We start from the raw sequence: 72,089 nt of genomic DNA on the forward strand, positions 1-72,089 counted from the left end.
ATCATTGAAGCTGACGATCATAGATACCTTCTAGTGAATATTTATGGTTTTAATAATCGTGTTAAAAATAAGAAACTCATTTCTACCTTGGGTACCATGATTGATGAATGGAAGTATGTGTATGTAAAAGACAAAGTTATTACTGCAGGCGATTTTAATATTGTTCCTGACGAATGGCTAGATAGAGTGCCTACTCATTTTTATACTCATTCATTCAATCCTTTGATATCAGATTTTTCCAAATCACTAAGCCTTGTTGACATATGGCGTAAACGCTATCCTGATAAAAAGCAATACACATGGACTAACTCCATTAGGCAAACTCAATGCTCTAGATTAGCTTTTTTGGTTAATATAAAAAATTTAGTTCCCTTGACCCTTGATTGTGATATTTCTCCTTCTCCCCTTACAGATCATTGTGCCATTACTCTCTCCATTTCGATGAAAGATCAGTTACCTCAACCCAGCGTAATTCAATGGAAATTTAACAGTAAATTATTGAAAAGCAAGTCTTTCTGTGACAGGATTTTATTATTAATTAAGGAGATCCAACTTCATGATGGTTTATCACCAGAAAATAAATGGGAGTACAATGTTAGAATAATTAGTATTCAAGAAGGCAGGAAATTGGCTAATTCTAAAAGAAAACAGCAAATGGATATTATATCAAATCAAATCAAATCAAATTTATTTGTATAGCGCTTTTTACAACAGGTGTTGGCATAAAGCAGCTTTACAGAAACATGATTACAGGACAAAGAATCAGGCAAAACATTAAACATAGAATATACATAATACAGAACCCCCAGTGAGCGCGGAGGCAAGGAAAAACTCCCTCAGAGCTGCAGGAGGAGGAAGAAACCTTGGGAGGACCAAGACTCACATTTGAGGGGGGACCATCCTACCACTGGTCAAACGGCTTTTAAATTAAAATTTAAAAAGTCTTTTATACATCCATATAGGTTTTATGTACTCAGGAGTGTAATAGCGCCACTAATGGCTTGGATGTAATCTGTAGTGGAGAGTAAGATGGATGATGAGCAGCTGATCTGTGGTGGTGGTGGAGAAGAGCTGACTTCAGAAACTTCCATCAGTCTGGCCGGACAGGAGACGCGAGAGCCTGAGGGTCCAACATCGGTATCGGGTCAGACAGGTGGGCAGTCAGTAACTCGGAGGAAAGCAGAGAGATGGAATTAGTTTTGACTGGATTTATGCAAAACTGAGAATATTAAAACATTATCAGAGTGTGGCAAATGACTCCGGCAGAACTGAATAAAACAGCCTAACTAAAGGCAGAGAGCCAGAAGGTAACATAGACATGGAGGCTCCCTGAAACACTGGCATCCACCCACTCCACCGTCCACAAACCTGAGTGACCGTGTGCAGTGGGAGAACAACAGCACGAGCATCTCAGTTTACCACAATTCCCTCTGTCCATGAACCCCTGAATCTGCAGCCTTATCTAAAGGAAAAAAACATTAATGACCAAAAGCTAAACTAAACAAGTAAGTTTTCAGTCTAGACTTAAAAATTGAGACTGTGTCTGGGTCCCGAACATATTCGGGAAGATTATTCCAGAGTTGAGGCGCTTTATAAGAGAAAGCTCTTCCTCCTGCAGAGCTCCTCTGAATTTTAGGGACTACTTAGAAACCAGCACCCTGAGATCTGAGTAATCGCGGTGGTTCATAATAGGAGATGAGGTCTCGTAAATACTCAGGAGCGAGCCCGTGTAGGGCTTTATACGTTAACAGAAGAATTTTATATTCTATGCGGAATTTGACTGGCAGCCAGTGCAGTGCTGACAGGACTGGACTAATGGGGTGCTACAACATCTAAGGTAGAGCGAAAGGTATTTTCTAAACCTTCGGTTAGTTTGTCTAGTTCTACTGGGTCTACAGGAAAGTACATTATAGATGATAAATCGGGAAGCTTATCTGTAAATTGTTGGGCTGTAAATTGAGGCGTAATTGAGGCGTAATTGAACGTTTTACAGAGTAGCTAGGGGATGTACGTATATTATGACTAAGATAATAATAATACCAACTGAGTCTAAAATCAATGTGAATGCCTTTTTTAATGGATCATCCAATTTTTCGAAATGAATGTTGAAGTCTCCAACTATAATCACTTTATCATTACTTTCATTGCTAAGTCTGTGACAAAATCACTTCATTTTAAAAATTCTAAATAGGGCCCTGGTGGTCTGTAGATATTAATTAAGGAAAATGCATTCTTTTTTGTAACTGGATTAATTATACTGGTGTAAAGAAGCTCAAAAGAAGTAAAATTATCATAGTGTTTCTGATTGCTAACTAAGGTACTTTGGAAAAATATGCAGACCCCACCTCCTCTACCGGACAATCTCGGATTGTGTATATAATTATAGCCTGCAGGGGTGGCTTCATTTAATGCTACATATTCATTTGGCCTAATCCAGGTTTCTGTCAGACACAGAATATCGAATTTCTGATCAGTTATGATTTCATTCACTAGAACTGCTTTTGAATTTAGAGATCTAATATTAAGTAAACCAATCTTTAGGCTTGAAGTGTTAGTACTACAGTCTGGATATGATTGTTTAATATAAGTTAAGTTATTTAGATTGACTGTTTTAGTTTTTTGATGTTTTTTTTGACTCAGGGGACAGACACAGTCTGAATACATTGGTATCTAGGTAACGTCTCTTTGCAGCTCACAGACGGTTGGTTAAGCCTCTCTGTCTGCGGCCTGGTCCCGGCTCTGGATTGTCAGCAGCTTCTAATACTACAGTCAGTCTGTGACACTTTTGCTGAAAATGATCCATAATCCACTGGACCATGGCTGGGGTCAGGAGTTGGAAGTTCTTATTTTCCTTTATGGCTTAGCCCATGGTCTTTCACTCTCTGTGGTGTCTCGTGCATTTGGGGTTCCGAAGTCTACAGTGCATCGAGTAATCCACAGTGTAGCTGGTGAGATCACAGAGATCCTCAGCACAATGATTTCATTCCCAACTCGAGAAGAATTGGGCGAAATAGGCCAAGGATTCTGTGAGCTTGCACAAAGTCTGGCTTTCCAAAATGCAGTTGGTGCAATTGATGGACGTCACATTCGCATTAAGCCACCAGGTAATCAACATCAAGCAGACATGTCAACTACAAACTTTTCCCTTCCATCCAAATGCAAGCAATCTGTGATGCGACAGGCAGATTTATTGATATTTTTGTGGGCTATCCAGGATCTGTTCATGATGCTAGGGTTCTGAGGAACAGCCCCATCTTCACACAAGCACTGTATCCACCAGATGGCTTTTTTCTTTTGGGAGATGGTGGATATCCTTGCCTGGAAAGGCCCATTACCATTCTTACACCCTACAAGCATCCTCTATGAGGACAGGTTGAACAGCGTTTTAACCGTCATCATTCCAAAGCACGATGTATAGTTGAAAGAGCCTTCGGAATGATGAAAACACGATGGAGGTCCACACTTTTCAAGGCACTCGAGGTCAGGCCATCCATGCTGTGCCTTTTTGCACAATCTGTGTCTAAAGGCAAATGACATAGTGGACATTGATGATACAACATTGTTCCTAAAAAACAAAAACAAACAAAATGGCCTCAAAGGCTATTGCAAAAATCAATGTTTTTTCTAGAGCATCAGACTTAACTCTAAACCTTAAGAAATGTGAACTTTTGCCGATTCACAAATGTAATCAAATGAGGTTAAATATCTTGGTTTAATTTTTACAAAAGATAAAATCAATAGAGAAAATTCTAATATTACTCCCAGATTGGAAGCAGTTAAAAAAACATTAAACCATTGGCTTATGAGAGATCTATCCATATTGGGCAGAATACTTTTATCGAAATCTGAAGGGTTATCAAGGCTTATACATCCTTGCTATTCATTGTACACTTCCGCATAAACAATAAGATGTACTAATTCTATAATGTTTAAGTTCATTTGGAAGAACAAAACTCACTACTTTGTAAATCACAGCTTGTCAGGGACTTTGAAAATGGGGGATTAAGAGCATTAGAGTTTGAATCTGTAATTGCTGCCTTCAGCTTAAAATGGCTAAAGGAATGTATATTGGAATCTCAATCTGTGGTACCACATTCCCAACAAACTATTCAGTAGGTTTGGAGGAATTGAGTTTCTACTGAGATGTGATTTTGAAGTCACAAAAATCCCTGTAAAATTGTCACAAGCTTTGCTTTTTGCAAAAATTATATTCACCCATAACTTTACACCACATAACTATACTTTATTACATTAATAATACATCTTTGTTCAAAGCTGATTGGTCTAAAAGTGGGATAACTTTTGTCTAAGTACTAGGACCGACACGGGAGAAAGGGAACACGTACTATGAATATAGGAGCACATACGGGAAACCCAGCAGGAAGTCCAGCGTGGAGAGCGCAGATTCGCCGGTGAGATCCGGTGCGGGGAGCGCTGGTTCGCCGGGGAAGCCCAGTTCTTAGAGGGCTGGTTCGCCTGGGAAGTCCGGCTCGGAGAGTGCTGAATCGCCGGTGGGTTCTGGCTCGGAGTCACCCAGGAACCAGGGCGGACACAGGAATGCGGGAGGCAGGACTGCCCCCGGAGACAGCGGCAGGAGAGCTGGTTTAGGGAGGTAATCTTCCTCGTCCTCCCCCGTGCTAGATGCAGGTGTGAGAAAGTCTGTAATGTCCCAGAGGTAAGACTCCTCACAACCTGCATCCCTGCCAACCCGTAGCGCCCCCACTCCCCCCCCTCCCCCCCCTCCCCCTCGAGAGGTGAGTGGAAGCGCCGAGAACGTCGCTGCCATCCCTTTTTCCTCCGGCGCCGGCTAGCTGAGGATTTCACGGAAGATTGCTCCTCCAGCACGCCGCGAGAAAGGAGGGTGCGACGGATCGCCAACCTGGAGCCCAGGGAAGAGCCACTCGCTTTGTCCATTTTGTGGTCGGCGAGGAGAGTGGATGCAAATGCAAAACAAATAACAAAAGACAAAAATAAACAACTTAAACTAAACTGAAAACAAGAAACACGGGGAACATATGATACAGAGACGCAACCATAACAGACTTAACAAGTACAAGGACCGACATGGGAGAAAGGGAACATGGACTATAAATAGAGGAGCACACATGGGAAATAGGAAACACCTGGGACTGAGGGGCGGAGTTACAAATGAACACAGGTGAGGGCAAGAAATACTAAGGAACATGGGTCACGTGGGAGACACACTCACAAGCACAAGCAGAAGACAGGCACAGAAAAGGTAAATAAACACAGAAACATGAGAATAGACAGGGACCACGTGACATGGTAATTTTTTATCTGTGGAAGAATTTACTGAAAAGTATAACATTGTTGTCTCGAGCAAGGGGTATGATACAATTTGTAAAGCAGTTACTATTCACTTACTCCAACTAATTAAAAATAGTATTAAATTATTTTCTGTTGTACCTTCCCTTTCTTCCTTGAAGGTTGGTGATGTTAACCTGCTGGATAAAAAATGTGAAAATAGGCTAGTTAGTATGGTTTTCAAACAATGTATTTTTGGTGACTTTAACTCATGCTATGTAAGAGTAAATATAGAGGCCTCTTTGAGAAGACAAACTTTTAGTTTTTATTTATCATGTCCTATTACTCCAAAAGCTAAAGAAACCCACTGGAAAATTGTAACAGCAGTATACCCTGTAAATGACCTTATATATATATATATACATATATATATATATATATATATATATATATATATATATATATATATATATATATATATGTATATATATATATATAAAATATTTAAAATTCAGACAGGTCCCTGTACTTTTTGCACTGAAGACACAGAATCCATATAACATTTATTTGTCAAATGCTATTATAGTAAGCTATTTTGGTCTGACATCTGTAATTGGCTGTCAATGAAAATGACTGATATACCTAATTTTACTTATAATGACATAATTTACCATATTGATAACTTGAATAGAGACATTTCAGATTTAGTTAACCTTGTTATCATTTTGGGGAAATTTCATATACACTCATGTAAGTGGAAAGCCATAACTCCCTCTTTCACTCTGTTTAAACATGATTTTGCCAATTTTTTCAAGTCACTAGAACACTTTAAGAGAATAAATAGAAAGACTAAAAAAATGCATTCTTTAATATCAAAGTCCATGCTTTTTTAATTGTGTGAAACTTAAATTGTGCTTTCGTCATGCCTAAAGACGATTATTGCCTCCTTGTTTAATTACTGTTGTTATCTGTTTATTTATACAGTCTGTTCTGTTTATTAGCTGATAATGTACTGGTTGTGTACAGTGGAAACTTCCCATTGTTTTGCTCTCACATTTTCTGTACACTTTTTGCTCCCTTTCTTGATTTGTACATTTCCTTATTAAAAAAAAAAAAAATTGCCCACCAATAGACCACTGAAGTCGTGTCGTCCTTTTGTAGTCGGTGCCATGTTGTTTATGCGCATATTTGGGGCCCCTCTGGGGTTCCGTGTCTAGGCCGTCAATAGGTACGGTGGCCGAGAAAGCCCAACGCAGTGCAAATTGAAAAGCGCTGCAAAAGCACAAAACACATCCATCAAAATTACAACACAGGCGCAGCAAATAGAAAAACGCGCTGCAAATAGAACCACAACACAACGGAAGTGAGTCACAACACAACGGAATTTTCCCGGGGGACCTTAAAAGATACTGTACCAGCTAAGCTGCGTCTTCAGTAACGTCTCGGACTTCACTATGTGTACAAAGGACAATAAGTGGCAAACAAGGCGTTTTGTGAAGCAGAACTTTTAATAATATGCACACAACCGTGGTAATCACAGGTAATAAACATAACTTACTTTTCAGAAGCTTGTTTGCCACTTACTGTCCTTTGTATACAGCTGGTACAGCATCTTTTAAGGTCCCCCGGGAAAATTCCGTTGTGTTGTGACTCACTTCCGTTGTGTTGTGGTTCTATTTGCAGCGTTTTTCTATTTGCAGCGCGTTTTTCTTTTTGCAGCGCGATTTTCTATTTGCTGCGCCTGTGTTGTAATTTTGATGGATGTGTTTTGTGCTTTTGCAGCGCTTTTCAATTTGCACTGCGCTGGGCTTTCTCGGCCACCGTAAATAGGGGATTTGAATGGGCTTTTCAACCACATTCTGTGGTAAATAAATATGTTCAGAACCCTGTACATTTTATTCTGTGTACATTTACCTCCTAAATATCACTGGAACCTCTGAATTTCGAGATCGTTTAAGGGGAGTAATCAGAAAAATGCTAACTTTAAGCTAATGCTTAACTGACATCACAGCACAGCGGCGAGAAATGACCCCAGACTGGATTCTGCAGTACACCAGTGAACTTCGTTCAGATCGCGTTTTGGATTATTATGCTTCTTCACAGAGGATCATTAAAGCATTTAAACAGGTGAAAACTCTTTCAGTAATGTTGAGCAGTGTGATGTTGAGCAGTGTAGTCTGTGTTAGAGCTTTAAAAAGCAGATAATAAGAGAAAATGATTCTCAGTTCGGCAGCGCTTCCTCGAAGGGTTTAGCTTTTAATTACGGTCATTAGTTTATACTAATTACAACACCTGACCCAAATAATCAACTAACAACTAACTAATCAACTAATAAACTAACTACCTGCCCTCACTGAGGCGACAACCAACCAGAAACACCAATTTATTTTACTGCATAATGAAGTGGGTAAATGTTAAAACATGTTACAGCTGGTTCTGGAGTCTCACTGTCCTGTTTTAGTGATTTTATGCTGTGACATATGGAGAGGAATTAGTGCCAAATTGAAAAGCAAACACTAGGGTGAAAAAAAAAATGTAAAAACAATCAACAAAATGCATTGCTTTTCCTCACTAACATGCAGAATAAGTGCCCAAATTAAATGCAATACTACTATTACATTACATTGCACTTGATCTCTTTATTGAAAATTAATACACACTTATTTGCATTTTCAAAACCAAACGCTGAATTTATAAAATACACCTTGAAATGTAATCAAGGCACAACTTCATAAGTATAACAGACCCACGATTGGCACTCAAGGAAAGCTGCAAAGAAAAAATTAGGCAGTTTTTAAGTTAATATCCAATGCAAGAAAAAAGATAGTACTGATAAATTTCACCATAAGGTACTTTAAACATTAACTCCTCCTTTAAATGTAATACTCATGTGATTGCTTTTAAACACGGATGTGAGGAAAATGTGCCAGAATGAAAAATTTTAGCTCCAGTGCACTGCTTTAAAATCACCCAGTCTCTGAACAGAAAAACAGTGTGTGTGGATTTGTATTTAAAGAAAGAAACACTGAATTCGTGTCAGAATTGCACTTAAAATGCAATCACCTCAACTGCATTGTATTCCACTGTGTGGCGCTGCGAACGTGTAAAGCAATCACAATGCCCAGCGATTGCATTCCCTCTAACCACAGCGCTGTAAACGTGCCAAAATAAAATCCAATCACTGTCCAATCAGAACGCTCTCCTGAATTTGGGGCGGACCAGAATAAAGGTCTTTCCGCCACAGGATAAAGGAGGAAATAAAAACTTTAATTCAACAAATTGAGTTGGAGTGGAGTGGATTTTAGAGAAGACGCTCATGTTCTCACATTTAGCGCCAAAGACTTTCCCAAAACGTCAAACAATGCGCTGAGGCCAGAGCCGTAGAAAGAGAGAGTCGCGACAACGGAAGTTCAAAATCTTTGCTGGTCACGTGATTCATGGAGACAGATAGTTCCAGGAAGTTCTTGGTGGGCAATTTGAGCCCATAAACACAGCGACAGAACTGTGAATCATTATACATAGATAATTCATTGAGGATTATTGTGACCATATATTGACTTATTTATTTAAGGCTTGTGTTATTCTATGTGAATCCAATATTGTAATCCATAAGAGACTTTTTATAGGCTACATTTTTATGTTAATTAATATTAATTTATGACACTGTGCAAATGCAGTTGCTACAAGTAATATTGATTTTGGTTTCAAAAGAAGATGGAGAAGTTTTGGCTTGCAGATATTAAGTGTTCACTGCAAAAATAATGAATTCAAAGGATACAAAGATCTGCACATATTTTTAAGTCACCACCTGAATATTTAATGCAGAATTATTTGGATTAAGGAAGAGGAACCACATTATTTGCAACAGCTTTATTATTTTTGCAACAAACATGAGATGATATATAACTTTAAAGACTGATGTCAGCATTGGCGTAGGAACCGGGGGGGAATATTAGAAAAAGGTGGATTTGTCCCCCCCAAAAATAAAATGGTTTCGCTCAGATTAGCTGTACTATTAATGAGGAGACAGGTGACCACTGAGTAAATGGGATATCTTATAATGCCAATCATGAAGCCAGTTCAGGAATTAAGTTCCGCCTCTCAATAGAAACAACCAATCAGCTTGCTGGTTTTGCGGCGTGTGCAGGAGAGTGTGGGGGGTGTAACATCCTGGCCATTCTGAGCCACCGTTGGTGCGTGATGTCAGAACTCACGCGAGACTTGTGAGCCGTGGAGTTAGTTAAAATAAAGTAAACACCGCAGACGCAAGCTGGTGTCCGTGGCTTCATTTTGACTAAATAATACAGCGCCAGAGGGCAAAACATAACATGGTGTCAGAGTAAAGGCGAAAACTCACATACTCGACTACACATGGAGACGTTTGGCATCCCGACGCCCAGAATGGACTGGGATTCACCGAACCTACCGGAGATTTGGCGCCATTTCAAGCAGCACGCAGAGCTGATGTTCTCGGGACCGCTGCGGGAGAAAGGCGAGCAAGATAAGTGCAGCTATCTTCTGTTGTGGGTCGTAGAGAAAGGAAGGGATATATATAGCACATGGACATTATCAGAGGATGACGCTAAGAAGCTAGAGACGTACTACGACATGTACACGAGGTATCTCACTCCCAAATCTAACCCGATATACGCCAGATATCGCTTCCACGGCTACCCAAATAGCGACGAAATGATCAGGGATCGCATAGTCATTGCCACCAACTCCCCTCGTGTGCGTGAGAAGTTACTCAGCTACGCCGCGGATCTCACACTGGAGAAAGCCCTCAGTGGTGAGGCAGTGCACACCATAAGCAGCAAAGCTGAAAACAGATGGCCAGTCAGCAACAGGAGGGCAAAATCTAGGAAGACCGGTGCAGCCACCGCGGAATGCGGCAGATGTGGAGGCCAGCACGGTGCCAAAGATTTATGTCCAGCCAAAGGTAAGCAATGCCTAAATTGCAAGAAACTAAACCACTTTGCTAAATTACATTACATTACATTACATTACATTTGGCAGACGCTTTTGTCCAAAGCGACTTACAATAGTTTTTAGCTTTGAATTTGATGCGAGCATCAACTGGTAGCCAATGGAGCTCAATGAGCAATGCCTCAACTGGTAGCCAATGGAGCTCAATGCCTCAACGAGGCAATCCAAAGGCCTCACTACCCCTGCCTACGCTAGAAGACGCCACAACAAAGCTTCCTGGAGCCAAGTACTTTAGTGTTTTGGATGCCAGATCTGGCTATTGGGCTGTAAAGCTGAGCACAGGGTCATCCCTGCTGACAACATTCAACACACCATTCGGCAGGTACAGATTCCTCAGGTTACCCTTTGGGCTCAACTCAGCCCAAGACGAGTTCCAAAGGCGTGTCGATGAGACATATGAAGGCCTCAGTGGAGTAACGGCCATTGTTGATGACATTCTCGTCTTTGGAAAAAACAAACAAGAGCACAATGACAATCTCAGAGCCATGTTACAACGCACAAGGGAGAGAGGGGTAAGGCTTAACCCAGACAAATGCCAGGTATGTGTACCCGAAGTCAGCTATTTTGGTCACACACTATCACATGAGGGCATCAAACCAGACCCTATGAAAGTAAAAGCCATCCAAGAAATGCAGCCACCGAAGAACAGAGCTGAGCTGGAGACAATCCTTGGGATGATCAACTACCTGGCCAGATTTGCACCACACCTGTCACAGGTAAACTCACCGCTGCGACAGCTCTTAAAACAAGACAGTGAGTTTGCATGGGACCCACACCAGGATGCAGCGTTCAAGCAGATAAAGGATCTAATAACACGCCACCCTGTGCTTGCATACTTCGACCCTCAGAAAGAGTTGAGGCTCCAGGTAGATGCCTCAAAATGTGGCCTTGGCGCTGTCATGCTCCAGGATGCGAGACCTGTGGCCTATGCCTCCAAATCGCTCAACAGCACAGAAGAAAATTATGCTCAAATAGAGAAAGAGCTATATGCAGTGTTGTTTGGGTTCAAGCATTTTCACGAGTACATGTATGGCCGCAGGGTGATTGTAGAGTCATACCACAAACCCCTAGAAGCAATACTCCGCAAACCCCTAGCCGCAGCGCCCCCACGGCTCCAAAGGATGATACTGCAGCTACAAAGGTATAACATCCACATCATCCACCGCCCTGGGAAAAATATACCAGTGGCCGACACCCTGTCGCTAGAGCATCACGATAACAGCATAACAGAAGGCTTGGAGGCACAGGTACACACACTCATCAGTAGCGTCCCAGTAAGCAGAAACAAGCTGCAGGAAATCAAAGAAGCAACTGCACAGGATACCCATCTCACCACACTCAGAAACATCACAAAGTTGGGTTGGCCCGATACAAGAAGAAAATGCTCACTAAGCATCCAGGAATACTGGAACCACCGGGTCGAAATTGCTGAAATTGCTGGCATATTATTCAAAGGTGAGAAAATCATCATACCGCGCACCCTCAGAGCTGATATGATACACCGCATCCACACCGGGCACATGGGCATAGAGAAAAGCAAGAGCCGTGCCCGCGACATTCTCTTTTGGCCTGGCATGGGAAAACAGATAGAAGCATCTGTGGCACAGTGTGACATATGCCAGGAAAGACGCAGCTCCAACATCAAAGAGCCACTCCTCTCATATGCCATACCTGAGAGACCATGGCAGGTTGTAGGGACTGACCTGTTTACATGGAAATCACAAGATTTTGTTGTCATTGTGGACTACTACAGCAGGTATTTTGAGATGGAGAAACTCACCAGCTGCACGTCGTCAGCAGTTATCACAAGGCTAAAAGCGGTGTTCCGGAGACTGTGGTTAGCGATAATGGACCATGCTATAGTTCCACCGAGTTCCGTTTGTTCTCAGAGGCATGGGATTTCAAGCATGTCACCACAAGCCCACATTACCCACAGAGCAATGGCCTCGCTGAAAAAACAGTCCAGACGGCCAAACATATCCTGGACAAGGCCAAAGCTGAGAACAAAGATCACTATCTGGGTCTACTAGAACACAGGAACACCCCAGTGGACAACCTGAAGTCCCCTGCCCAGCTCCTGATGAGTAGTAGACTCTGCTCAATACTCCCAATGTCTGCAAAACAGCTTCAGCCACAAGTTGTGCATCAGAGGGCTGTACGTGTGAGGAGAGAAGTTTGCCAACAGCGTCAGCAGTTATATTACAACAGATCTGCAAGGCCACTCTCCAACATTAACACACCGGGCAGACACACAAAGAAGCTACCACATTCAGACAAAAAAGGGACAGACACTTCGACGCAACCGATGGCACCTCCACGTGAGCAAGGAAATACCAAGCACCACGGACATTCAACATACACACACCCATAATGTCCAACATACACCTGCAAGTAACATTCAGCAAACGCACACCAATAACATGCAGCATCCACAACCAGAGTCCACAGACAAACCACAGCATGACAGCCAACCACCTGGCTACACTACAAGGTCCGGCCGCACCACCAGGCCAAGACAAGTTCTTGACCTTTAAGCACTGTAAAGGGTGTAGGCGGATTGCTGCCCTAAAAAAAAAAAAAAACACACAAATGTACATACTGTTCAAATATTGTGACATGCCAGTTGTGAAAATGCCCGTCACATAAGTGTTTTAGTTAAAAGTAAAAATTTACATGTTTGTTTATATGTGATACCTTTAAGAGAAGTTAAGTTACTAACCTGTTCAAGTTACATATACAGAAATTACACTTGCCTGATTAGTGCTAGAGACACTTCTGTAAAACACTACACATGTCCAGTATTATTTACCAGAGATATGAGAATGGACGCAGGCAAGGAGTTTGTGGAAAAGGTTTTTTTTAGTGCATTTGCATGTGATTGTTCTTTTGTGAAATAAGCAATCCTGTTTTTCTTTTAAGAAGGGAAATGTAACATCCTGGCCATTCTGAGCCACCGTTGGTGCGTGATGTCAGAACTCACGCGAGACTTGTGAGCCGTGGAGTTGGTTAAAATAAAGTAAACACCGCAGACGCGAGCTGGTGTCCGTGGCTTCATTTTGACTAAATAATACAGCGCCAGAGGGCAAAACATAACAGGGGGGAAGCCCCTCCCCCCTGTGAGATTAAGCAGCGCGATCAGAATGCAGCAGGTGATTTTAAACAAGGTATGAATATACAGCGATTTTTCTAACAGAAAGGTAACGGTAGGCTAACCATGTAAACCATGTTAACAAGTTAAACTGCTATGTTTCTGATAGCTGGTTAAAAATGCACTAATAAAAACACACCAACTCTGCGCTTAATAAAATACAGCCTGTGACAGTCAGTTAGCTTAACTTTGGAATTAGCTTAGTTTAATAAAAACAAAACTATATAATGTTCAGCTTACCCTGTACCTGACTAGCTAATAACTATTTAATTTTCATTCATTTAGGTAACTAGTCAGCTAGAAGCTGGATGAAGATAATAGCTAGAATTTAGTACAGTACTTTATGTTGGTGGTTTAAAGCAGTTTCTTAACCCTGATCACTGCCCTTAAAATTGTGTTTTCCACCAGATCCAACTGATTAGCTAATAAACAGTCCTTTACTGAGTTTACCTGTTAAAATCTCTTAGACCCCTATGGATCATAAATCAATCATGTTTGTCCAGCAGTGTATTAGACACATCATACCACCACTTACTTTATTATGTGCCTTTAAAGCAGAGAAAGCTCTACAATATGCAGAACAGTGGGAGTATGCAATAGAATATGTAAGAACAGGGTTAAGAAACACTGATCTAATCTGACTTCTGTTCATTTGTAGTTAACAGTAAGAACACATGTCCTGACGTCTAACATTTATATTAACTTCTGACAAAAATCCCTATGAAACTTAAAGTTACATTCTTTTACATAAAAGGACACCATGATAAGAAGTGCTTTCAGTAGAAACAATTAAAAGTGCGGGACACAATGCTAGTCAGTTTGGAGAAAATGTAAATATACAACATACAATACATAATTAATAATAATAATAATCAAATCTGTTATATTATTTTAAATATTATAACTGATCAGTTTTTGTCATATGTATATAATTCAGACCTTTCACGTATATTTTTTTCTAGCAACAGTAAATGTAATGTGGAGTAACATGTTTAGGTTGTAAAATTACCTTTATTTGGATGTAACTAATAATAAATACAGAATACAGAAAAAAAAATATTATTTAGGATTAAAAGTAATTCCGCAAATGAAACTATAGGGTGGGCTTTGGTTCATATTAGCAAATGTGTCCCCCCCCAATATCAAACCCGCTCCTACGCCCTTGGATGTCAGAATATAGTCAAGTCAAGTAGTTTTATTGTCAATACTGCATATGTACAGGACATACAGAGAATTGAAATTACGTTACTCTCCTTCCCAATTTTACAGCAAGTACAGATAATAGATATAGTAAAGGAGAATGGGAGACACTATGTGTACAATACAGCAGGGACACAAATAGACATACATGAGACAAAAACAAGGTGCAGTGGTGTGGGGGAGGAATAGATATATAAATATAAGTAAATAAGTAAAAATAGATATATAGTTATAATATAAAAGAGTGGGAGACACTATATGTTCAATACAGCAAGACACAATAAACATACGTAAGACAATAGTGCAATATTGATGGTGATTGAGATGGAATGACAGTAAAAATAGTAAATAACAGTAGTGCAAATACGGTATATGGTATATAGCTTAAGGCTGGTAAAGTGAATGGGTGCGTACGTCCTTAAAGTTCACAGTTTAATTAAGTGGAATTAAAGTGTGTATTGACAGTGCAAGTATATCAGTAGTGCAGGTGTTGTGTAGTGCAAGTCCGTTTGGAAGGGACCAGTACTTTGTGCATTGTAGTGCAGAGTTTCAGTACTTTATTAGTGGAGGGGTCAGGATGCTGAGTGAGTGTGTGCTGGGGGCAGGATTGGGATGGGGGGTAGAGCAGGAAGAGAGTTCAGCATCCTCACAGCCTGATGGATGGGGCTGTCTCGCAGTCTGCTGGTCCTCGCCCCGAGACTCCGCAGTCTCCTCCCTGATGGCAGCAGGATGAAGAAGCTGTGTAGTGGGTGAGAGGGATCTCCTGCCAGACGGAGGGCTTTCCGTGTCCTGAAGGGAGGGGAGAGAGGTGCCAACAATCTTCTCAGCTGCTCTCACGATGCGCTGGAGGGTCCTGCGGCAGGATGCTGTGCAGGCCCCGTACCACACGGTGAAACAGCTGGTCAGAATGCTCTCGATGGCCCCTCTGTAGAAGGTGGTCATGATGGGGGTGGGGGCTCCAGCTCTTCTCAGCTTGTGGAGAAAGTAGAGACGCTGATTTGCCTTCCTGGCCAGTGACGCTGAGTTGGTGCTCCAGGAGAGGTCCTCTGTGACGTGCACACCCAGGAACTTGGTGCTGCTCACCCTCTCCACAGCAGTTCCGTTGATGAACAGAGGGGTGTGCAGTGTGTGAGTTCTCCTGAAGTCCACAACAATCTCCTTGGTCTTCTCTGTGTTCAGAGAGAGATTGTTGTGTTTGCACCAGGAGGCCAGGCGGCTCACCTCGCTCCTGTAGTGTGACTCATTGTTGTTGCTGATGAGACCCACCACCGTCGTGTCATCCGCAAACTTGACGAAGAGGTTGGAGGTGTGTGCTGGTGTGCAATCGTGGGTCAGCAGAGTGAACAGAAGGGGGCTCAGCACACATCCTTGGGGAGCCCCTGTGTTCAGTGTGGTGATGCTGGATGTGCTGCTGCCAACCCGCACTGCCTGTGGTCTTCCAGTCAGGAAGTCTAACAGCCAGTTGCACAGTGAAGTGCTCAGCCCCAGACTGTCCAGTTTGTGTATGAGCTGTTGGGGGACGATTGTGTTGAATGCTGAGCTTAAGTCAACAAACAGCATTCTGACGTAGGTGTTCTTCTTGTCTAGGTGTGTGAGGGCTGAGTGGAGAACAGTGGAGATGGCATCATCGGTCGAGCGATTTGACCGATAAGCAAACTGGTAGGGGTCCAGGGAGGGGGGGAGCAAAGACTTGATGTGATGCATGACTAGTCGTTCGAAGCACTTCATGAGGATGGGGGTAAGTGCAACTGGACGATAGTCATTGAAACAGGATGGCGATGCCTTCTTTGGGACAGGGATGATGGTGGTGGCTTTGAAGCATGTGGGAACCACCGCCTGACTCAGAGAGGTGTTATAAATGTCAGTATAAACCTCTGCGAGTTCCCAGGCACAGTCTCTCAGCACACGGCCAGGAATGTTGTCAGGCCCAGGAGCTTTCCGAGCATTGATCCTGCTGAATGCTCTCCTCACACTGTCTGGGGACAGCGTCAGCACCTGGTCACCAGGAGGAAGGATGGATTTCTGGGCGGGTGTGTTGTTGAGTGGCTCAAACCTTGCGAAGAGCCCATTCAGGTCGTTCAGCAGAGATGTGTCACTGTCGCAGGTCTGTGGATGTGGTTTATAGCCTGTGATAGACTGGATACCCTGCCACAGGTTCTGTGTGTCTCTGCTGTCACTGAAGTGTTGGGAAATCTTCTTTGAGTACAGCCTCTTAGCTTTCCTGATCCCGCGGGACAGGTTGGCCCTGGCTGACCTCAGGCCTGCCTGGTCACCTGTTCTGAAGGCTGCATTTCTAGCCTTCAGGAGCTTGTGGACCTCTCCTGTCAGCCATGGTTTCTGATTCGCTCGAACAGTGACGGTCTTGAGGTCGGTTACATCATCAGAGCACTTGGTGATGTAGGCAGAGACAGTTTCTGTGTACTCCTGAATGTCTGTGGAGTTGTTGTGGGTGGCAGTCTCTCTGAACATATTCCAGTCTGTTGTGCTGAAACAGTCCTGAAGTGCCTCTGAGGAACCCTCTGGCCATACTCGTACCTGCTTAAGAACTGGTTTGGTGACTTTAACCAGTGGTCTGTAAGCTGGCATTAGCATAATGGTGAGGTGATCAGAGGCTCCCAGGTGGGGGAGGGGGGAGGCTCGGTAGGCTCCTCTGTGTGTAGTAAAGACCTGGTCCAATATGTTGTTTCCCCTGGTTGGAAAGTCTATGTGTTTAAAAAGTCCAGAAAACACACTCTTTGGGTCTGCATGGTTGAAATCTCCAGCCAGAATGAGAAAAGCATCTGGGTGTGCTGTCTGCTGTTCACTGATGTACTGGTACAGTTCATTCAGTGCTTCACTCCTCACGCTGTTGTTGGAGGTCGGAGGGATGTAAACAGCAGCGATCAGCACGGCGGAGAAATCTCTCGATAGATAGAACGGACGGCATTTGATAATCATCAGTTCCACTACCGGTGAGCAATGTTTACAGACCACAACGTTCCGACACCAAGCATCGCTGATGTAAACACAGAGCCCGCCGCCGCGGCTCTTACCTCCGTCAGCTAGCGCGCGGTCCGCCCGATAGCATGTTAGCCGCTCCAGCTGAACGGCGTGGTCCGGGACGCTGTTGTTGAGCCAGGTTTCGGTGAAAACATAAACACAACAGTCTCTCTCGGTCTTCTGAGTTGACTGAAGTAAGCGGATGTAATCCAGTTTATTGTCCAGAGAGCGTACATTGGCCAAAAGTACGGTGGGGATAGCTGGCTTGTGTGGGCTAGCCGCTAGCCTCGCTCGGATACCCCCGCGCTTACCCCGTTTCTGCCTTCTCGCCTGCCGCCTGTGGTGCTTCCATTGTGGGCGAGCTGCAGCGGTGGGGGTCGGTGGGGGTGCGGGTGTCCGGAGCACGCCGCAGACTCGCAGTTCTTCTCGGAGTCCACGGTTTAACTCCAAAAGTGAGTTTCTGCCGACTCCAAGCAGAAACTCACGGCTGTAGGTGCGTTTCAGGACGTGAACGCACGACAAAGACGTACAAAAACACTGCGACTTACGAGACAAAAAACACGAAAACGCTGTTTCCTCGGGGGGGAGAGAAGCCGCAGCGTGTGCACGCGCCGCCATCTTGGATCAGAACAACAAGAGAGGCTACATACAGAAAAACAGTACGTAACACATGTAAATCAACTAAAGGAAAACAGTACATTGCACATGTAAATAAACCAAAGAAACAGCACAGATTACATAAAATGGGGTTTACTTGTGTAGTGCTTGTTCAGAAGAATGAACCCTGGGGAATACAAAAGCAGGAGGAGAATAAGAGAATTGAGACATGACTGCATTTAATACATGAATTTATTATTATTATTATTATTATTATTATTATTATTATTATATATTTTTTTAACATCCTGTTTAAGAAAATGAAGACAAGAAAGATGATTGTATTAAAGTTGTTATATTTGGTATTCATTATTTACTTATTTTATATTTATATAAAACAAACAATAACACACACTTATATTTATTGGGTTTGTTTTTGGCACACTATTACTAGTGCATCTCAGAAAACCTAAATATCATGAGAATTTTTATATCATAGTTTAATTTAAAAAAGTCTGTCAAATTTTATAATCACTACATATAAAGAGACATCCCCAAAACTGTTTTTGTTTTACTTTTCTAAAAGCTCATGAATAAAACAGAAATAATAAATCCCTAAAATATTTCATTTAAAACGTAAAATATAAATTGTTAGATGTGTCACTGTAAACATAATTAATACAAAAAATGACTGTTAATTAAACAATATTAAACATTTCTTTTAAGATACACTACTATTAAACAGGACTAATTATGCTATCTTAAATTACATCTTAAATTGTGTATAGAATATATTGATATATTAGATATTTATTTAGTTAGATCAGCATTGTCTATCTGGATATATAAGATATTTAGATATTTAGGAATGTACAACTAATAGGCTCTCAGTCATTAATGTTAAATGCCAGTAACAGTATTCGCGTTGTCTGAGCATAGATTTATTCCCCTAAATCTGCTTTTTAAGAGGGGGTTAATTCACTAAAATGCTTCAGTGCACATGTTAGTTTGATTCTGAGGTCCTGATAATACACAATCAAGTTTTTTTAAGCGTACTAACCTGTAAAATTGGATCACACATGGTCTGTCCTGCTCCAGCTTCACTGTGCTGATAGTATTTGCTGCTAACTTCCGGGAACTATTGACAGGCTCCACGGTCCGCCATTGCTGTAAAAAAACTGGTCCATTGGAGTGAACGGAGTTGACGCAACTCTCTCTCTCTACGGCTCTGGCTGAGGCACATTCTGTAACAACTCCAGCAGTCCAACCATAGACATACATACATAGACACTGCATTGACTGGCGCCGTCTGTTGCACGCGCCCCCAGTGCATTAATTTACACTGAGGAAGATGTAAAATACACCTATATTAATCACAACTCTACCAGTTTATACCCCATTTACACACGGTTTGGTTTAGTAATGATACAGGACCCTGTTACACAGTACAAATACATGCTTTCATGCTGGAATATGGTATGGCATATTAAAAAAAGTGTATAAATTAATTATTTGTATATACTGATATGTACATACATACAAACATATACCCCCCATATACATACATACATACATACATACATACATACATACATACGTACAGAGAGAGACCATCTGAAACTATGGATTTCTTTGAATTTGCCAAATTGAAAACCTCTGGAATGGATGACCACAAGCCATCAAACCAAGCTGAAGTGCTTGAATTTTGTGCACAAGGAGTGGCATAAAGTTATCCAAAAGCAGTGTTTAAAACTGATGGAGGAGGTCGTTATATTACCAGATTAAAGTTGAACACCAGATTAAAGTCATACTATTACCAGATTAAAGTCGTTATATCTGACTACATTAGGTTTACATAGTAATTATAATAATAATAATAAGAAGAAGAAGAAGAGAAAGAAGAAGAATGCATATATTTATTTATTTAATTGAATTATATATATTATTTTTATTGCTGAATCAACGTGTGTAAATGGGGTATAAACTGGTAGAGTTGTGATTATTATAGGTGTATTTTACATCTTCCTCAGTGTAAATTAATGCACTGGGGGCGCGTGCAACAGACGGCGCCAGTCAATGCAGTGTCTATGTATGTATGTCTATGGTTGGACTGCTGGAGTTGTTACAGAATGTGCCTCAGCCAGAGCCGTAGAGAGAGAGAGTTGCGTCAACTCCGTTCACTCCAATGGACCAGTTTTTTTACAGCAATGGCGGACCGTGGAGCCTGTCAATAGTCAACAGACGGCGCCAGTCAATGCAGTGTCTATGTATGTATGTCTATGGTTGGACTGCTGGAGTTGTTACAGAACATGCTTCAGCGCATTGTTTGACGTTTTGGGAAAGTCTTTGGCGCTAAATGTGAGAACATGAGCGTCTTCTCTAAAATCCACTCCACTCTGAGCAGCACATAGTCGTCTGTAACTCTCCCAGCCTCAATTTGTTGAATTAAAGTTTTTATTTCCTCTTTTATCCTGTGGCGGAAAGACTTTTATTCTGGTACAGCTCCGAGCGACTGCTCCGAGAGACTGGCGTCTCAGCCCCGCCCCAAATTCAGGAGAGCGTTCTGATTGGACAGTGATTGGATTTTATTTTGGCACGTTTACAGCGCTGTGGTTAGCACAATGGAGAAGTTTGCCCTGAACGTGGACTTACAGGCTGCTCAGCCTGTAAGGCTGCATCCCGCCTCCTCGATCACAGCCAATCAAATAACAGCATAGCCAAAAGCCCCGACCATGGCGCTAAACCCCACCCCCTCGACCAAAACCAATGAAATAACAGAATCGTTAAAAAGCTCCGCCCACAAGCACAACCAGTGAGAGACGAAATCACGAAGCCGCGCTGGGATTCAAACTTTCAGTCTGGACAGTAACTGCTGCTGATGATGCTCCTGCTGCATGTTCGGTAAGTTCTAACTTTAAATATATTTAAACATGTTTTAAAGGAATGTCCAGTTGAACAGAAATATCAGTAAAAAACGAATGAAAACTAGTCAGTTCCTCTGTGTTGTTGAGCTAGCTGAGGAGCAGCTCTCAATGTTTTTAGCATGTTGGCTAACGTTAGCTAGTTAGCAGGCTAAGGAGCCAGTACACAGAACACAGCAGAACACAAGCTTTCATGTAAAGACAGTGTTGGTGTTTTAGCTAGGTCAGAATGCTATTGTAAATGGCTTACAAAACTTTAAAGGAAAATGCACATCTTTCTGGTCTAAATGCAAAGCAAGTAACTTAGAAACAGACTGATTTAGCCTGTTGGTCTGATTTAGCCTGTAAAAACAGGCTGAAGTTTAGCCTTGTGGTTATTTCATATTTAATCAAACTTATTTCATATATAGGGTACCTGCCTTCAGTGCTCAAACGTACAGACTGATATAATTGCACTTATAATATTCAATCCATACATGTTTATATACTTATATTTTCATATTTAAGCTGCTCTGATATTTTTTACTTAAAATGCACTAATGTGGATATAAAAATTGCAGTGGTCTTAAAAAAGAATACTAAAGATAATTGCTACCAGGTTGATTGGAAGCCCAGAAACTATTTTGTTTTACGTTGTTGTTTGATACTTCTTCTTAGCTGATGTGACATGTGCAAGCCTCGGAGGCTGAGGGGAAACACATTTAGCCTGACATAAAGGCTGATTGGAGGGCCAAGTTTACTGTAGTTTATAAGCATTCCTTAATTATGATGCTTCTAAAGCTGATTAAAGTGCCAGTGATCATTATACATAGATGCTTATTATATATCCTTCCAGGCTGGTATGAAGTGTGCTTGCCTCAGAGGCTGATGGTAAATACTCTTTGCCTTCCAGGCTGGTATGAAGTGTGCTTGCCTCAGAGGCTGATGGTAAATACTCTTTGCCTTCCAGGCTGGTATGAAGTGTGCTTGCCTCAGAGGCCGATGGTAAATACTCTTTGCCTTCCAGGCTGATATGAAGTGCGCAAGCTTCAGAGGCTAATGGGAAACCATTTTCTGTCTTCAAGGCTGATTGGAAGGATGGTGATAATTTACTGTAATTGATTTAGCATCACTTATGCAAGATACCTCTGACACTGATTAGAAGGGCAGTGTTCATCATCCATTGTCATACTCTTTCTTGGTGAAGTGTACTTGCCTAAGAGGCTGATGGTAAATACCTTTTGCCTTCAAAGCTGATTAAAGGGTCAATGATGATTTACTGTAATTATTTATCATTAGTTATGCAGGATGCCTCTGAAGCTGATTAGAAAACCAATGAACATTTCACATAGATGCTTGTTACATATGTTTCAGACTGATGTGAAGTTTACTTGCCTCAGAGGCTGATTGTAAATACAGTGATACAATTCCAGGATGATTGGAGCATGTAAATATGAGTTATAGTTTATCATTGTTTCTTGACAACATTTACATTTGATTTACCTAAAATCTGGTATCACAGGTGCCATGTTGAAAAACTGATTAGAAAATCACAACTATTACTATATATTAGAAAAACATCTATTTAGTTATATGCCTTTCAGGCTGATGTAAAGTTAGGAAGACTCAGAGGCTGATGGAATCCAGGATAATGGAAGAGAGTAATAAGTGATATTACATTTTAATTGAAGTAAGTGGTGCAATTGTAAAATTGCATATTTTTACCCATTAACTGATGCCTCAAAGGCTGATGGCATAGACTATAAACCTCTAGGGTGACGAGAAGACCAAATATATTTTTATGCTGTATTTTGAGGCATTTTGTTAACTCTCAGATATGTACATTTGTTCAAGGCTAACGTAAAGGGCACCATCTTTAAGGAAAGTAAGCTACCTACCAGGCTGATTTAAAGGCCAGTGATTATTTTATGTTGCATCAAAATGATGAAATTAAATGACTAATTTCAAAGACTAACAGGTTGCTTATTGGCTTATAGTATTTGTCATATTAATTAAACATCCAATTATTTCATATTGCTGCCTTTTTGGTAATATTTACTTAGAAGCTACTGTTAACGTAATACTGATGGAACAGAAATTCTTAAAGAATCAGGATGAACAATAATTTTTTAAAGTTGTAAAATTACTTATCTAGCGTCAGTTAATTGGATGTCAGCCTGATGTAAAAAGCTCAACTTTTTAATACCTAATGCAGAAGACTTTCAACTTCCAGGCTTTTTAAGTGGCAGCTGATAATTTACCATTTTTGTAGAAACATTTAAGCCTTCACTACTTCACTACATGCCCATGAATGCCCATGACACATAATGGGCTTACATATAGCCTATGTCAGGTTTGTGACTGCAGAGGTGATTATCCACTGCATGTTTATGAATTTAATATAACTCTACTGGAAAATAAGTTTTCCTGACTGTAAGAAAGGCAATCGTATATCATATTGAGAGGGTGATTTGCTACATGATTAGCTACTTGTTACTGAGTACTACATAACAATATATCTGTATACGTTTCTACTCACTTTACCAGGACAGTCAACACGAAGACCACACAGTAAGCCTGTGATATATAGGAATAGTCATAATACCTTGAACATGCAGTGTTCCAGCATCATTAACCTTTTATTTTTTATGTTGCAGATTAGCCCACAAGTCCAGCTGAGTATCAGAATGTCACCTGATTGCTAAACACATTTTCCCTAAAATTTAGGTGATACAAGCTGATTCATTTCTTTGTCTCCATTCATCATTATTATCTGACAGTCTGTCTCTGTCTGTGGCTTGTTATTGTAGGAAGAACTATCCGGCCTGTGAGAAATTCTGCACCATCCTCTCCTCCACCTAAAGAATCTGCCCCAATGACCCGCCGGCGCAAAAGACCCTGCCCCACCTTACTACTTCCCTCAAAAAAGCCCTCTAACCCTTTACAGTCTTCTACCAAAGCCAAGATTTTAACACACACTCCCACCTTAGCATCTTCCTCAGCTGTCACTTTACCACCAGCACCTACCCCAGCACCATCCTCTCCTCCACCTTCACAATCTGCCCCAATTACCCGCAGCCGCAAAAGAGCCTGCCACCCCTTAGTTCTTCCCTCAAAAAAGCCCCCCAATCCTGTACAGTCTTCTACTGCAGCCAAGATATTAACACAAGCACCCACCTTAACATCTTCCTCAGCCATCACTTTACCACCAGCACCATCCTCAGCCATCACTTCACCACCAGCACCATCCTCAGCCATCACTTCACCACCAGCACCATTCACAGCCATCACTTCACCACCAGCACCTACCCCAGCACCATCCTCAGCCATCACTTCACCACCAGCACCATCCTCAGCCATCACTTCACCACCAGCACCATCCTCAGCCATCACTTCACCACCAGCACCATTCACAGCCATCACTTCACCACCAGCACCGACCCCAGCACCATACTCAACCATCACTTCACCACCAGCACCATTCACAGCCATCACTTCACCACCAGCACCTACCCCAGCACCAACCCCAGCACCATCCTCAACCATCACTTCACCACCAGCACCATCCTCAGCCATCACTTCACCACCAGCACCTACCCCAGCACCATCCTCAGCCATCACTTCACCACCAGCACCATTCACAGCCATCACTGCACCACCAGCACCTACCCCAGCACCATCCTCAGCCATCACTTCACCACCAGCACCATCCTCAGCCATCACTTCACCACCAGCACCTACCCCAGCACCATCCTCAGCCATCACTTCACCACCAGCACCATCCTCAGCCATCACTTCACCACCAGCACCTACCCCAGCAATAAGACCCACTGAAGAAATAGCATCCACATCTGGACCTAATAACATAAGCACTCCCCATAGCCCAACCCTTTGCAGCAATGCCTGTCCATCTGAGATCCTCTTTAAAGAGGTAGAGGCCATCTTACCTCTTGGATTTGGGCATCGTAAAAAGAGGTGTGTACTTAAAGTTACAATATGTGAATTTGATTGTAGTTAAATGTTATGTGGTTTTCATATAATGTTTTGTGTGAAGGCAGAAGCCAGATTAGTGATCAGTAGTATAGGAATCAGTGAAGAAGTAACCCTATAATATATAATGCCCTTGTTTGAAATTAATGACATGATTTTTTAAATAAGATATTCAGTGACTGTAGAGGAGCTGAAAAGGAGAGTTGGGCCACCAGAGGGCATGTCCCTTGCATCTTGTGTGGCGTACCTGAGGATGGACAAAAACAAAAAAGCTAGTCTCAAGACAGAACTGGACAATGTAGGGGTCTGTCCAAGGCCAGTTACAACACTGACCTCCATGTGCAGCAAGCTGACAGAGGGTACAGTACAGATTACCACATGTAGTGCAGTGTAGAATATTAACATTTTCATTTTTAAGTGTATCCTGTACAGCAATGTCTATGAACATTTAAGACTTATTAATCTTATTTCAGAACTTTAGATTAAATTGAATGTTCTTCTATGTTCAAAGGGGAGGTAGTTGATCTGAGCCAAAGCCTTAGTCACCTTGTGGCAACACAAGTACCTTTCAGTAAGGTGAAGTTATTAGAGGAACGAGACACCGATGTGGCCCTTGGTCACCTGGCATTATTCAAGTAAGAGTCTGTTTTAATTTCAAATTTAGAATTTGTTTAAAATTATATTATAAAAGTAACACCACACCTTTTCCTAAACAGTTATATCTGATGTCCAGATAAAAAAATACTGTAACAATCCTAACACAAATACATTTTCTTTTCTGCATTTTTTTTTCTTAAATAACTACAGAAACTGTGATTGCATTTTATTGTTTACGAAGAAAAATTTATGTTAATAAAGTTAATAAAATTTGAAACACTGCATCTGGGTTTTTCTTTTATTTAATCTGCTGTTGAGAATGCTTTTGGAGAAACGAGATATGGACAGAAATGGCAGTTAACATTCAAAGATTTTGTTTTTTACAATTATAATATATATTATAATTGTTATTGTAGTAATCACTGGAGACAGCCCCAGTACAAAATACAGAAAAGTCATACTGGTCATCTCTGACTCTTTTTTTAAATGCAGTAATTTTAAAGTGTGAGTCAGGCCTATGTGAGCGCATTGCACGATTTAAGCAGTTTTTCAGCGTGTACGAGTGCATGTTCTGAAATGTTTTCTTTGCTTCATTGACTCTTAGTCTGTACTTGTGAAGCTTTTGAATCTTTCTTTTCCTTGTGTTGCTACTGTACTGTCCAAAAGCAAGCTGATAAACTCTGTTAACTGCAGACAGTAATTCTGGACTTTCACAGAACTCTGTGCTCTCAGACCAGTTGTACAATGCCCCTATCATTTCTTTTACAGTCTTGCATGGGGTTACATGCTCTTTTACATGGTTTGAAACACCTTCAAATGACTGAATATTCTCTTCTGGACCATCCCGCAGGACTAGGAAAACTCTGAAACTCTAAGGCACACACATTTCTTTTAAGCTACTAGCAAGACATGTGCAGTGCTTTGTTTGCAAGTTTACAACTCCAAAACTTTGCCTGTGATGTACAATTAAGTAATTTCCATCCCACTCATAACTGCCTTGTTCTGACAGACAGCAAGCCAATTCCCTTCTGCACTCATCTATGTCCACATCTCTTTCTTCACAAACGTGCTTTGCCAAGGCAATGTGCTTGCATAGGTTTCCCCTTTCAGCCCAATCACATTCACAGAGCATTGTGATGAGATCAACAAAATAACACTTTCCCTCACTGGTTTCTGAAGGTACTAATATTTGGCCAGCAGACTGAAAAACAACTTTGTCATGCAAGCCTTTGTATTTCATCCTAGACACAAGTTCACCCATGTCTGGTTTCTTCAACTCAGTTATCCGGCCCGCTTTGTAGAGTTCTTCCAGGTAGCTTAAAGACAGAACATATTTAAAATAATGTTAAAAATGGGTAAAATATTGTAATTAAAAACACAAGTTCAGTAATAACTGTCAACTAACCTGTAATATGTCACCACCTTCTCACTCAAAAGATGAAGCAAGTCATCTACACGTCTGTTTGCATACCCTTGAAGAAATTGGTATTTCATGCTGAAAAAGAATCTGAAAAACAAAACAGATGCTCAAAAATCTGCTGAAATTTTAAAAGATGAATGAGCTGAAGAAAATTGCAAACACTTACAATAAAGTATTTTTCAAGTTAAATATCATTCAGTTGCCTTATTCAGTAAACAAGGAAACACAAAACAACACACCAAAAAGAAGTCCAAGTATTATACTGGACTATTTAAGTAAAATGACTGAAGAACACAAAAAAAGCTAGCCAAGTGGTTTGCAGCCTTGGTCCTGAAGTACTTTATGTACTGCCCTTTCCATGCTCCTCATCAGTTTTTTTATGTGTTTTTGAGCAACGTTAAATATGTAGAACCAGGGCTGGTAACCAATGCAGGAGACTACAGACATCCAAACCTCTCAGCCAAGTTATTGGTTTCACTATTTTGGTGGAATACTCTTCTTCCAAAGTTGGCCCACATCTTGGAATGTTGAAACCACTGCATTTTTAAATAGTTTGAGATAGTTGTTGTGCCTGAGAGTTCATCAATGCTGTCTACTACTTGGTTTGACCTCTCTTCAAAGTCTGCTTCCTGAAAAAGCAAAGACTAACATTAGTTTTAAAGGATTATCAACAGACAAAATATTTTGGACACAACTATGTGAGCAACTTACAGTTGCACACTGTTTGAGTGCTATCATTGCCCTGATGACTTCATTTTTCAAAGCTGGTTGCTTTTTACATTCATCTTGGCGTTGCATCCAGCGATGAACTGCCTATATAGAACATATAGAAATACATGCATAATAAAACATATGCACAGTTCTGCTAAATGAAATCTTATTCTGTGGTTGTGGGGAGATTTTACCTGAAGAACGTGAAACCAGCACAGCAGTATTCTAGTGTGTGGGAACACTTTCTGCACTGCATTGATTTCCTTAAGATCTCTGTCTACCATGACACACCTGAAAATAAAATACATAATTTCATATATATATATGTGTGTGTGTGTGTGTGTGAGAAATAGCATGGAAGGAAATGTGCCTTTTTAACAAAGTCTAGAAGGTAGGTCTATGTCTTTAATATCAGCCTTGTAGTCACATGAATTCTATTCAAAATTGTACCACGTAAAATGACCATTGGCCTTCTTATCTGTCCAGTGGATGATAGGATTTTGTATTATTCTTGGAATACAGTGTCTAGTACATCTGTATTGATGGCATCTAATGTCTGCAAAACAAGTTAGAACACAAATAATGATTGCTTTTGTAATCAGCTTGGGTGGTAGCAGTCTTTCCTAGTGCCCTTTTTACATTCTTTACCAGTTTTACATCAGTTGTTCAGAAACATAACTGAGTTATACCAAACAGTTTTAATAAATGATCATTCAATTGAATGGCAAAGTGTCCAAACACTTTTGCCTGGTACTGTTGGTGCGGTTTGTATACAATATGATTCACTGCATACATTGTTAACCCATTTCACCCTGTTTTTCAAAGGTCAGGACCCCCACTGAGCAGGTATTATGTGGGTGATATATTATCATCAGTGCTGTAGTGACACTGACATGGTGGTGGTATATTAGTGTGTGTTGTATTAGTGTATGTGGATCAGACACAGCAGTGCTACTGGAGTTTTGAAACACTGTCAACTCAAGTCAGAGATTCTTACATTGTTGGTCCAATTTGTAGATGTAAAGTCATAGACGATAGCTGCTGCACAGTTTGAGTTGGTCATCCTCTAGTCCTTCATTAGCGGTCACATGATGCTGTAGGCTGGATAGGTTTGGTTGGTGGACAATTTTCAGTCCAGGAGTGAGACTGAAGTGTTAAACATCCAATAGCACTGCTGTGTCTGATCCACATACACCAGCACAATACACACTAACACATCATCATCAAGTCAGTGTCACTACAGTGCTGAGAATGACCCACCACCCACATAACACTTGCTCTGAGGTGGTTCTGACTTTGAAGAACAGGGTGAAAGGGGTAAACAATGTATGCATTGAATCAGATGGACTACAGTCTGTAATTTTTGAACTACAAAATGCAGCTACAGTATGAGTCAAAGGTGTTTAATGCTACTTTAAGTTACTATTTTTCTCCTCAGGCCAAAGTTTATGTTAAATGACAAATTCAATTTTGGACACCAGCCAATGTTTGGACAATTCGCTATAGGTAGAAGGAAAACTTGGGTCAAGACTGCCACAGCCGAGTTTCTCCAGTAATCGTGAAATATCCCAGGCAAATAATAAAAACTCAGAATTCAAAATATATTAGACATTAGCACATCACAAATGCTGAATATACATTTAAGAGCAAAAATACAGTTTCCTATTCCATATTTATTGTAATCCATTACCTTTTAGACCTTTTAGTTTTACCTTGGTTGAAAGGGATTAACACACTCTTGCAGCTTTTGAAGACAAATACTTAGGTTCTCTGTAGATTCCTCACTTAAAATGAAGAAGGCCACTGGGACTCCACGACCCTGGGAAGACTTAATGATGACAGCATAAAAAGCGAATCCATACTGGGTAATACCCTTATATGTTGCATCAAGGTATATCATGTCAGAGCCATAGTTCTTCAGTTGATCTCTCTGCCAAGGTGTGCTAAAAACAATGATGAGTGCCTGCTTTTCAGAGTGTGACAAAGGCTGGTAGTAGATGATGTCATCTTTAAACTTACTTTTGATTAATCGGTCCACGCTAACACAGTCATTTAAATCCATGTGAGTATGTGCATTATAGCTTTTCCGTATAAAATTAATATCATCAGGTGCTACGTGGTACCTTCTGTCCTTGAGATACGACTGGCTCTGTGTGTCCGACCAGTCTTTGCAACAGAGCAGTATTTCAGCATTTGTGTGACCCTGCTGAATGAGGGTATAAATGTAGTCAGTGAGACCAGGATGAATCCGATTTACAGTGCTCTCTAAGGGACTGTTAGGATCATGCCCAGAATGGTCACTCATGAGTCGTATAATACACCCATCATAACAGTTCTTGTTTACAAATGTGAAAGATACGTAGGCCCCACAACTGTTGGCTCTTGTTTTTTGGGGGTCTCCAGTAGACTTCCCCTTGCAGTGACTGGCTCTTTCACATCGCCACTGAAAATGATTGGCATGTCGTTTCTTCATGGCTACAAAGTTACCAAGGCCACATTCTTCAAGGTAATGCAGATGTGAAGACATGAAGGCATCTTGACTCTGACCAGACAGTACTTGAATCGACCTCTTGACTTTAGGATCTGCCTCTTTTCGAAGAGAGCTCTCAATTGCAGCAATCCAGTGTGCCTCCATTGCTGGAAAATAAAAGGCATATATTTAAATAACCTATAACATAATATTAATAGGATCAAAGAGCAACTGGACACTTTTGACAAAAACTGGCAATTTTATAATCAACACGATACAGAGGTATTAATACAAATATTGTAATATATTGCAATATTATAAGCAAGGTGATGTATTTTGATTTTTAGGAAAACATGAAATATACATAGATTTACCAACTGTAACATTAGTGGTGCACCTTTATGCTACTGGTTTACCTTGGAGTGGAGTTGTTGAGCATTAATACAGCAACACAAAATGTTATTTATCTATATTGTTTTACACTTCTACTCTACAATTTGGGATACTGGATAGTTTTGGTTAGTGGACGATTCATAGTCCAACAGTGACACTGAGATGTTTGTAAACTCCAGCAAACTGTCTGATCCATTCACACCAGTACAACACACACTAACAAAGCACCACCACATCAGTGTCACTGCAGTGCTGGGAATAAATAACCAACCACATAATACCTGCTCTAAAATGTACTCAGGCTGCTAACAAATTATACATAGAAACAGATGGTCTAGTTGTAGAATAGTGCTGGACGATATGGCCAAAATTTATATCACGATATATTCCTTAAATTTCGGTCGATACGATATAATTTCGATATCGATAAATACTTTGAAGGCCTCAGAAAAAGAATCCCTGCAATCTCTGCAGCTTGCACTGCAAATTTAAATTATTATTTAAAGGGATAGTTCGGTATTTTTGACATGAGTCTGTATGGCATCATCATAACCAGTGTCGTGCATCCACACTGACTTACCCCCCACAGCGTCCTGTGAGCCGAGTTCTTGTCCAGTTTAGGTCAAAGCGAAAGTAGTCCGGCATGTTTGCTGGGGTCAGGAAAATAACTCCTTTTTCTTCCCAAAGCACTACGTGTTCAAAAGAGTGATTTATTTACATCACAAAAAACTAACCCTGCAAAAGTCACGCCTCGTAAATCACTTGGGTCCTACTTTCTCTCGTTCCATATCAATGCGCGCAGCGCTGCAACCTGACAGCTAGCCTACGTGTTTGGGTCGCTTTGTTTACTTCTCGCCTCGAGAACATGTCTGACTACGAGAGTGACGAGGAAAACATTGATCACCGCTCAGAGCCACGGGGATATCTTTATGAACCCGAGTATACAGATGTTGAACTTCGCCAAATGGAATTAGATCGGGCAGAAAGAGAGAGGGTGGACAGAGAAGTGGTGGATGAAACTGGAGCCACTGCTGGAGCTGCGATACCCAGGGTGGCCGACAAATCCTGGTGCACTTGTTTCAAGTGCGAAATAATGCAGACCGAGGTGGAATGCTACTGTTGCCACGAGTGGGACTTAGTTATGCCCGAGATGCAAGACCTATCCATTGATGAGGATGTCAGCGGGGCAGCTGCTTGCATCACAAACAACAGTGACTTCCCTGCACTCCTGAATGCTGGTGTGTTGAGAACTTTTTTACGCTATGAGCGAATGCTGTAGAGAACATTGGTAGGCTACAGTTTTATTTACCTGGGGTGCAGGGACAGCAGATTTCTTCAGAATCCGTTTCTTCATCTGTCGTTGTCCAGGACATGTGGATAAAAAGTCATCATCGCTGAAGTGCGCACTGCAAACACGAAGCTTTTTTATTTTTTCCACTTTTGTGTCCACATGGATGCCCAGCGCTAGTACCCAAAGTTTCCTCAGAGCAACATCAGTCACAGGAAAACGATGAAAACTCTGCGGAGAATCAGCCACATCTTTGTTGCTACAGCCTGGATAGTCACAAGTCCGCACCATTTTAACACACACACACACCTAGCTATATATATATATATATATATATATATATATATATATATATATATATATATGTGTGTGTGTGTGTGTTTACAAAGCTTATAAAAGCCAATAGACTTCTCCCTAAAGTTAGCTCGTTTGCGTTGCTAGTCTGAACACAGCTGCTAAGCACGGCCAAAACACAGAACAAGTTGACGCGTGCGCAGCTCGCTGTCAGAATGACGCGCACTGATACGAAATGAGAGAAAGTAGGACCCAAGTGATTTACGAGGTGTGACTTTTGCAGGGTTAGTTTTTTGTGATGTAAATAAATCACTCTTTTGAACACGTACTGCTTTGGGAAGAAAAAGGAGTTATTTTCCTGACCCCAGCAAACATGCCGGACTACTTTCGCTTTGACCTAAACTGGACAAGATCTCGGCTCACAGGACGCTGTGGGGGGTAAGTCAGTGTGGATGCACGACACTGGTTATGATGATGCCATACAGACTCATGTCAAAAATACCGAACTATCCCTTTAACTGTGTATTTTAGAGGTGTGCCAAAAAATCGATTCACATAAGAATCTTGATTCTCATTTACTACGATTCAGAATCGATTTAAAATGTCCCAAAATCGATTCTGAGGGGCGGGTTTTAGACTGATTTTGGGCTGGGTATTTTTGTTGGACCTGGCAACCCTGGGGATAGCGCTTGTCCTTTCAAACGGAGATCTTCCAGACACACACAGAGCGTAGGTGTTTGAGAATCACCGGTAAGATGGCAGAACAAGCACTATATTACATTAGATTAACGTGTAGTTTCAATGTTTTATGGCAGAATGCTTCATAACAAGCATAAAAAAGATCGCTAGTAGTTAGTTTCAGTAACTGTTAGCTAGCTAACTAGCTAACTTTCCAGTTCCACCTTAAATAACGCTACAGGTGGCAGCGGGCTGCAGCATTTAAGGCAGAACGGAAAAATACAATAAGCTAATCAGAGCTAATTTCAGCTCCTCATCACAGAGGAATTAAGGAATGGACCATATGAATTAATTTCTCCACCTCCTGCCCCCTTTCTGAAGAAATACAACGACCTTAAATTAACTAGTTAATCAGCAGCTGCTCCTGAACTTTAGCGCTCCACTGCTATCATCACATCAGCCCAGCAGAGTCACCTACACACCACCGCTAGTAGCCTGGTAATAAAGCAGTGTTATTTATTATTTATTTATTGTTCATTAACGTCATTGTGATATCCCAGTGATTCCTCTGTCACTGAGGACCCACATTCCTGCACATTTTATTGTTTTTGTAACACATTACCTGCTCCAGGACCAGTGTATATTATGGAGGGTTTTTTTTCAATAAGATTCATAAGCCAGAAGCAGAAATTTTTATAATTCAAATCGTTTTGAATCAAAAATCGATTTTGAATCGAATCGTGGCCCCCAAAATCGGAATCGAATCGAATCGTGAGATAGTAAACGATTCCCACCCCTAGTGTATTTGCACTTTTTGTATCAATCTATCTAATGGAAATCTGTACCTACTACTGTATGAAAATGTTTTTTAAGTCTTTGAAACCTCCTTTCACAAAAACTTTAATACTTTAGAAATAAAAGTAGTCAAAATAAATCAATGCTCAATTTTATTTGCATATAGCAAAATAATAACATGACATCCCTGTCAAACATAAGCCTATATAACTATTACAAATAAAAATAACTTTAAATGACAACAGAGGCAGAGCTTCTTATTCATTGTAAACAAATTTAACAGATTAAAACAAAAGTGTTTTAACTAGAATATATAATACAAGAAGCCTTTATATACATAAAAGCAACAAGATTTTCCCGTCAAATAAACCCGCGGCTGGGCGAGCAGAGGCGCGGATGAGTGAGCGGAGGCGCGGATGAGCGAGCGGAGGCGCGGATGAGCGAGCGGAGGCGCGGATGAGCGAGCGGACCCGCGGATGAGCGAGCGGACGAGCGAGCAGAGCCGTGGATGAGCGAGCGGACGCGCGAATGGGCGAGCGAAACAGCGGCTGACCGAACCGAGTCTACCCTAGCCTTGGATCCGCTCGTCCCGGCTCCATTTCGAGACATTTTAGATGCGTAGCGGAGCGGACCTGAACCTAACCTAGCCTAGCCTAGCCTAGCCATTTTAACCTAGCCTATCTGGCTACGTGCCTGTGTGATTGCGTCATCACGCACTGAGGTAGCACAGCTATGGGGGCTGAATGTGTTTGGCTCTGCGGCGAGCTGACGCCAGTAAAAACGCCTGTCCGTGACAGATTCTGTACATAATACATATCGATATACCACAAAAGTGATATCACCGTTATTGAAACATTTCTTATCGCGATAAATACCGATATCGAATTATTGTCCAGGCCTATTGTAGAACTACAAATTGCACCTATAAGTAACAATGATAATAGACGATAAGTGTAGTAGACACCCAGTGTATAATACCATAATTGCATTTATGATCCAACATGTACAAAACAAGCAAAGTTTGAGTGATATTCCATAGAGAACAGGAAAAAGAATATGCTTTTATGATATAAACTATACATACTGTTAAAGGGATAGTTGGGGAATTTTGACATGAATCTGTATTGCATCCCCATCACCAGTGTCGAGCATTCACTCTGACTGACCCCCGACAGCGTCCTGTGAGCAGAGTTCTCGTCCAGCTTTGGTCAAGGAGAAAGTAGTTAGGCAGGTTTGCTGGAGCCAGGAAAATAAAGCGTTTCTCTTCCCTAAACAATATGTGTTCATACGAATTTAGAGAAAATAGGGCCGAGTGATTACAAGGTGGGACTGTTTTTTCTACAGCGGGTTTGGAGCAGATAAATCACTCTTTTGAACACATATTGTTTAGGGAAGAGAAACGCTTTATTTTCCTGGCTCCAGCAAACCTGCCCAACTACTTTCTCCTTGACCAAAGCTGGACGAGAACTCTGCTCACAGGACGCTGTCGGGGGTCAGTCAGAGTGAATGCACCACACTGGTAATGGGGATGCCGTACAGATTCATGTCAAAAATCCTGAACTATCCCTTTAAATAAAGAATGCCAGTGTAACAATCATGAAAAACAGAAATAATGAAAACAGAAATAAATATCCTACACCCAGCAAGATAGCCAGACATATCATGGCTTATGCAAAATGACTGCACTGTTTTTATTCCCGAGCTTTACCTGCTACAAACAGAGCTGTGACATGAAAATGACCACTCACCTTCTGATCAACCTATGGTCTTTTCTATCAGCTTAGGAGGTAATGTCTTTTTACAAAAAAAGTATTTCTAGCAAAAATCTTTGCTCTTCCATCATCCTGGAAGTCATAAGGTATATTTCCATGCTCCTCTGAAGTTTGTACACTTAACATCATCCTCTGAGGTATATATCTAAGTAACACTAAAATTATTGTTTATCATATAATCAGCCTTGAAGGCATATAATATACTCATGTTAATTAAGGTAAATTATCACTGACTTTTTATTCAGCCTAATAGACATATACACGAGTAACATTACAAAGTGATCATTGACTTCTTAAACAACCTTAAGGTTATGAGCCTTTCAACATGATTCAAATGATTAAAATTTTAAATCACCCATGAAGTAAATCAAAGTGTAAATTATATCAAGCAACAATAAGGAACGATCAGTGGCATTATAATCTATGTTGGAGGCATCTTAAGTACATAATTTTAAATAAATTACTGTCATTGTCCATCCAATCAGCCTGGAAGGTAATAGGTGTTTCCTATCATCCTCTGAGGCAAACACACTTCAAATCAGCCATATATTTATATACTTAGTTTATCTGTATTGAATCTATTATTGTTAATGTTTATTTTTGCTGCAACTTGGGTAGGAGAGTAACACAATTTCAATCCTCTGTATGTCCTGAACAAATACAGAATTGACAATAAAACTATTTGAAAGATATATAACAAACATCTGTGAAATTATCACTAGTCTTCTAAGCATCAGAGGCATCTTGATAAAGTGACACTTAATAATTTACCTTGGTTCTGTAATTAGAATGGAAGGCAAAAAGTATTTGCCATCAGCCTCTTAGACTTGCACACATCGTCCTGAAAGGTACATAAAATGCAAAAAAGGGAGATTAGCATTGGTCTTCTAATCAGCCTCAGAGGCATCTTACATAAGTGATGCTAAATCAATTACAGTAAATTATCACCATCCTTCCAATCAGCCTTGAAGACAGAAAATGGTTTCCCATTAGCCTCTGAAGCTTGCACACTTCATATCAGCCTGGAAGGCAAAAGGTATTTACCATCGGCCTCGTAGGCAAGCACACTTCATACCAGCCTGGAAGGCAAAGAGTATTTACCATCAGCCTCTGAGGCAAGCACACTTCATACCAGCCTGGAAGGCAAAGAGTATTTACCATCAGCCTCTGAGGCAAGCACACTTCATACCAGCCTGTAAGGATATATAATAAGCATCTATGTATAATGATCACTGGCACTTTAATCAGCTTTAGAAGCATCATAATTAAGGAATGCTTATAAACTACAGTAAACTTGGCCCTCCAATCAGCCTTTATGTCAGGCTAAATGTGTTTCCCCTCAGCCTCCGAGGCTTGCACATGTCACATCAGCTAAGAAGAAGTATCAAACAACAACGTAAAACAAAATAGTTTCTGGGCTTCCAATCAACCTGGTAGCAATTATCTTTAGTATTCTTTTTTAAGACCACTGCAATTTTTATATCCACATTAGTGCATTTTAAGTAAAAAATATCAGAGCAGCTTAAATATGAAAATATAAGTATATAAACATGTATACCGAACATGCAGCAGGAGCATCAGCAGCAGCAGTTACTGTCCAGACTGAAAGTTTGAATCCCAGCGCGGCTTCGTGATTTCGTCTCTCACTGGTTGTGCTTGTGGGCGGAGCTTTTTAACAATTCTGTTATTTCATTGGTTTTGGTCGAGGGGGTGGGGTTTAGCGCCATGGTCGGGGCTTTTGGCTATGCTGTTATTTGATTGGCTGTGATCGAGGAGGCGGGATGCAGCCTTACAGGCTGAGCAGCCTGTAAGTCCACGTTCAGGGCAAACTTCTCCATTGTGCCTGTGGTTAGAGGGAATGCAATCGCTGGGCATTGTGATTGCTTTACACATTCGCAGTGGACTGACCTCCCGGCGTCACTGTAGAGATCAGCAGGGGACAAAGAAAGAGAAAGAAACGCTGAATTCGTGTCAGAATTGCACTTAAAATGCAATCACTGCCACGAATTCAGCGTTTCTTTCTTTAAATACAAATCCACACACACACTGTTTTTCTGTTCAGAGACTGGGTGATATTAAAGCAGTGCACTGGAGCTAAAACTTTAAATTTGTGGCACATTTTCCTCACATCCGTGATTAAAAGCAGTCGCGTGAGTATTACATTTAAAGGAGGAATTAATGTTTAAAGTACCTTATGGTGAAAAGCAATACAGATGTGCCTTGATTACATTTCAAGGTGTATTTTATAAATTCAGCGTTTGGTTTTAAAAATGCAAATAAGTGTGTATTGTTTTTCAATAAAGAGATCAAGTGCAATGAAATGTAATGTAATAGTAGTTTTGCATTTAATTTTGGTACTTATTCTGCATGTTAGTGAGGAAAAGCAATGCATTTTGTTGATTGTTTTTACATTTTTCCACCCTAGTGTTTGCTTTTCAATTTGGCACAAATTCCTCTCCATAGTGACAGTCTCAGCTCTCCTCAGTAAGCGCAGTTATTTCATTATTAGGCTCAGCTGTGTGTAAAATGCTCCTAACTTACGGCCGGAGTTCTCTGGTGTTGCACCGAAAACAGTCCCCTGCTGATCTCTACAGTGGCGCCGGGAGGTCAGTTCACTCCGCTGTAGCATTAGCTTAAAGTTAGCATTTTTCTCATTACGACCCTTAAACGATCTTGTGATTCAGTGATGTGTGAAATGTACACAAACTAAAACATACAGGGGTCTGAAGAGATTTATTTACCACAGAATGTGACAGAGGCGGGTTTTTAAAAACCCGCACGACGAATGACGCACGACTTCAGTGGTCTATCAAGGATTTCTGTTATGTTGTTAAGAATGCAAGACTCTGTAATACCTTTCTTAAACTTTATGTAAAGGTCTGCAACATGTACAGCAGGGAAGCATCACAACATCACTGCTTCAAGTATTCCTTCTAAATATACATATCAACTCCCAGAGTAACGGTTCCACCTAGTGGTGTGGCAGTATGCAGACACAACATCCCCCCACAACATAAAACAATTCTTCCTGTCATGAAGTCACTAGAAATACCTTCTGGGTTATGCCTCTAAAGTAAGGCATTTTAAACATTGATTAAACAATAAAGCCCTAGAATTAGACAGTCGAATCATTAATGAACTTAATGTATAAGCACCCGAAGGTGTTCAGACTTGCATAACGTACCATTTTTAACGTAAACATCAACAATGAATAAATTCACTTTCAGCATTCTTTTATTTTTAAGGTATATGAATGAACAATGAATTAACTTGTAGCATAACGGGAAAAGATATGGATCAGTCCATTTGTTTTATTTATTTATCAGGCCTCATAGCCTTCCAGCCATTTAGGAGGCCTCCGCTCTCTGGCTGGATGCACTCGTTCAGCAAGCTGGTTTCTCTCAGGTGCATGTACTTCCGCTGCTGCAGTTGGAGGTTGCTCGGAACACTGCAAAAAATCAATTTCCAAAAACTAGATATAATGTATAAAAAATTAGATCTAAATGCTTATATTAAGCAAATAAATCTGCCAATGGGGTAAGCAATTTTTACTTGGTAAGATTTCTTAAAATAAGCAGTATTAGCTAGGCCTTTGCTTTGCACTTAGATGTCTTAAAACTAGTTAGAAAATGTGTAAAAAAAAAGCATTTTATACTCAATATAAGCCAAAATTTAATTTCAAAAACTAGACAAAATGTACAAAATATGAGATGTAAACACTTATATTATGCAAAAAAATCTGCCCATGGAGTAAGCAATTTTTACATAGTATTTTTTCTTAAAATAAGCAGTATTAGCTAGGCCTTTGCTTTGCACTTAAATGTCTTAAAACTAGTAAGAAAATGTGCAATTTAAGCATTTTAAACTCAGTAAAAGCCAAAATAATTTTCCAAAAACTAGACAAAATGTATAAAATGAGATGTAAATGCTGATATTAAGCAAAAAAAAAAATGCCAATGAGGTAAGCAATTTTTACTTAGAAATCTTACAAGGTCTTTGCTTTGCACTTATGTCTTAAAACTAGTAAGAATATATGTAAAGAAAGCAGTTTAAACACAAAATTGTGCTTTCCCTCAAACAAGTTTTGATTGATCAGACTAAGTGATAAAACTTACTCAAATTAAACCATATAAGTGAAGTCTGCTTATCAAAGAAGAAACTGAAAATCAGAATGTTGCTGTGACTTTTTTTTTATTAACCAACAAATGTAAAACATACATGTAAAACATACATGTAAAACGTTGTCAACATTGTAATCAAAAATAAGTTGGTGTTTATATGCCACATTTTGCCTCAAAAACTAACATGAAATATGTTCTGTCTTTAAACATTAAGTAATTTTTTTGCAGATTGGACAAGTACCATAAAACTAAAAATTACAGGATACAGGAATACTAATACTGGTATCGGGCCCAACTCACATACAGGGTCATTTAAAAAAAAATTAATATCTTTGAAAAGTTACTCATTATATAGATGTATTACACACAGAATTATCTATTTTAAGCATTAATTTATTTTATTGTTGATTATGGCTCACAGCCAATAAAACCCCAAAAATCAGTGTTTCAGAAAATCAGAATATTATATAAGACCAATTGGTGCTTTTGGCGGTGTGGGCAGTGTGCCAACTCCTGCTGGAAAATGAAATCTGCATCTCCATAAAAGTTGTCAGCAGAGGGAAGCATGAAGTGCTGTAAGATTTTGTGGGAAAACAAAACTGCACTGACTTTAGACTGGATAATAAAACACAGTGGATCAACACCAGCAGATGACATGTCTCTCCAACCCATCACTGATCATCAGTAAATTTTACATTTCATTTGTAAATCAAGGGATCAGAGTCTGGAGGAAGAGTGGAGAGACACAGTCCAAGCTGCTCCGAGGTCTAGTGTGAAGTTTCCACCAATCAGTGATGGTTTGGAGAGACATGTCATCTGCTGGTGTTGATTCACTGTGTTTTATCAAGTCTAAAGTCAGTGCAGTTTTGTTTTCCCACAAAATCTTACAGCACTTCACGCTTCCCTCTGCTACTGACAACTTTTATGGAGATGTAGATTTCATTTTTCAGCAGGACTTGGCACACCACCCACACTGCCAAAAGTATTGTAGTGAACTGAGGGGGCGGGGAAATGAGTGAACACGTGTTGAAAAATACTGGCAATATAAGGAACACCTAAGGGGTCCTCAGGGGGGGGCACGGCCAGGTAGACGCGAGAGGAAGCGCGTGCTGCCGGATGAGACGCTGGTGTGGCGTGCTCTGGGAGAGTGCGCTGAACTCTGTTTGCCTCGGCGTGAACCAAGGAGAAGACTGAACTTTTATGGGACTTTGATGAACTACAGCGAGTGTGCGCTCCGGACTCTGTATCTATCGCATCTGAACGCAAGTGTTTATCACTCCCTCTCTATCTCTCTCTCTCTTACTCCTGTTTGAGCTCTGGCCATTGTTACTCTAACTCACTATTATTTTAGGATCATTCTGACTGGTCTAGTTATTGTAGTTTCTCGTGTGTTTATGCGTATGTCTTTTTAGCTCTTCAGCCGTGTGTTATTTATTCTGAGGATAAACTAGGTACGATTGCTGTGCTTCTCTGATTGTGTGGTATTAGTGAGTTATTTGATGAAAGATACGTGTGAGTTTGTACTAGAGTGGGTTTATTTCACAGTGTGTAGTTTCTAAGTAACCCGTTACATTTCTATGTGAATTAATTAACGGTGCTTCTCTGATCGTGTAATATTAGTGATTGACACGTGTGAGTCTGTACTAGAGTGGGTTTATTTCACAGTGTGTAGTTTTTAAGTAACCTGTTACCCTTCTATGTGAATGAATGAACTACATGGGCTGAGTACTTTTTAAATAAGTCTATTTTTATATTGGTCATATATAGGAGTGTTTATTTTTGTATATCTATTTTATAATTGTGTCTAATAAAATAATTGAACGTCAGGTTCTGTCTTCAGACTTTTTGTCTCCCTCTAACCGGACCTCCCCGGTGAAACAAAGGTGGTGGCAGCGACCTTTTTTTTTAAAAACACCTTAATTAATTACCTAGCCTCGCTCGGCTGCGGGTTCGCCACACTGGTGGCAGCGGTGGGATCTTTCGTCCAGTAAATTTAATACTCTTATTTTTGGTTTTTTTTTTTTTGGAGACAGAAATGTCTGAGGAGGATACTGGGCATGTTCAGGCTGGTGGGCCTGTAGATATGGCTATACAACGACCAATTTTTATGCCTGAGGTTTTTACTGGTGAGGGACGTGAGTGGAAAGATTGGCTAGAGCAGTTTGAGGCAGCAGCAGAAATAAATGGTTGGGGGGAATTAGAGAAGCTCAAGTTTATGACATTACTTTTATCACGTAGGGCACGTGAAGTTTATCGTGGTCTCCCTGTAGAAGACCGTGCTACTTTTTGTAGATTAAAGGCCGCAATGGGGAGGTATTTGACTAGGTCAGAAAGCTCAGAGTGGAGTAGGATCGATTTTTCTAATAGACATAGACAGCATAAAGAATCTGTGCGAGACTTTGGAAATTCAGTTCGTAGGTTGGCTGAACAAGCCTATGCCAATCTAGATGTAGCCACACGGGATATTTTAGCATTAGACCATTTTATTATGCATGTGGGTGATGGGGATCTTCGTATCCAGTTGCGTAGTGCTAAACCAGCCAGCTTGGAGGATGCAATTAATTTAGCAGCGGAGCTGGAGCTTATTAGAGATTTTGAGAAGCGGGCATGTGATTCTCGAGTGCGAGGAGTGGAGTTAGATAAGGGGTCAGTGAATAAAAAGTTTCAGGACAATGAAATGTTTGCAGTAGTTCAGTCTTTAAAGAAGGAAGTGCAGGAGTTAAAAGAAGCTATTGGCCAGTCGCGAACTGTTTTAAATGGCCCAGTTGGGCACCCTAATGCTGGTAGGCGACCTAGCTATGATGCAGTGAGACGTGTGGGTGATGAGGTGCATTCAGATGGGTTTAGAAGGCCACAGCCTAGGGCAAGGGAGCGATATGAGGCCAGGGCTTCAAAGCTGTGTTGGGAGTGTGGGTGTGATCGACATACTAGGCGTAATTGTCCATATGTGCCGGGAAACTAGAACAGGCGGCCGATAGGGGTCAGTCGTCTGCCTGTGATATTTCTTGTCCACGACCCAAGAAAGTTTTGTCTTTTGGTCAGTGTGGTAGTGGTATTTACTTGGAAGGAGAAATAAATGCCATGAAAATACCACTTTTGTTAGATACGGGGGCCCAGGTTAGTTTAATGGATTTTGAATTCTGGCAGCAGTGTAGAGATGGGGTAAATGAACTGCGACAATGTTCCACTAGAGTCTCGGCAGTTAACGGACAACAGTTAAAAGTGGAAGGCCAGTGGTTAGGAGTCTGTAGGTTTGGAGAGTTGGTGGTAGATATTAGCTTTCTGGTGGTTCATGGTCTTAGCCAATCAGCTCTGCTTGGTATAGATTTCATGAGGCAGTATAAAATGGAGTTAGATTTGCCTTGGAATAGGTGTAAGCTAATGGGCAAATGCTTTCCTTTGACGTGCTCCTCTACAGATGAGAGGGTGAGACGAGTAATAATCCAGGATGATGTTAGCATATTACCCCGAACAGAGCGTCTTGTGTTTGGGAAAGTAGAAGGGCTGCTGGAGACTGAAATTGAGGGCTTGGTTGAGCCATGTCTTAGCTTGTCTGAAAATTGTAATGTGCTGGTAGCTCGTGTTCTTACCACTGTGAGGGATGGTGTCACCCCCTTGAGGCTGATTAACCTTGGTGTTGAACCCCAGTTGTTGCATAAGGGCACTAAGGTGGGTGAACTTAGTGTAAAAGCAACCATTGTAAGTGATGCTACTCCTGTGGGGGTAATTGATGAGCAACAAGAACAGGTGTCAGAATTATTACAACAGTTGGGTTTGCATGATAGGGGCCTTTCGCAAAGACAATTAGAGGCTGTAACACAACTCCTTCACAAAAACCTGGCTGTTTTTAGTAAGGGTGACCATGACTTGGGTAAAACTACTGTGCTTCACCACCAGATTGACACCGGTCTGGCTCCGCCTATCAAGATGTGTCCTCGCCGTGTTCCAGTTCATCTCCAGGGTGAAGTTGCTGTACATCTGCAGGATATGGAGAAGAATAACATCATTTCTAGGTCTCAGAGTCCATGGGCAGCTCCAGTGGTGCTGGTCCGGAAGAAAGACGGTGGGTTGAGATTTTGCGTTGATTATAGACGATTGAATGAAGTTACGGTGAAAGATGCATACCCTCTTCCACGGATTGACGATACACTGGATGCTCTGGCTGCAGCCAAGTGGTTTTCCACTTTAGACTTGGCTAGCGGCTACTGGCAAGTACAAATTGATCCACAGCATAGAGAAAAGACTGCTTTTGCTACCCGCCACGGGCTATTCCATTTTAATGTTCTTCCATATGGATTATGTAACTCCCCAAGTACCTTCCAAAGACTGATGGAGTTGGTCCTGGCAGATTTACAGTGGGTCACATGTTTAGTTTACCTGGATGACATTATAATTTTCGGACGGACTTTTAATGAGCACCTAGTCCGGTTGGATGAGGTGTTACAGAAGTTGTGCCAAGCTAACCTGAAAGTAAAACCTGCTAAGTGTCACCTGTTTGCAGATCAAGTCCAGTATCTGGGACATATCATCTCAGCTGAGGGGGTAGCTGTCGATCCTGCCAAGACGGAGGCGGTGCAAGCATGGCCGGAACCAGTCAATGTCAGAGAGGTACGGAGTTTTGTTGGACTGGCCTCTTATTACCGCCGCTTTGTTTCAGGGTTTGCAGAATTGGCCCGGCCGCTGCATAAATTGACTGAAAAGGGGGTATCATTCAAGTGGACTCAGGAGTGCCAAACTGCTTTTCAGACACTAAAAGACAAGCTGGTGAGTGCTCCCATTCTAACCTTTCCTGACCCGGGGCAGACATTCATTCTTGACACTGATGCGAGTGATGTGGCCATTGGAGCCATTTTGTCCCAGAAAATAGATGGATTTGAAAAAGTGGTGGCTTATGCAAGCAGAGCCCTCTCGAGACAAGAGAAGAACTATGCAACAACAAAAAAAGAACTGTTAGCAGTAGTCCATTTTACCTCTTATTTTAGACATTACCTGCTGGGAAGGAGATTTTTACTCCGGACGGACCATAGCTCATTAAGATGGCTGCATAATTTTAGTCAACCAGAAGGTCAGCTGGCACGCTGGCTGGAACAGTTGGCCCAATTTGACTATGAAATCGAACATCGCCCAGGGAAGAAACATGTTAATGCCGATTCTTTGTCACGACGACCGATACGGCCAGCATCATTAACTTGTACTGACGAGAGAAATCTTATGAATGAGCAGGAAGGAGGGAATGTGAATGTGTCCAGGGTTGTCTCTTCTGTTGTGTCTGCAGAAGCATCTCAAGGAGCAACAGCGCAACTTAACTGTTCGTTTATCGAAGAGGCTAGTGGACAAAATTACACATCTGTACAGGAACATGTGCAGGAGTCTACTCTTTCTGCAGCGTGCCATGTACAAGAGGAGCAAGTGGAAGACTGGGACTTGGCAGGTGCACAGGAAGACGATGCCGATATACAGAAACTTAAGCACATGAAGGTAACTGGCAATAAAGAGGAGTGTGTTACAGGAACTCCCACTCTGAAACGGCTGTTGGAACTGTGGGATCAGCTGGAAGTAGAGCGGGGCCTGCTGGTGCGATCTGGTGGAAGGCCAGGTTACGTAATTGGTAAGCAGGTGGTTTTGCCTAATTCATGGGTCCCGAGGGTTTTATATAGTCTTCATAATACACTAACCGGTGGGCATTTAGGAGTTGCAAAACTTAGGGATAAAGTCCGAAGACGGTTCTTCTGGCCTGGCTGGAGTAAGGATGTCAAGGAGTGGTGTCGAGTCTGCGAGGTATGTGCCACACACAAAATTGTTGGGAAAACCCCTAGGGCTCCTTTAATGCCATCAGTGGCGACTCGCCCTTTTCAGCGTATTGCGTTAGATATTGTTGGTCCTCTGCCAGTTACTGCTACTGGCAATAAATACATTTTAGTGATTGCTGACTATTTTTCTAAATGGGCTGAGAGCTATGCCATACCGAACCAAGAAGCAACTACAGTAGCAAGAGCTGTGGTTGACTTCCTTCTTAGGTGGGGGATGCCCCAAGTTATTCACACTGACCAAGGCCGAACATTTGAATCATCACTGTTTAAGGAGCTTTGTAGGCTGTTAGAAATTGATAAGACACGTACCTCACCTTATAGTCCTCAGTCTGATGGGTTAGTCGAAAGACTTAATCGCACTATAATCGGCATGCTAGCATCTTTTGTAGAGGCTAATCAAAATAGTTGGGACACACTACTTCCCTTTGTTATGATGGCCTATCGTAGCAGTTCTCAAGCTAGTACAAAGTTTAGCCCCTATGAAGTTTTGCTGGGGAGGGAAATTCGGCTTCCTATTGATGTAGTCTTGGGTTTGGAACCAGAAAAAGGCTTCTCTTCTGTTTCAGAGTATGTACAGAGTTTGGGTGTTACGCTTAATTCTGTACATACAGCGGTACAAAAACATCTAGGTACAGCTTCTGGTAAACAAAAAGAGTACTATGATTTGAAAGTGAGTGTACAACAATGGTCAGAAGGAGAGAGAGTTTGGGTACGCCACACTACTAGGACTGTAGGAAAGTGTCCAAAATTTCAGAAGAAGTATAAAGGCCCCTTTGTGATTGAGCAAAAGATCTCTGATGCTCTTTACCGGATTAAAGGAGAGGGACAGCGCAGTTTTGTTGTTCATCACAATAGACTGAAACCCTGCTTTGATTCAGGTACGTTGGGAACTGATCCTGTTGAAGATGAGCTGGGGACACAGTTACTGGAGGAAACAGACCTCGTGAGGCCCTTCGCACCCGAGCAGCCTCCGAGACAGCCGTCCAGGTCCTTCGTACCCGAGCAGCCTCCGAGACAGCTGTCTAGGTCCTTCGCACCCGAGCAGCCTCCGAGACAGCCGTCCAGGTCCTTCGCACCCGAGCAGCCTCCGAGACAGCCGTCCAGGTCCTTTGCACCCGAGCAGCCTCCGAGACAGCCGTCCAGGTCCTTCGCACCCGAGCAGCCTCCGAGACAGCCGTCCAGGTCCTTCGCACCCGAGCAGCCTCCGAGACAGCCGTCCAGGTCCTTCGCACCCGAGCAGCCTCCGAGACAGCCGTCCAGATCCTTCGCACCCGAGCAGCCGCCGAGACAGCCGTCCAGGTCCTTCGCACCCGAGCAGCCGCCGAGACAGCCGCCCAGATCCTTCGCACCCGAGCTTCCGAGGCCCCCGTCCGGGCCCTCCGAACCTGAACATTGGCAATCGTTGCCCAAGTCTCAGGTAGATGGGCAGCAACAAACTGGGAGCCCTAGAGTTCCTGTATCATGGTGGCTACAAGCACAGCGCCATCATTCACAGGGGATGGTCCCCAATAGTGCTGAACAGACAGTTACGTTTGGAACTGCAGAAACAGGACAGCGAATCGAGCCGGTTAGGCCAGTAGCACAACAGCCACCTCGAGAGCAGCGTCCGACACGTGAACGTCGTCCACCAAAACATTTTAAAGATTATGTCTGTAATGCAGTTTTTTTTTTCGGGCATGGGGACATGCCTCTGCCGAAAGGAGGAGGTAGTGTAGTGAACTGAGGGGGCGGGGAAATGAGTGAACACGTGTTGAAAAATACTGGCAATATAAGGAACACCTAAGGGGTCCTCAGGGGGGGGCACGGCCAGGTAGACGCGAGAGGAAGCGCGTGCTGCCGGATGAGACGCTGGTGTGGCGTGCTCTGGGAGAGTGCGCTGAACTCTGTTTGCCTCGGCGTGAACCAAGGAGAAGACTGAACTTTTATGGGACTTTGATGAACTACAGCGAGTGTGCGCTCCGGACTCTGTATCTATCGCATCTGAACGCAAGTGTTTATCACTCCCTCTCTATCTCTCTCTCTCTTACTCCTGTTTGAGCTCTGGCCATTGTTACTCTAACTCACTATTATTTTAGGATCATTCTGACTGGTCTAGTTATTGTAGTTTCTCGTGTGTTTATGCGTATGTCTTTTTAGCTCTTCAGCCGTGTGTTATTTATTCTGAGGATAAACTAGGTACGATTGCTGTGCTTCTCTGATTGTGTGGTATTAGTGAGTTATTTGATGAAAGATACGTGTGAGTTTGTACTAGAGTGGGTTTATTTCACAGTGTGTAGTTTCTAAGTAACCCGTTACATTTCTATGTGAATTAATTAACGGTGCTTCTCTGATCGTGTAATATTAGTGATTGACACGTGTGAGTCTGTACTAGAGTGGGTTTATTTCAAAGTGTGTAGTTTTTAAGTAACCTGTTACCCTTCTATGTGAATGAATGAACTACATGGGCTGAGTACTTTTTAAATAAGTCTATTTTTATATTGGTCATATATAGGAGTGTTTATTTTTGTATAGCTATTTTATAATTGTGTCTAATAAAATAATTGAACGTCAGGTTCTGTCTTCAGACTTTTTGTCTCCCTCTAACCGGACCTCCCCGGTGAAACAAAGGTGGTGGCAGCGACCTTTTTTTTTAAAAACACCTTAATTAATTACCTAGCCTCGCTCGGCTGCGGGTTCGCCACAGTATCAATTGGTCTCATATAATATTGTAATTTTTGGGTTTTCATTGGCTGTAAGCCAAAATCATCAACAATAAAAGAAATAAACACTTAAAATAGATCACTCTGTGTGTAATACATCTATATAATATGAGTTTCACATTTTGAACTTAACTAGTGAAATAAAGTAACTTTGTATCAAATGTTTTGTTTTTTAATTCTTACAATCTGCTGTAAAAAATAAAATAAAAACAATAAACAGTATTGGCTCATATATAATATGAGCATGTATCGCACAATTTACCACATGAACGATGGTGGCGATGCAACAGGGAGTATCAAATGTACATAATTGTACGGGTGCAGAGACAGGTTTTGGTGCATATTAATTTGCAAACTTCTTCCACTCTGCCAATGCTCTCTTGTAAGAAGCAGTGGCATCCTGCTCATGGAGCACATCACCCAACACTTCAGTTTGCAACACAGAGAGAAGTGTGGAAATGCACTTGGGATATGTGAGATGTAGTGCATAATAGTATGCCAGGACATACAGAACACCTTCGTGCAGCAGGTCTCTGGAAAACGTTGTCACTGGATTCTTCCCAAAGCTGATGACGAAGTTCTCCTCGTTAATTAGAAGCAAGGGGCTAGACAAAGGGAATCTGCTCAGAAAGGCTGCTGCATTTTCTGAGGGCTGCAAAGACAAACAACCAAAAGACACTATAAGCCACAGGCATGGACGGAACAAACTACATTCAAAACTTCAAAAGAAAACATATTTGCAAACAGGTCAGTAAAATATCTAACAAAAATAAAAAATAAATAAACAAATAAAAGCTGACAATTCTTACCGTGACAATATGAAACAGAGCCTCACTTGGTTGCCCCAGTTTTTTGGGAGGTGCAACTCCTGAAGGAAACAGTACTGGAAGGCCCTTCAGGAGGTCAATGGACTGTTGCACTGAAAAGCAGAGTATGAAACTGAAAAATCACACTACAACTACACTCTTCAAACTTTTTTTTTTTTCATGAAACTGATCATATCCAATTCCCTTTACATTTGTCTTTCTATTGTATGATCAAAGCTGTTTCACTTTCACTTTTTCAATCTCACTTTTTATATAGTGACTAGATTTATGCTTATTTCTAATAATCTTTTTATGACACCTAGCATCAACAGTTGTTAATCTTAATCATCGGAAATTAAAGCATGTAACAGTTTGTTGGAATCTTGGAACATGTAATGTTCACAAGTTCATTTTCGCTCAGTGATTTTCAAACACAATTGGGCTGCAGCAACAAATTAATTCTTTAAACTTTATACACTATATTGCCAAATCTATTCGCTAACCCATGCAAATCATTGAAGTCAGATTACAATCACTTCCACAGGTGTATAAAACCAAGCACCTACAACGGGTCAGGAGATCAGTGAATTCCAGCATGACACAGTAAGAGGATGCAGCCTGTCCTGATGTTTCCTCACTACTAAATATTCCAGTCAACTTTAAGTGGTATTTTAACACAGTGAAAATGACTGGGTTCATGTGTCATTTAGTGTGTAGCGAACGTAATAAAATTGGTTTTCATAGCTGAACAGCTGCATCCAAACCTTACATCAAAAGCAATTTAGGCCAGCAGATTATTTTAGCAGTGTAGTTTTCTCAGGTCTTGATAAACTCTTGACTCTTTGGACAAAGTTCAAAAGAAACTAGGGGTGAAACGATTACTCGAGTTATTTGAGTTACTCGATTTAAAAAATTGATCGAGTAATATTCTGTGCCTCGAGTAATCATTTATTTAATTACAAAGCTCAGCACGCAGGAAGAAGGAGAAGCGGTGGAGGTTTTAGTTTAGAAGAGGGTATTTTGAAGCGGCGATGGAAAAGAGCGACAACTTGCGAGGAAAAAGGACCATAATAATGCAGCATTTTAGGCTGGACAGCGTGTATTCGCTCCTGTCTCCCACAACAGCACTTTTTAATGCTGCACCGTCTCAGCCGAGGACACGTTAGCGGTGGAGCCGAGAGAAGGTTAATATAACTTATAATAAATCAATGAGATTAACATTAATGTAACTACCTAATAATGTAACAACAGCACTGTGAAGCGCTGACTATTAGAAATACTGTCCAATGTGTGGTTAGTTTATAAAAACAGACAATTCTGGGCTTAATACAGGCTTTATGTAAGTGAATACAGCGCTGTATTTATAAACAAATACATGTCACCGGCTCGGTGAGACGAACTGGCAACATCTCTGCTGTTCAGAAGCTAAGATGTACAACATAATGCAAATGTTTATGCCTTTTTTTATTGATTAATTCCCTATAGTTTTGATACTTACAAGAAATCCTTGTTGAAAATAATTTAACTTATTTATTAAATTATTATTAAATTATTATTACTCCTTTCTATTTGTGTTGGCAGTTTGGAAATGTATGTTGTGAATTTAAAAATATAACTTATCTAAAAAGGAAATCAATTGGTCATTCATTATTAAGTAAAATGCCATTTGTCAGTAGAGTACTCGATTAATAAAATAATCGATAGCTGCAGCCCTAAAAGAAACCATCCAGGACTGAACAACTGGTTTAAGATCAGTTTGAAATAAATACTTATTATAATAATCTTATTGGTTTGGAGGACATTTTAGACAAATGTGCCTATATGGCAGTGTTCTTCATTGCTCGTCCTGATGTCCCTCAGCCCAGCACATTTTAGAGAACTGTCTGCTTTTTACACACCCACTGAAACTCCAAAAGGGCTTGTTGAGATCGTTTGTTGAGTTGAGAAATGGGAAAGCAATATATTTGCAGGGCGGGTGGAACCAAGACCAGGATTGAAGAACTCTACTGTACGGGAGAAAATTTGGCTATAAATTATAAAAAAATAATAATAAAAAAAAAAATGTACCTTCATCTAAAGTCATTGGTGGCCTCATGACTTTTTTCATGACTCCATAGAACTGCACTTTAGAACAGAAGGTTTTCCATCTTTGCCGGAGTTCTGTGACGAAGCTTTGATTGGCTGGTTGAAGAATCCTCCGCAACTCATCCATGACCTGTAAACAAGCACAAATGCAATTAAAACATTAGAAAAATAGAACTAACTTTTTTTCTCATTCATTCAATACTTTTGGACACAATTCTTTAGTTGTACAGGAAAAATGTTCCTCCTTAGAAAACTTCCAGCTAAACAAAATAATGCATATTTAACCTAACATTACAAAGTAAACAAATCATTGTCCATTGGTAAAATGGACAAATAACTTGACTATGGTGTTGTTGCTACCGCAAAATGTGAGGAACCCTACAAACGTCTTAATTTTCTCAATTTATTAATTTTCAGCTGAAGATTCAACAAATTAAAGCTCGATTAATTTAGGGTATGTGCATCACCCAAGGAATATAACCAGCATTAAATCAACTAAAGGCAAAGACACTCTGTGCAAGGCAGAACAACAACGTATGCATATGTCTGGGTCACAAAACACAGACAACACACTGAACTGGATGAGAAACAATCATCTAATTGTTGATATAAACAACTTACATGATCAATTTCCTTGAAACAAGGGTATGCCTCGAAGATTTTGGTGGGCTTTTCTTGTTCCTTTATGACATCTGAATCAATGAATGCTCTTCGAGACTGAAACTCCAAGTCAAGGAGCTGAATCACAGCACAATTGTTTGGTTTCTTGGTCTTGTACATTTCCTGGAGTGTTCTGTAGTGTCGGGCCTGGGTTTTCTGACTATCCAGTTGACTGTTCTGTCCCGCTAAAAGAAAAGTATGATTTCAATATGTAAGATATTGTATGCAAAACCATTAATTATCATTCTATAATTAACCCCCTATTAACCACACAGTGAAGAAATTTAGCCTTAGACTTTAATCCATCCACACATTCATCTCAAACACAAGTGAAGACTTGATTCACACAGTGATCATCTGGAGCACATGAAGAAGTAGGCAGCAGAACCCATAACCTAGCGCTGATGGTCCAGTGCTCTAAACTCTGAACCAGCGCTGTCCACTACATTAATAAAGTTCTCATTCTCACCCTCTCATTTGAATAAATGAAACGAAACTCTGGTCAGTTGATCAGTATGACCATAATATCACTCACTCACGTTAATTTTGATTCATCCATTCATTTTTAATTAAATGAAATTAGGGGTGAAATGATTACTCGAGTAATTAGAGTTACTCAATAAAAAAAAAATTATTGATTCATTTTCTGTGTCTCAAGGAATCATTTCATTAATTTTAAAACGCAGAGCACAGAATTTAGCGCAGACTTTTAATGTGAAACAGAGCTTAGCGTTATGTCACCCACGCACAGGAAGCAGGAAGTGGAGGAGGCGGAGGTTTTTGTAGTGGTGAGCAGGTCAATTTAACCTATAATAAATCAATCAATAAGATTACCATCAGTGTACCTTAAAATAATAACAGCGCTGTCGAGTGCTGATTATAAGGAATACTGTCTAATGTGTGTGGTTAGTTTATTACAACGGAGACAAGTTCTAGACTTGTCAGTAAACACAGTGCTGTGGAGTTTAGAATATAAACAAATACATGTAAAAACGAGCTTAAAGTTACTTTGGCTGGAATACATGGCCATGAACTTACTGTATTATGTCATTTAGTCTTAGTTATGTCAATTGTTTAGATCTGAGCAGTGTAAATATATATATATATATATATATATATATATAAAAGATATATTTACGAAAACATCCGCTACTGGCAGAACTAGTGAGATCTCTGCTGTTGAGAAGCTAAGATGCACAACATAAAGCCAATGTTTATGCATTTATTATTGATTAATACCCTATATTTAATACTTACAAGAAATCCTAAGTTGAAATGATTTAACTTAATTTATTTTATTTTTTTGTCTAGTTTGTGTTTTATTTATTTCTATTTGTTTGCAGTGTGAAAATATGTTGTGAATTTAAAAATTAAACCAATTGGTCATTCATTATGAAGTTACATTTTTTGTTTTCTCTTGTGTATTTTTAATTGCATTTTAGGCAAGCAAATATGTGTTTTATCCGATTACTTGAATCGATTTTTCAGTAGAGTACTCGATTACTAAAATAATCAATAGCTGCAGCCCTAAATGAGATAAATTATTTATCCACATTGGAGTTTTTTTTAGTGCAGAAACACAGAAAAATACTTGTAATCTCTGATAAGATACTAGGCACTCACAGGCTTCATCATGCTCACTGCTTTCTGAGGTGCTGGCTCTGAATGAAGACTTGTCTAAAAGCACAGTGGAACCACTGGAATCCGTGTCGCAGTCATTTGCCATGGTGCACCGATTGTCCACGGATCCAGACCCAAATTCTAGATGTCGACCCTTTTTTGGACCTTTATTCTTCACCCCAGGACTAGACGAAGGATCTTCAGAAGAACGGGACTTCCGAGGAGTTCTCACATTCTGCAATCTTTTCATCAGCAGTCTAGAAATTGTTTCCTGACAGGGCATAGTTAAACACTACAGTTTAAGCCTCAGTATCTCAAACAATGCTGACAGTAGTAACAAAACCAAAAAAATATGGATGCATTACTAACAAAATCATTACTCACCCATTCATTTTTACAAAGGACAGAGCGGTCACGCAACATTGGGAAGTACTCCACCAACCGTTTGGCCATCGCAATCACGTCCCGCTTTGATGGGTAAGTGAAGTCCTTCACTGTAGCACGCGTAACAGAGATCATGTTGGTCACAGTATTCCGAATGAGCCGACAGCGAAGTTCTTTGGACAGGGAACATTCTTGTTCTTTTCCGAGGAGTTGCTGCTGAAAGTAATACTTTCTAGCTTGCTCCAACTCAGAATCAGTATAGAGCACATACTCAAGGCCAGGCATTTTCATGACTTTGGATGGGCTTCTTCCAGGAGTGTTATAGGTACTAGGGCCACTGGAACACGAAGTGCTAGACTCCGCATCAGAGCTGCCTAGGTCAGACATCGGATGTTGCTTTAAAAAAAAAAAAAAAAAAAAAACACACACACACACACAAAGTAAACAGATACTATTAATGTTCAAATCACATAACTTCAATTATAAACTAGTGCTGTCAATTTAATGTGTTGATGTCACAGAATATGTTTTTTTAAGCAAATGACCACAGTAATATAGATATAATTTAATTTTACCAATCTTACAACAATTATTTTAATTACATTTAAACCACATCTTTTAATTCTACATATATATATATATATATATATATTAATAAAAACGTAGTCATAAGGAGACGATTGTGTGATTAATCATGATTTAATCATGATTCCTTACACTATAAATAAGGGCATGATATGTACCTTTTCCTCTTGATGACCCACACACCATATGGCCTTCCTTCTGAAAAAATGTTCTGGACCTGGTAAAAGATCTCTGATGTCATCACGAGACAGGTGTGCCAGCTGATCTTCGTTGATGTTGGCAGCTGTACACAAAATTGTTCAAATAAATATATGGCAATTAAATTCTAGCAGTTTATCACTGTATATGTAGTAGAGGCCGACCGATCGATCGGCCAGCCGATTTAATCGGCCGATTTTTGTTATTTTTTTATCAATCGGCATCAGCCGATTTTCTTATTTGGCCGCGCGGATTTTAATCCGGCACATCTGCGGGCAGCTACTTGGAACGCAGCGCAAGGTTTCAAGAGTGAGCAAGACTTTCAACGGGTAAGGCATCCATTTTTACAATCCAGTGTCCCAAAGTCTATATTTTCTCTCATGATTAGTAATCTGTGATGTTGCTTCATTTACTGAAAAAGAATAGAATTTCAACTGCATCGGTGTTGTAGCATTTCTCTCCAAACGAAACTATGCTTAGCGTTGATGGCAGGAGTGCATTTGGAATGCGCCCTGACTATGCAAGGCAAGCCCTATCTATAAGCTCTAGTATAAAATAACTGACGTCTCTTCTTCAGAAACGAAAATCTAAGTAAATAAAATCAAATTAACACTTGATATTTTCAGTATTTAAATTATTTTTAGACGAAATGAAAAAGGGCAGGACTAAAACTGTTTAAGGATATTCGCAGCATCAGCTGCGCTGAAATAATAATTACTGGTTAGTCAGGATTATTAGAGGACTGTACTTCTCCTTATATATAAATAAGCTTTATTGTAAACGAATTAATAAAACAAATAGTTTCTAAAATAATGGAGTTAAAATAAAACATCTCTTTTTCCTTCACTACAAACAGACATTAAATCATGCCGCCTCCTGCTGTTCTGCTGTAAAACTCACCCGTTTAAAGCGGTTTGCGCTGTTAGATATTAAATGAAGCGATGAGCAGAATTTTCTGTTTTGTCGGGTTCTACTTTAGAACCCCCTCCAGACTTTTCTGATAAAAGCTCATTTTATCCTGAACCTATAAAGCCAGGCGGACACTGTGCGATTTTTTTAATCGGATGCGTTCTGGAGAGCTCAAACAGCACGTTTGAATCGTTTGTCGTGTATGAACAACGCCTGCGATTCATCTGCACACACTGTACGGTCCGACTGACCTGCTGCGACGGGGGAGCTTACACTGCACGTCTAAACGCAGCCCGTAGGCGGAGCTTTCTTTGCGTACAAACTCTCGCTTCAACACAACGCCTTGCAAAAGAAAGCGCTTAGCTTTGCTTATTTGTGCCCTGTTGTGCGCTGAAAGTCCACGGAAGAGACGTACATGGACTCGCAGGTGGCTGAGGCGACGTGGACTCTACGGGTTGTCCGTTTTACAGAAGGAGAGCGCATAGAAAAATGACTGCGCGTCAGGCTGCGAAAGAAACACCAGCAGCTTAAATAAAATAAAATAATTTTATTTTTTATTCTGTTTATTGTTTATGTAAAAACTGGTTTTGCAACACTGAATATTAAACAAGCAATCGATTATTCACACTGGATAGGGACCCTCATTTACAGTGCCGCTGAGCATTAACAGTTTAAAAGGGATTAATAATATATATAAAAAATAGGAATAAAAACTGACATTTATTATAGACGAATAAAATATATACGTAAAAAAGGAAAAATAGGACCTTAAAAAAAGATCATAAAAATTGACATAAAAGGGAAAAAAATTATATCTTATGAAGATATATATTTAATGATTTGATTAATAAAAGAAGAAAAATAATTTAAATGAATAAATAAAAAATATAAAATATAAACTCATTAAAAATTCGTTTAAAATAACCCAGGCTTTCTGCAGAATAATCAAAGTTTCAGTTAGTTTCAGTTCCAAATCATGAAAACAGCTCACCAAAACCTCAAACTATTCTTTATATTTGACTATATTTACTTACAGGTCCTTTGCTTGTACTTACAGGCCCTTACTTATTTTTATTCAACTGAACTGAGTTCCTGTAGCCTCGCGCTGAATTCAGCTCCGCGCTGCGAAAGAGAGCGAGAGAGAGGCGCAGCGCATTTTGTCTGATTTATCTTGATTAATTATCAGTACATTTATTAGCTTTAGTAAGTTTAATAGCACTAATTTTACTACACTTCTCCGACCTTATTTATTAAAACGTTTATTTTAGAAGACAGAGGTTATTATGCGGGCAATGCCGCGCGCAATGCCACGCGCTGCGCTAAGCTGGCTTTGCGTGGCTAATATTCTGGAGCACTGGACGAGATTTTAATTAATAAATTAACATATTTATAATTTTAATGAATTTGCCCTGGCGAAAAGAAACGAATTATAAAATATAGCTTTATATTTCTGTGCATGTTTTAAGTTTTATATAATTGACGGGCAGCACCAGAGGCTGACAATGTGCTTTATTTTTCAGATATAATAGCAAAGTGAAATAAAATAAATTTATGTTTGTCAAAGATATTTTCTCTTTTAATTTTTCTTTTCAAAAACTCCAGCTATTGACTGAGAATAAGCATCTGTTGAAATTCTTAAACAGCAGAATGCCTGTGTCTGCTATATTAAGCTATAAGTCTGTGTACCGAACATAAATATAAATCCTTATAACTGACAGAAATAAATATGACTAATAATTATTTATAGTTACTGTGCAGATTTTTGGGAAAACAGGTCATGACGTTAAGAAATCGGCCCGCAAAACAGCTCACACTGTGAGACAAGCGACCAAAATTTCTGGCATGTCGGAAATCCCTGGTCGCGTCCGACTGCTCATTCGCAGCTCCTATGGGCAATTAATCGGACATCGCTTCCCCTCTCACACTGCACGACAAACGACGCACGATCAAGCTAAAATTCGGCCCGATCATGAAATTCAGTCGCATCCGACCAGATCGGGCTTAAAATCGGGCTAAAATCGCACAGTGTCCGCCTGGCTTAAAGTCCGCGCTCTTCAGCTTTCTCAACTCATTTTCCGCTCACGCACCGAACCTCCAGTACAGCTGATGAGACGCGTTTCTCTGGCTAAGGAGCTCATTTGAAGAAGAAAAAAAAAACAGATAAAGCTATATTTAAATTACAGCACCTGTCTGTTTTTGCATTATTTATAATTTTATTCTTAATTTAAACGTCACCCATTTTTGTAAAATAATAGCTGCAGCCCTAATGTGAACATTTTATAACATTGTCCTCCCATGTCCATTCGTTTTCAACTGCATGGAGTTGAAGAAGAAATGAGCTTTGCCGTTTTGGAGTAACTATCTAAAGTTGTCACATTATGGAAGTCTTCTTGCACTCTGTTAAACATATTCAAATGAATAATTAATAGACTAACAGACTGCAACAAGTCATACATTTGTTAATTAGTAGGCCCCTACAGTAAATTTTATATAATAGCCAACATAATATTTCTACTATAAACATGAATATATAGTGTATATAGAACATATGTTATATAATGAATAAAATAAAATGTTATGGATAATACAATCTAAATAAAATTAATATTTTTTTTATTAGTATAATAAATTAGTATATTTATTAGTATAATACGATAGCATATCAGCCCTAAAAATCGGCAGGTCACATCGGCTGACTCTGACCACTAATGATCGGTATCAGCATCGGCCTTAGAAAAACCCATATCGGTCGGTCTCTAATATGTAGGATTTGTGGCATGTCTACACAAGCATTAAACTAGATAGATCTACTTTTGATGTTAACCCTTTGATGCACAACATGGGCCAAAAGTGACCCAGTGAGTTTTAATTTTCTATATATTTTCAATAAATTAATTTAATCATTCAAACTATTCTTCAATTAACTAGTTTTTGATCATAGTTAATTCTTATTAATTTTTTTCCTTTCTTACTTTTTGTTTAAAAATCCTTTTTGCATCACTACCCCTCTAATGCGCACCATGGGTCAAAAATTACCCGCATTCATTTTCTATGCTTATTAACATGCGACTGAGGGTTTTCTTTAGCACAATTGTTCCTTTTTATTTTCCTTTATTATACACAGTCAGGATGACTGTGTGTTATTAAAGCCATATTAAATCAAAGTTATGATGCAATGTGGTTACATCTTTATTACTTGTATGATACTTACATATCATCTATATATGAATCTTTTTAGGAAAAAAAAATCAGAAAATATAGCTTGAACAAGTTTATAATTATTTGTTTATGTCTTTTTTCATGAGGCTTTAACATGTTTTTGAGCAGGACACTGATTTGACAATATGCAGATCTTCAGGCTACTTTATCAGATATAGAAACAGCATATGTTACACATTGTGAAATGCAAATTTGTGTTTTCATCATTATATATGTGAAAGGTGAGCAAATTGGAAGATTAAAGATCTTTGTCCTGCCAGTATCACTAAAATATGCACAAGAAACAGTGTGTGTTTATGTAAGTTTCTGAGCTCATAAATCTGAATTATAGCTTTGATTTGAAATGATGTATCAGAAAATGTTTAAATGGTTTAATTTGCATATCATTTGCATACAAGTGTATAAACATTAACTGTTTTTAATGTAATATCATCATAATATACACCTTACAATTACATTTGGTCACATCTAAAACACATTAGAAAACATCTTGGAATAAATGATAAAACTGTTCCAAATTATTATATGAACTGCCCACTCAGTAAACACCTTAAAACATTGTATTAATGAGCCATCTTATGAGCCATCTATAGACAACTGTCACACACTGCATTATATTAATTTTGTATTGTCTTTATTTCCTTTTACAGTGTACATTTGAGTTTTATACTTGAGGCTGTATATTTATAAAATTATACTTCTTTACCTTATATTTTTGTTGAAAATAAGAAATTAATAAACAATTCCACATTCCATCATAACTTTGATTTAATATGGATTTAATAACACACATACAGTCATCCTGCATCAGTAAAATGTTTGTTTCCTTTATTCATGACTGGAATTGAGAAGCGGTCTTTGGCGGTCTTTTTTGGTTTGGGTCTGCTTATTAGTTATGTAAATTAGTTAGCTAGCTAGTCTAGCTATTTTTTATTTTTTAAACATGATGTGGCGTTGTGTAATCTGCTACGTGTTTGTGGCTTTGACACTTAAGGCTCTCCTGAGCCACATACATTTAGCACATAGTCACAGCCCAGATTTTCGAGTTGTTTTCGGCATTGACGGCTGTACAAAGGAGTATCGAGTGTATAATTCATTCTGGTACCATATTAAGCGGACCCATTCCCAGCACTTGACTACAACTCGGAGCAGACGGACGGATATTCAGTTACAAGAGGGGCACAGTAGTCGATTAAAATCGGTCGAAGGCAACAGGAGTACAAGAACATTTGACCATTTTGGGAACTTTGATACAGGCTTATCAGTATACTCAGGATTCACCAGTGAGGCCACAAATGTGGCCTCAGACCAAGCACCACAGGATACAGATGTGGAAATCACCACGGAGTTGCCATTGCCACCTGGACCTTCTTCTGCACCCTTGGATTCCCAGACTGAAAATGGACAAGAAACTACAATGGTAAGTAACAGCTCACTTACAGTGCTTGCAAGTAAATCTTGTTATATAACCTAGGACCTAGGTTATAGTAGCAGCTGTAATACATGGTCAGAGCAGCATAAAGCCAATACCATGTTATCTGGTAAGTGTCCAGTAAGTCAAGTCAGTTTCAGCAAATAGCAAATTAATTACTAGCACTAAGTATTATTATTATTATTATTATTATTATAGAAGTATTATGAAAAATCAATCAAAAGAAGAGTAGTGCTCATAATTTGTCACAGTAAAATTCCATTAAATAGATAGCTTAATTAATTTAATTAATTTAACTTAAGTAAAAAAATGTAGACAATTTTTGAGGCAAATTTGAAAATAGAAATGTGTGTGTAAGACTTAATTATTTATTGTTTTCTGATTGGTATATGGATAATTTGTTTTTCAATTTACTGCTCACCACAATCTGACTGAGAAACATTAGAAATTCTGATGGTCAGTTGAAAGTTATTTTTCCATAAACAGACAACATGTAAAATAACTCCTTCATAATTTATACAAATAGACATTACAAATAAACTGTATATAAAATACCTTGACCAACTTGGTCTTTAACCAGTAATGGAATGGGTATGCTTCTGGTTCATTGCTTGATGGTTCATTTGTTTAAGTGGTCTTTTAGCTTGAACAACCTGACCAAGCTAGTTAACCAGCCTTTCAAAATTGGTTAAACAGCATGACCAATATTATGACTAGCAGGACAGTGAAAAGACCAAGTTGGTCAACTGTAATAACCAGTCAGACAACACTTATTCAAATACTCATCAAAGGCCAACATCAGACCAGAGACATCATAAATGAGGCGACACTGGTTAAAATATGAGTATCAGTTCTTGTAAGGGTCAAGACGTCTAACAAAAAAAGCCAAAGAGCCAATTTGCTTGCTGAATACAAAACAGTGGAGAGTCACAAGCAACCATTTTTCTCCCCAGTCTCATGGTATAATCCACTTCCATTGCAAGCTGTAAAATGGAAAATAACAGTAGAAAATGTTTTTTCCTTTTTCCTCAAATTCTGATTGTGAGGGGCAGAAATGTAAAACGTACTTACTTTACTAAATAGGAAAACATTTTCTATTTTCTAATTTGGTCTCAAATGGTCAAAAAAAACCTGTACATTTATGCTTTCATGATTTTAACTTTTTTTTTTTTTCTTTTTTTAGGACACTAGTGTATGCCAGTATTTGGAGGATAGAAATATGGCCCGACATGCAACTGCTTTCCTGCTGTCAGCAAAAGAAAAGCATCAGCTGTCAGAGGTGTGTTTATGCTCACAGAGACATTTAGGTTTTTACTGACACATGTTAAAGTAGTAATGGTCGACATATGTTTTGTAATTCATTGCTGATTTTTTTTTAAGTTAATGTTATTAAAATATATTTTTTATTGTTTCAGAGCAGTGTGAATACAATTGTAGCAGGAGTTCAGCAATGCCAGGGGATGATGATCAACAGCCTGAAGGAGCGACTCAGAACTGTATTTCAGGGTAATTCTGGGAGTCAGCTAGAAAAAGAAGCAATGGCTGTTTTGGACACTTTCGAGGACCCATTTGCCTCACTTTCAACAACACACATGCGGGAGAGTGCTCTAAATGAACATTTTAATGTTGTAGGATCAGAAGAAGTTAAAATTGGACAAAAGGTTTGCAGGGTAAAAAGAAAGGGGTCTAGTGTCCTGTCCATCAATGACATATCCTTTCAGTACATTCCTTTAGTGACAAGTTTGGAACAGTTCTTGTCTCACCCTAAAATACTATCAATGATTGATGATGGACCTCAGAATTCTAGAGAGGGATTCTTGTATGACATTGTAAATGGGGACATTCTGAGATTTCATCCACTGTTTTCAGTTAAACCACATGCTTTACAGATCATTTTATATACAGATGAAATTGAGATGTGCAATCCTCTAGGTTCTTGTGCTGCAAAAACAAGCTGCTAATGGTTTACTACACACTGGGAAATATAAATCCTAAGTACAGATCTAAGCTTTCTGCCATTCGTCTTCTAGCCATAGCTAATTCAAATGATCTCTCTGACACTGGACTGGATGCAGTACTACAAAGAATACAAGAAGACTTGGTTCTGTTGTACAATGGTGTTAAAATTCAGACAATTGAGGGCGAGAGAGAAATTCATGGTGCAGTCATTTCTGTCTGTGGAGACACTTTAGCACAGCATGAACTATGTGGTTTCAAAGAGGGTGTAGGATTTGCATATAGCAAATGTAGACATTGTGAATGTACTTTTGAGGATATGCAGAACCACTTTAATGAGGATGTCTTTGTAAAAAGAGCTCTGGATATACATATTAGACAATGCAATGAAATTGAAAAGGCCAGCACAGACTTCTTAAGCATGCTAATTGATTTTCCAGGTTTTGATCTTATACAACAAACGCCACAAGATATAATGCATGTCATCCTTGAAGGCATTGCTCAGTTGGAAGTTAAATGTGTCCTTAAACATCTTGTACTTTCAGGACAAATTGATCTCGATAGCTTTAATTCAGACATTCTAGGATTTCCTTATGCTCCAACAGATGTCAGAGATAAACCATGCCCTATCACATATGCCACATTGGCATCTAATGATAACAAAATTAAGCAATCCTCAGGGCAGATGCTTGTTTTGCTTAAAATCCTGCCATTTCTGTTTAGTACTGCTGAAGGAGACCAGTTTGTTAAATTTCTTCTTGAACTGATAGAAATTGTTCAAATTATCTTTGCACCCGTTATCTCCCTTTACACTATATCAAATCTGAAAGTACTAATTGAGCAGCATTTGAAGCATATGAGAGATCTTTTTCCTGAGTTTAATATCACCCCAAAGCATCATTACTTGATCCATATCCCATCCCAAATTAAAAGTCTAGGGCCAATGGTCAGACACATGTGTATGCGGTTTGAGTCAAAACATTGTTTTTTCAAGAAGTGGGCATCAAAACTAAACTTTAAAAATGTCTGCAAATCTTTGGTTAAACACAGTCAAATAGACGAGTGTTGCCAGAACACTAATGCTTCAGACCACCCTATTTTTACCAACGAGCAGGATTTAGGACCAGTATCTGAAGTAAAGAACATGACTTATTTGCAAGAGAAATGTAGAGTTTTCATTGGTGTTGAAGGAATTGAGCATGTAGTATCTGTGAAATGGATAATACTGAATGGCAACAAGTATATATGTCACAAGTCCTTGATTATTACTGGTGTTACTGATGATGACATGCCTGTATTTGGTCTCATACAAGATATATTTGTCCTAAATTCAACAGTTTATTGTTTTGAGATTCAGTCATACAACACAGTGTGCTTTGACAGTAATTTTTTGTCATATAAAGTAGAAGTTCCTTGCCTTGCTCAAGCAAATGAGCTGGTGACTGCAGACAGTCTTGTTGATTTCACTTCTTACTACATATTTAACAGTAACGGAAATATGTATGTTCCTTTGAAGTACTCTGTTGTTGATGTTATTGGACTTTACAAAGCGTCTAATATATAAACTTTATGGAAAAAGTATTGTGACACGTGCAAACTCAGTTTCTTCTGAAAACGTTTGTATTGGAAAGATTGTCTGCTTTGTTCTGTATTGTTTAACTGCCTCTACTGTCCAAGGAAGGCTTTCAAATGGGATTTGAAGCATTGTTGTGAGAATTTGATTGTATCAATTGACGGGAGAATTCGTGAGATCAGGATGCTGGATGATCAACCCATTTCTTTTCCAACTGTTCAGCTCATCAGAAATTTTGATTGTTCGACAGCCAAATACTGGGGGCCCACACCTGCCGTTAGTTATGTTGTCAATAGATTCATGTTTATCTGATCCAAAGGGTTGTATTCTATTGGCTTTATGCATTTATTTGATGGGGTGTCAGCTTTTGGATATGTAACATACATGATGCAGGTGTGTTCTGATGTAAAACTGGGCTGGTGAGGGCAGACAGAATCCTATCATTTCTGTACATTTTATGACCAAGACTGATGACAAACTGTAAACGATGATGCATAAAACATGACAAATAAAGACTGTTCAATGTATTTTTTCCCCCATCTCAAAATCCTTGAAGTAAGATTACATAAGTGTAGACTAGGTCTTAAATTAAGTGAAAATCACTTATTGTGTATCTTTAAATTTGGATATACAAATCAGAATAAATTTGCAAATTACTTTTTGTGCTCATTTTAAGTTAAAATTACTTAAAATAAGGTGAAACTTCTAAGTAAGTCTGAATAAGATAATTGCTCTTAAAAAAAGCAAAACAATCTTACTCTTTTAATGCTTGGTAAGACAAAAAATCTTATCAGTGGAAAAAACAAGATTTATTGCTTGGAAATGAGACAATTACACTTGCTAAGATTTTGATTTTTGCAGTGTACAAATCAGAATAAATTTGCAAATTACTTTTTGTGCTCATTTTAAGTTAAAATTACTTAAAATAAGGTGAAACTTCTAAGTAAGTCTGAATAAGATAATTGCTCTTAAAAAAAGCAAAACAATCTTACTCTTTTAATGCTTGGTAAGACAAAAAAAACAAGTGGAAAAAACAAGATTTATTGCTTGGAAATGAGACAATTACACTTGCTAAGATTTTGATTTTTGCAGTGAAGGCGTTGTAACAGTGTATGTGTCGTTGGCGTGCTGATCTGGTGACTTCACAGCTGCATCAGGCACTTGTGTAAGCTGAGAAGAATGCCAGTTCTTTCCGTCGGCCAGTTCGAACGTGCATGGTCCCACTCGTTTTTGGATTGGAACTGGTTGAGTGAATTTGGGATGACCTTTGGGAACATGGCGATTTGAGACCCGGTGGCGCACTTCATCATCCCGGTCAGAGCAGGGCAGCAGTGGCATGACAGCAAGCTTGGTACGATCTTACGACCAAACAGCATTTCAAAAGGTGACACACCTGTCATGGCATGTGGTGTTGCACGGAAAGTATGCAAAAAGTCCGTCACAGTCTCTTTCCATGGTGCATTTTGGACAATTGCAGCTTGCACCTTTAAGCACTCGATTAAATCTTTCCACAGCACCATTGGATGCAGGGTGGTACACAGACATTCTAGTGTGTTTGATGTTGTGTTCAGTAAGGAATGTAGACAGTGCAGTGGAGGTCAGTTGTGGACCATTGTCTGTCACTACGCATTCAGGGTTGCCATGCGACTAAAGGTTGCATTGAGAAAGCTAATCACAGTTTCCATAGTAATAGAGGGTGTGAATGCAACTTCTGGCCATTTTGTGTAATAGTCAGTTAAAGTGATGGCATATCTGCAGTTCCATGTGGCTGTCTCGAATGGTCCCACAATGTCAAGTCCTAGCTTGATCCACGGAGCAGAAGGTAGAGGCACAGGCTGTAGTGGTGCGGCGAAGGTCTTTGCCGTACGATCCAGGCTTTGGCAGAGTGTGCATGCAGAGATGTAGGATTGGGTCAGTGCATCCATTTCAGGGAACCAATACAACTCACGCAGCCATTGTTTGTTCACACTATGCCCTAGTGGTTCTCATGTGCCAGCACAACTAGTGTTTTCCGCAGGGAACGAGGCACCACAAAGCGAGAGCCACGGAGCACTAGGTTCTCATGTACACTCAGTTCATAGCGCATTTTGAAGTACAGCTGAAGGTCAGGGTTTAGGGCTTTTTGTGAAGCAGGCCAACCTTTTTAAATTTGCAAGCGTAAGGCTGAGAGCTCTGTGCATGACATGGAAGCAGACTGGAACTCAGCAGGTGTAATGGCTGCTTGGGCTGTGAAGAGTAGGGCAAGAACCTTAGGCTCTGTCTCAGGTTCATCAGCATCAGATGAACCTCGCAAGGGTAAGCGAGACAGACAGCCTGCAGTTTGGTTCTGTGCACCAGCACGATAGACAATGTCGTAGTTGAAGCAGAGCAGTTGTGCTGACCACCTGGCAATGCGCATTCCAGCCCTGTCAGTGCCTTTGGTGCAGAGGAATGTAGTGAGGGCCTGATGGTCGGTGCGTAGGGTGAACCTCAGGGCCCCACAGGTATGTTCTCCATTTCTCGACTGCCCAAACACATGCTAAGGCTTCTTTCTCCACAGTCGCATACTTCCTCTCAGCCTGTGTAAGTGTCCTTGATGCAAAAGCAACCGTGCGCTCGCTGTCGTCAGGGTGAATCTGTGTAAACACAGCGCCAATGCCGTAGTCAGAGGCATCTGTAGAAATGATGCAGGGCAAGGTAGGGTCGTACAGGGCAAGTGCAGAGCTGTGCACCAGCAGTTGTTTCATCTCACTGAGGCACTTGTCAGCCTCAGCAGTCCAGCACGCAGTGGCTCCACCACGGTAGCATAGTTGGGTATGAATTTGTTGTACCATGAGAGCATCCCAAGGAATGAACGTAAGGTAGCTGCATCATTTGGTGGAGGTGCTTGTTTGATTGCTTGGACATGTTCTTTGTCTGGCTCAATGTCCTTTGCAGTCACTAAGTGTCCCAAGAAGTGCAGGCTGGGCTGTCTGAACTGGCACTTTTTCTTGTTCAGGCGCAGGCCTACCTTCCTCAGGCGCAGCAACACTGTATCCAGTGCAACATCATGCTCGGCTTATGTACGCCCATGGCATATGATGTCATCTAGGTAGCTCTAAACGTTGAACACTCCCGCCAGCACAGTAGACATCATCTTTTGAAACACAGCAGGAGCAGAAGCCTGAATAGGCCCTCGTGGGTTATGAAGGCAGTGAGATCCCTGCTGTCTGGGTGTAGTGGTAGCTGGTGGTAGGCACTTTCCAGGTCGATTGTTGAAAAGAGTGTCGAGCCGGCAAGTTTTGTAAGCAGTTCCTCCATATGTGGTAGAGGATGACTGTCCACCACTGTGGCTTTGTTGGGCTCTCGTAGGTCGGCACACATCCTGATGCCACTCGTCTTCTTTTGTGTCACTACAATGTTTGACACCCAGGGTGACACATCAACTCGCTCAATCACCCCTGCAGAAAGCAATCGTTAGAGTTCATCAGACACGGCAGATCGCACAGCAAAGGGTAGACAGCGCAGCTTCTGACGAACAGGTGAGACGGTCTCGAGGATCTTTACTTTGTGCATGAACCCTTCAATGCAGCCTACCGATGGAGAATCAGCACTGTCCATGGCGAGCTGTAGGACTGGGTTGGAGGCAGGTAAGTTGCACACAGGTGAAGCAGGAAGCACAGTGTCCCCTTCAATGTGCAGTTTCAAAGCAGAGATCAAGTCCATGCCCATCAGTGGGGTTCCACTCTCTGTCACATAGAAGTTTGCTTTGCACGTTTCATTGTCCCTCACCACTGTAGCAGGCATGCAACCCAGCACTGTAATTGGAGTTTTGGCATATGTCACTAAGCAGGCTGCAGGAGGCTGTAGGGGTATTCCTTTGAAGTTTTCCTCGACCAGGCACTTTGGTAGCACAGACACTGACGCACCAGTGTCAACGGTAAGTTTCACAGTCTTTTTCACAGTTCCAGCTCGAATGTCAAGGGTACAATGGAGCTTGGCTGGTGATTCAGACTGTTGCAGTAAGAGCAGTGTGTATTCCAGAACTTCCACTTGCTGTACTCTATGCGTCCGTGCAGACCTACACACACGAGCAAAATGTCCTTTTTTCTTGCAATCTTTGCATACAACTTTAATCGCAGGGCACTCAGGTGCATTTGCTAGGTGTTTATCAGATCCACAGCAAAAACATGCACGGGAACTAGTCGGAGTGGAGGCGGTGCGGCTCGTCGGCAGAACTGATCGTGCATTCCCTCTACACGGCTGCCTGCTTTTCCCTCTGCTTTGAACTTGGACCACCTGAACTGGTAAGCTAGAACGACCAGCACTAGCCATAGCTTTCGCTTGCTTACCAGCAGACTCAACTTGACTAGCAAGGGTAATGGCATCCTTCAGTGGCAATTTTGTCTTCAGCAGCAATCTTTCTCTTATGTGTGGATTTGCACAATGTTCCACAAGTTGATCTCGGATCATGTCATCAGCATTCTCAAACTCACAGGTAGCAGCTAACTGGCGCAGCGCAGCAACGTATTGTACTATGGTTTCATCATGTAACTGAGCTTGCTTTCTAAAAGTGTGTCGTTCCACTACGACATTTACCTTTGGCGTGAAGTATTCATGCAGAGCCTTTAGTGCCGTTGCTAGTGTAGTCCCCGTATCAGGCAAAGTGTAGAAGATACGTTGGCCTTCGGTGCCCAGGCAGTGAAGTAGAAGAGCTCTTTGCCTTGCCTCGGTCCATTTTTGTCCTTTCACATCGATTACCAAGCAGTAGCTGTTGAACATTTTCTCCCATGTCTTGAAGGGAATGGGAGGCTCCCCCGGCGCAGGGAGAAAAAAACTTGGCAGAGGTGTTGTAATAGCCATCGTAAAAAAATACAAAAATAAGTCAGCAGGTGGACCGAAAGTAAGCAAAAAAACGCAGGAGTAAGTTCCTTGTCGCCAATTTGTTATGTTGTTTAGGTAGAAAGAATGCAAGACTCCGTAATACCTTTCTTAAACCTTATCTAAAGGTCTGTAACATGTACAGCAGGGAAGTACTCCTTCTACATATACATATCAACTCCCAGAGTAACGGTGCCACCCAGTGGTGTGGCAGTATGCAGACACAACAATTTCGAACTTCCGTTGACGGGACTCTCTCTCTCTCTCTCTCTTTTTTTTATTTGTTATTCAAATAGGTACAGTGATAAATTGAAACAGGAAACAAGAAGTAACAGCAACATATCAGCAATGTCAAAGATAAGTAAATAAAGAGAGGAAGAAAGAAAAAAAAGCCAGAGGAATTGCCAAAATAATCTAAAAAAAGAAAACATTCCATAGTCATTTCATCCTTTGAAAAGATTGCAAAAATAATGAACAGCCACAAGAATTTCTTAAATTATATTATTTATTTAATATTTAGTATTATTTAAATTAAATTGTAATGCTTTAAAACATTTAAGATCTACCATTTTTTATTCATTGAGGGGCCCATTGACTTAATTGTTTGCAAATATATTTTATAATCAGAGTTTATAAAATATATATAAGATGGCAGTTTTTTTGAGTTTTTAGCTTAATGTATGTAATATTTTGCTAATATTATAATAAGGTTGATAATAAATTATGCATTGCAATGAAATAGAGGGTTATTAAAAATATAAAGAAGATAATGACTTTCAAGGGGAATGTCTTTACCAATTTTCTTCCCTAAATTCCAAAATATATCTACCCAAAAGGAGTAGGTATAAACACAATAAAAAAATAAATGATCAATTGTCTCACTACAGTTTTCACAGAAGCTGCAATTTTTAGAGATGGAAACAAATCGACTTATTCTAGCATTAACTAGGTAACATCTGTGCACATCTTGAAAATAAGATCTTTTATTTTGTTGTTAATAAAATATTTATGTGGCAAAGCCCAAATCAAATGCCCCCTAACGTTGGAAATATATGTAGGAGTGTTTAAATAACACATCTTTTGGATTGAATATTTAATATATTGGTTATTAAATTCAGTATCTACTGTAATATGTCAATCCCTTCTATATTAATCCCTCTACTGCATGGTGTTGCCATATGGCAACAATTCACTTTTTCCACCAGTTTTTCTAATAGATGGTACCATTTAACCTGTCTATTTTTACTTATTTAGACACAAGAGACTCTTTTATTTTGAAACAAAAGAAAAAAATAAATCACATGGTCAGGAAATAAACACAGCAAGTCCTTTTTCATCACCTACTTCGCCGTGTGGAGGTCATCAAGAAAATTTTGTCCCCGTGTGTTGATTTTTTAGGCTAGATTTTTCTATTCTTACCAATACAGAAAAGTGGAAGTTAGTTGTATTCATGCAATATTAGTAGTTTACACATTTGGTTATTCATATAATTAAGAAAAAATAAGTTTCAGAAAATGATTTAGAAATTAAAGATAAATGTGATTTCATATCACTTTCCACAACTGCGCATAGTTGCCATATGGCAAGAATTGATCAACTACACCCCCTTTAAACTTTTTTTTTTTTAAATTCATTATTTAACTCATTTTAACACAAAACAGCATTCAAATATTTTTTACATTGTTGATATGATAATTCATGCAGTAGAGGGATATACTATGATCTATGGATAAAGTGGCATCAGAATACCAAAAGTTGCCTTTAAGTAGGGTAAAAATACATTTGGAATAGACTTGCAAATTTTACTATATTGTGTTTCTGAACAGATGTTTCCTTTCTTGGCACAGAACTCGGAAAAAGAAAGCAAAACACCTTTTTTGTTAAGTAAATGTTGAATAGAATATAAACCTTTTACAAATAGTGATTGAGAAAATAAAGTTTTTTTTGTTAAGGGAAATATGTTCATTGTTCCATAATAAAAATTTGTGAGGGGAATAATTATGTTTGTAAATTAAAAGCGAATTCAATAGGGATTGTTGGTGAAATGCAGAGAGTTTAATTGGAAGCTTTGAGATTTTGAGTAAAAAATTAAGACCACCTAGCTTATTAAACTAGGTTTGAAATGGCGTACCAAATACATAAGGGATTTTTAATCCAATTTATAATCCAATTTTTAATCCAATTTATTTTAATGAATTGGTTAAGAGTAGTAAAATCAAGCACAATAGGACCTCCATGTGACCTCCATCCTTTTTCAGAACATCTTTTCTTACCAGATGTGCTTTTTTTCCCAAATAAAGTTAAAAAGCCTCCTATCTAGAAGGTCTGTTGCGGATTTGGGGACCTCTAGTGAGGAAAACATATAAGCAGCCCTGGAAAGACCTTCTGCTTTAAGGCCCTGTCCCACTGCGATTGCGTCTAAATATCCACTAAAGTACGTCCAAATTTATCAGAAAACACTGCGTCCACTGAGTACGTCCATATTCCGTCTAAATTGAAGTTGGACGCCGACTTCCAAATTTGTACGTCGACTTCCACTTTTTGGAAGTCGACTTCCAACTATATATGGTTGTTTTTTCTAGTGAATCATCATTTCTTCTTAAACTACAAGAGAGAGCACATCTATTCTCTTCTATACAACCATGGACCACAGATTCCTTGCAGTGATGGTGCAGCAGCAGAACATACTCCTCCATGTGCTGGACCAGACCGGGAGGAGGAGGAGGCGGCAGCAGGAGAGGACTGTATGGGTCAGGCCTTGGATTGTACGCCGGGTGGAGTTTGGACTGTATGACCGGCTGATGGTAAAGCGATGGACGCCAAAAAAATATTTTTATGGACGTCGACGTCCACCTGTACATGCCGTCCAAATATCCACTAAAATACGTCCGTACTGCGTCTAAATATCCACTTAATTACGTCCATATTAGTCGGCGTCTATTCCGAAAATTTTGGGAGGTACCAAAACCACTTTTGCGTCTAAAGTGGACGGCAACGTCTAAACTACGTCCACTTGGACGGTGCCGTCCAAATATCCACTAAACTACGTCCAGATTGCATCTAAATATTCACTAAATATCCACTAAACTGCGTCCACTGAAATTTGGATGTACTTTAGTGGATATTTAGACGCAATCGCAGTGGGACAGGGCCTTTACTAAGAAGCACTCGACCATGTATGGACAGATCCCTAGCCAACCAAATATTAAACCTTTTTGTATCTTGTTAATGATATCCATATAGTTTTGTTCACTCCTATTTATTTATTTTTAGAAATGACAATTCCTAAATATGTTATCGTTTTTTTAACAGGGATATTAGCAATTTATTTTAAGTCATCATCTTTTAAAGAAAAACGTTCACACTTGTTTAGATTAAGACACAAACCTGAATATTTTGAAAAGATTTGGACGGCTTTAAGAGCATTGGAAATTTCAAATTTGTTATCTACAAAGAGAGTTGTATCGTCAGCTAGCTGAGAAATTTTTATCTCTCTATCACCAACAGTAATGCCCTTAAAAGGGCTTTGCTCAATTAATTATGCAAGAACCTGGGTAGACAAAATAAAAATTTAAGGGGCAATTGGGCAACCTTGACAGAATCTCAAAGACATCCCATTACACATCTTAATTGAACTATTGATATTATTATTGAGGCTCTTCACCATTTGAATAAACTACTCTCCTAAATTGAAAAATTTCATTGTATCA

General features: G+C 40.1%; 3 protein-coding genes across 6 annotated transcripts; 1 reads left to right on the forward strand and 2 right to left on the reverse strand.

The window, feature by feature from the left end:
• The first annotated feature begins 20,794 nt into the window (after positions 1–20,794).
• Positions 20,795–25,814, forward strand: LOC125780583 (uncharacterized). Its single transcript, XM_049462954.1, has 4 exons — positions 20,795–21,076; positions 23,886–25,050; positions 25,234–25,424; positions 25,577–25,814. The coding sequence occupies exons 1-4, from the start codon at positions 21,070–21,072 to the stop codon at positions 25,702–25,704; spliced, it is 1,491 nt and encodes a 496-aa protein (XP_049318911.1). The 5' UTR covers positions 20,795–21,069; the 3' UTR covers positions 25,705–25,814.
• Positions 25,815–25,876: 62 nt separating this feature from the next.
• LOC111195203 (uncharacterized) lies at positions 25,877–37,151 on the reverse strand. 4 transcript variants are annotated; one of them, XM_022681793.2, is made up of 8 exons: positions 37,042–37,151; positions 36,255–36,324; positions 29,506–30,430; positions 27,988–28,084; positions 27,794–27,895; positions 27,536–27,711; positions 27,068–27,169; positions 25,877–26,978 (listed from the first exon to the last, which is right to left on the reverse strand). In XM_022681793.2, exons 3-8 carry the CDS (start codon positions 30,426–30,428, stop codon positions 26,534–26,536), a joined length of 1,845 nt encoding a protein of 614 aa, XP_022537514.1. In that variant the 5' UTR covers positions 30,429–30,430; positions 36,255–36,324; positions 37,042–37,151; the 3' UTR covers positions 25,877–26,533. The 4 variants fall into 4 exon arrangements, with proteins under 4 accessions (XP_022537514.1, XP_022537516.1, XP_022537515.1 ...); XM_022681795.2 differs by lacking the exon at positions 37,042–37,151 and adding an exon at positions 36,528–36,562; XM_022681794.2 differs by lacking the exon at positions 37,042–37,151 and adding an exon at positions 36,419–36,442.
• Positions 37,152–48,171: 11,020 nt separating this feature from the next.
• Positions 48,172–54,081, reverse strand: LOC111195202 (uncharacterized). Its single transcript, XM_049462955.1, has 6 exons — positions 53,669–54,081; positions 53,288–53,555; positions 51,626–51,849; positions 50,987–51,134; positions 48,923–49,032; positions 48,172–48,765 (listed from the first exon to the last, which is right to left on the reverse strand). Exons 1-6 carry the CDS (start codon positions 54,053–54,055, stop codon positions 48,457–48,459), a joined length of 1,446 nt encoding a protein of 481 aa, XP_049318912.1. The 5' UTR covers positions 54,056–54,081; the 3' UTR covers positions 48,172–48,456.
• Between the last annotated feature and the right edge of the window lie 18,008 nt (positions 54,082–72,089).

This window comes from Astyanax mexicanus, chromosome 13, assembly GCF_023375975.1.
Source record: "Astyanax mexicanus isolate ESR-SI-001 chromosome 13, AstMex3_surface, whole genome shotgun sequence".
NCBI classification, from domain to species: Eukaryota; Metazoa; Chordata; class Actinopteri; order Characiformes; family Acestrorhamphidae; genus Astyanax; species Astyanax mexicanus.

Bases quoted from the DNA above. Each gene is read 5' to 3' on its own strand.
- LOC125780583 (XM_049462954.1), top strand. The intron at 25,051-25,233 runs GTGTGTACTTAA...TTTTTAAATAAG, and splicing joins TTTGGGCATCGTAAAAAGAG to ATATTCAGTGACTGTAGAGG. The intron at 25,425-25,576 runs GTACAGTACAGA...CTATGTTCAAAG, and splicing joins GTGCAGCAAGCTGACAGAGG to GGGAGGTAGTTGATCTGAGC.
- LOC111195203 (XM_022681792.1), bottom strand. The intron at 28,085-29,505 runs GTAAAACTAAAA...TTTTATTTTCAG, and splicing joins GTTAATCCCTTTCAACCAAG to GTGTGTCATGGTAGACAGAG. The intron at 26,979-27,067 runs GTTAGTTGACAG...TCTGTCTTTAAG, and splicing joins AAGGTGGTGACATATTACAG to CTACCTGGAAGAACTCTACA.
- LOC111195202 (XM_049462955.1), bottom strand. From the start codon at position 54,055: ATGTCTGACCTAGGCAGCTCTGATGCGGAGTCTAGCACTTCGTGTTCC. The intron at 51,850-53,287 runs GTGAGTGCCTAG...CTTTTCTTTTAG, and splicing joins CAGTGAGCATGATGAAGCCT to CGGGACAGAACAGTCAACTG. The intron at 49,033-50,986 runs GTACATTTTTTT...TCTGCTTTTCAG, and splicing joins ACCAATGACTTTAGATGAAG to TGCAACAGTCCATTGACCTC.